We start from the raw sequence: 72089 nt of genomic DNA on the forward strand, positions 1-72089 counted from the left end.
TTCAGTGTGTTATTTGGTATCAGTGTGGTATTGGGGTCAGTGTGTTATTGGGGGTCAGTGTGATATTGGGGGTCAGTGTGTTATTTAGTATCAGTGTGGTATTGGGGTCAGTGTGTTATTGAGGTTCAGTGTGTTGTTTAGTATCAGTGTGGTATTGGGGGTCAGTGTGTTATTGAGGTTCAGTGTGTTATTTGGTATCAGTGTGGTATTGGGGTCAGTGTGTTATTGAGGTTCAGTGTGTTGTTTAGTATCAGTGTGGTATTGGGGGTCAGTGTGATATTGGGGGTCAGTGTGTTATTTAGTATCAGTGTGGTATTGGGGTCAGTGTGTTATTGAGGTTCAGTGTGTTGTTTAGTATCAGTGTGGTATTGGGGGTCAGTGTGGTATCGAGGGTCAGTGTGTTTTTTAGTATCAGTGTGGTATTGGGGTCAGTGTGTTATTGGGGGTCAGTGTGATATTTAGGATCATTGTGTTATTGGGGGGTCAGTGTGTTATTTGGGTCAGTGTGTTATTGTATAGTGTTTCATTTGATGCATGTGCAGTTTCCTTTCATTTCTTCTCTCTCTTTTTTACATTTTATCCCCCCTATTCATTTTGACATCTGCTTGACAGCTTGAGCCGAACTGCGTGGGAAAAGGTCCAATAAAACCACGGCTCCGTTAATCCTGCTTCAGAAACGGCCAGAATAAAAATCTACTTATGGATAATGACGCGGCATAATTAATCGCGCATGCGCAACATAACATACGCTTTCTTTTCTTATTGTTTTGAAGTTTCAGTTTCTGGCATACATCAAAAATGCGTATTGGTAGTTTAACCAGTGTGTGTGTGTGTGTGTGTGTGTGTGTGTGTGTGTGTGTGTGTGTGTGGTTGAGAGAAAGAGAGAAACTATAGCGCCCCAATATAACTCATTTGAATATTACCTATTTATTGTTAATATAATAATTGAATCTAAAAATATTTATAAATATATAATAGAAATACTTAAAAATATTTAAGTAATACGCACTATTACTACTTTTACAAAAAAAATAATAATAATAATAAATAAAATAATAAATTAAACACGTTTTATTTATTTATTATTATTTGCGTTCTGAGTAATATTATTGTTATTATTTATTTATTATATATTATTTATATTTTAAGTTTAATTAAAGCTCTCGGAATTCGGTTCTGACTCATGTTTTGCACTCGAGTCCTTTTACGTTTCCCTTTTTTTTTCCCCCATTTATTTTTTTCTTCGTTCACTCGTTGTCTCGGGTTTTTGTGTTGACGATCTGCAGCTCTCCTGCACATAAGGACTTCATCAATCATGCCAAATTACAGGCCAAGCCTCGCCATTAATGCACACGTCACCTCACATAAACAGCCTTTCCCCAATAAAGCTCTGATAAACACAGCAGAGACATCAGCTCCAACCTGGAGCAGCAGTGAAAATCAACTCCATCTCCTCCCTGACCTTCAGTCATTCACCTCAGTCCAGCATCTCCACAATCAAAAGAAAGTGCAGAATTTATTCATTTCAATATTTTAACAAAAAAACAAAAAAACAAAAAAAAACCCAACCTTAACAGCAATTAAAAAAATAATAATATGTATTTTTTTTACATTTTAATTGAGCAAATTAGAGATTATATATATATATATATATATATATATATATATATATATATATATATATATATATATATATATATATATATAAGAAAAACAGTTCAGTAATTTATTTCATTTTCTAAATAAAAATGGTCATGGCAAGAAAAAAACAAAAAACAAAAAAAGACCCTTTTTTAGACCAAATTCCCCGATTATTTCTCTTCATAATGACCATTTTGATCAGTTTGCGTTGTTTAGCCCGTATTTATTTATTCCCTCATTTTCGTGACACCACAAAGAATACTTCATAATACAAATAATTTCGGATAAGTTTAGAAATAAAATGTAAGTTGCATAAAAATGATCAATGAAAAATGCGTAAAAAAGTGGCGAAGAAAAAATCTTAAAACAATGTGCAATGATACGAATATAATTAATAATCAATCAATATATACATAAAAAAATAATTTACATTTCTTATGATAAAATAATGAATAATGATAGCGTTTATAACGTGCAAATAAAGAGATAAAGAAAGAACGGTTCATAGAGAAACCGGATATTACACCGACTTTTACATTTTTTATATTTTAACAGTTTTGCAGAAACATTCTCACGTCTTTTTTTCCAGCAGAGTGTGTGTGTGTGTGTATTTGTGTGTGTATTTGTGTGTGTTTGTGTGTGTGTGTGTGTGTGTGTGTGTGTGTGTGTATTTGTGTGTGTGTGTGTGTGTTTGTATTGAAAAGCCGCTCTTGGTTAAAAAAAAATTAATAAATAAATAAATAAATAAAAAATTGAAAATCTGAACAATGAACGTGCTTACTTTCTTACAAAGAGATTTGTACGGTTTATAAATATATATATATATATATATATATGCGTATTAAAATGAATGAAATAATAAATATAGGTAACATTTATTAAAATAAAATGTGACTAATTGAATAAAATCTCAGTAACGTCATTAGCGACTATTTTCTATTTACATTTGATGTATTTTATATGCTAATATTTGAGCATTTGAATGTATTAAACTTAAAACAACAATGCTCCAAACCCAATACTACAAATATATATTATAAATATGTACTTTTGAAGTCGCGATCAAAACGATGAGGCAAAAACCCCGCCCCTAACTCCGCCCTTTAATAATAACCTTAACCCTAATAAATATTTGCTTTTCCTACAAGTTTGACTTCGTGTATAGAACAATAAAACAGTCCTTATTTCAGTTTATTTCCTCTTCTTTACGTTGTAGTTTTATTCTAAATATTATTTTAGAAATCAGTAATTCTATTCTGAATTTTAGCTCTAATCACTGATCCTTATTAATACATAATTAACATTTTTTTTTAGATTCAAAGAAATTTTCCATAATTACACATCATTTAGCAGAAACATGGTACTTTCCTCAGTGAAGTGATTTGTGGACACCTGAGCAGAAGATCCAAATTCTCCAGTCCACATTTAGTTATAGTATCCTGCACTTTTCTGGGAAAATGTTCCACTCGATTTCAGGGTGTGTGTCATCAGTCAGCAGGATGTTAGTAAAGTCATGTATGGTTGTAGGTGAGGTGAGGAGGTCTGGTGTGCAGTCGACATTCACATGCACGTTCTCAGGAAGCTGATCCTCGCCACAGGCTCGCTCATTAGGGACAAACACAATTATAAAAGCTGCTTTGAGACAATGTGCATTGCTAAAAGTGATAAAGAAATAAAAAAAATCTTCCCACATCTTCCCACCTGTGTACAGTATATCTACATTAAGATGGCTTTGTGCACAGGAGCATTGTCCTGCTAAATCAAGTGAAACAGACTTTTTATACAACTGTGTAAAAAGCTCCAAACACAGGATTGTTTTTATGCTTTGCACCATTTTATTTAATTTTTGTATACAATCTAGAAGTATTTAGTCCAGTGTCATCATTCAGAAACCTCTTAAACAAAACAATTAGCATTTTTAATTCATTCATTTGCTAATATTATTAAATAAATCTGTTCAAACGGCGTCAGTTCATCGTTGGGGATTTTTCTGCTGTCAGCAGAACTTCATTTGTCATGATCTTTCATTGTTCTGTCCTGTAAGGCCTCTTGGAAAGATTTATAAAAACAAAAAAAAACAAACAAACAAAAGAATAAATAGGCATGTGCCGGTATCACGAGAAAAAAAAAAAAAAGGAAAATTAAAAAGTGTGAACGAACTCCATGGTGTCTTCACGGAGTCCGTTAGATCTTCATGTCTAGTGCATGTGACACGTATTTACTCTCGATGCTCAACCACGTTCAGCTCGAATGATCAAGGGACATGTGCTGAAAATATAGTGCGAGGGTTTACAGGCACAAGCCTCCTACAGGCATCTAATAATAATAATAATAATAATAATAATAAAGCCAAATCATGTGATCAAGTGGAATCGAATGGATTCCTCTAGAATTTCTTTCCAGAACAGTAAAATAATAAAAAAGAACTAATAATAAAAAAATAAAAAGTCACCAGATACAAACGGGACTTTTGTTCGCATCGTTAGTGTTCGTTTACTTCTTGATGAAGGACATCAGCGATGTGAGTGGTTTATGAGTGCGTGTGTCCGCGTGTACGAGACGGAGGAGGAGACGTGGCAAAAAATGTCCTAAGTGCAAAAAGGCAGAAGTCCCGCATTAATAAAAAGGGAACGTTTATTTAAAAACAAAAAAAAAAAGTAGCTAAAATATTGAAAAATAAAATTATATATATATTTCTATATAAACCTCTTAAATATGTACATGATGTGCAAATAAAATCGGGTCGTATTACACACACTACATACGAGAACGTGTAGGAGGTCGAGTCAGTGCGCACGCTTCCTTTACAGCATTACGATTGGCACTACTGTGGAGCTCTTTTGGATGTGCATAAACCCAGAAAGGAGAGAGAGAGAGAGAGAGAGAGAGAGAGAGAGAGAGAGAGAGAGAGAGAGAGAGAGAGAGAGAGAGAGAGAATATATACAATATGACAGATAAAAAGATTTCCTTGGGTTAAAGTGCTCTTCAGCGGCCGAACTGCAACACAGCAGAAGCAACGACGGAATATATAGGCAGCTTGAGGGTGTGTGTGTGTGTGTGAGGGGGAAGCTACACATACACACGGTGGTGTTAGACAGCGAACAAGGATGGAGGGATTGCAGAAAAATCGAGTCCGTTGGGCTAGACGTCTAGACGAGAAAAAATAAATAAATAAAAAAAAATAAAAAAGGTTCGACAGTGTTAGAATTCCACTTGTATTTAAGATAAAGGGATCATCACGGGTGTGGGGCGGAGCAACAGCCTGGACGATGAGACGCCCTGCACGTATTCACACCTTATTTACAAATACGCCGTGGGAGAAAACCAGAAAACACCCGATGAGCAACCCGAGGCCCTCTGGGGAACCAGGCTGAACATGAATCTTCATATCCATGTGGGGTTTCGCCCCTCGTTACGTGTGCTCCGTTATAATCTCACACGTGTGGTGATTATTAGGTTCGATTTCCTTCATCATTGCCATCAAAAAAATATATCAAAAGGCTCTTCGGTTCTATCCGGATCTTTTTTTTTTTTTTTTAATGGATATAAAAACGAAGAGGAAAGAGGCGGAGACGTGGAGCGGGAGAAAAAACAAAACAAACAAAAAACAAGAGAAATGGCTTCATTAACGGACCAGACGTCTGGAATATTTATAAGCGGGCAAACACGAGTTTCGCGTCGAGTAGCTACATGGCTCTGCGTGGTTTTTCAGCTGCGTTTGAGATGCTACCCTTTTCCGCCTCGGGTTGCTAAGGCAACCGGTGGTTTGCGCGTGTGTGATTGTGTGTGTTGCTGTCTGGCTTTCCCTATGCTATACTAAAGAACACCTCTAGAGGTCAGCGTCCATTTCGCATAAGCGTTTCAGTGGCGTAGCCGAGTGTTTTATTGGCCGGTGCCGGTGTTATGCGTTTGTGGTGTGTGTGCGCGAGTCATCTGCTAGGCGGCGACATGGCCGATCAGATAGATGTTGTCATACAGGTGGCCCACGAAGTCCTCGCTGATGTTTTGTGCGGCGCGGCGCGTGTTCCGGATGAACTCGCGTTTCGACATCTTGTTCTTCACGTGCGGGCTGCTCAGGTCGATGGAAAGCAGGATGAGCGAGTAGCACAGCACGTACACGGCATCTGCAACACAACGAAAACGTATTTTTCAATACTTAGACATAATAATTGATGCTGATAGATTTCTCTGGCCTAAGCCCCGCCCCCATGTCCTGAAGAAACCCAAAGAGAACGTCTTTATAAACACGTGAAAAAGGTTAGACAGCCGTCACTCTGCTAACACTATAATCCTGCAGACTTTACTGTGGCTTTAGAGAAGACAGCCACGGCTATAAAGCCAAGCCAAGCTTACTCAAATCCGATTGGTCAGAAACGTGCCGAATCATTTGCTTGTTGCTATAGGAACAGCGCATAAGGATTAGCAGGCTGGGCGATTTACGAAAACCACGTATAAACACTGCTCTTATTTAAGGAGATGTCCATGGAAGGAGTCTCCAGCGCTTTGGAAATTTGGACTGACGTGGCCCGGGTTACGCTTTAGGGATTCTCATGACAAGATGTGACTTAAAACGTGACTATATACACGAAGAAAAATGACCATTTATTTAAAAAATTAAATAAATAAAAATTGTTAAAGTCAATAACAAACAAACAATTTAAAAAACACTATGTGAAGTTTTAGAAGAATAAATAAAGTCCAATTCAACATGGAATCAGAATCTCTGCTTCATCACATGTCTCTGTCCCGGATCGGTTTCCTGAAAGAGAGAGTCTGGGAGTCTTTTTAAAAAAAAAAAAAAAAAAAAAAAAAAAAAAAAAAAAAGGTTTTGTGAAGCATTCTTTTTTCTCCCCCCCCCAATAACTTACAAGTACATTAATTTTTTTCTAATTCTTAGTAAAAAAAAAAAAAAAAAGTAAAATAAAAAAACAATTTTATAAATTAAAACATTGTTGATAAAGCACTATATTATATAATTTTTTTTTTTTTTTTTACAAGGAGAATATATTTTAGCTATTTAAAAAAAATAAAAAATAAAAATATATATATATATATATATATATATATATATATAAAAATAGTGCTTTATCAACAATGTTTTAGCTTTTTTTTCTATTTTGTACAATACAAGAATCAAAATGATTTAGTATTAAACTTGGGGGGAAAAAAAATTTGGATTATACTTTTATTTTGTGCATCTAGAACAAGAAAACCTATAAATTATCAAAATTTAATAATTTTCTTTTAAGACGCAAAATAAACATCCAATCAAAAGGCTTCATCAAATAATTAAAAAAAATTGTTTAATAGAATTTTCTCTTCATCAAAAAAAAAAATCAATAAAAATGACGAGATGATCAATTCAAGCGTACTGTGACATCATTTATCACAATATTGACATTACAAGCAGCATTATTTTCATTTATAATTTTGTATTTTATTATTTTTTATTTATAAACTTAATGAGCCACAAGAATTAATTTAAGGATCTTCACCATGTAAAGACAAAAAATTAAAAATAAATGTATTCTTACATAAAATGCGGCATAAAACGAATAATCTTACAGAACTGTGGCTGGGCAACAGGGTGATATAATAGAGTTGTGATCAATCTGATAATAGTGCATTTGTTGTGATATAATAAGCATGTTATTTTTTGTAAAAAGAAAATTGTAATTTTTTTTAAATAGGAATGTCATGAAATTTTTTTTTAATTATTAAAATGTATATAAAAAATTTTTTTTGCCATCAGATTTGTACAGATCGCACAAAGAATATTGTTGTGATGGTCTTCGAGAGTATAATTATCGTGATCTTTTTGTTGCGACTCACCGGGCGTGAGGCCGACGTCCCGGACCAGCGCGGGGTTACAGGCACAGAAACGGTGTGAGAACTTGGTGATGAGCGTCTCCAGGTACTCGCCGCGCTCCTCGGGCGCGTGGATGTGTCTGAAGAAGTCCCTCAGCGCGTTGGGGAGGAACTGGTTACTGAAGTTGTGTAGCGTGACCAGCTCATCCAGCACGTCTCGGCTACAGGGGGGTTCAAACAGAAGGGGGTGGGGGGAATTCAATAATACTGCTTTTATAATGGCGGCTAAATAACTAGATTTCAGATTTTATGATTACATTCACCAGTCAGTAGATAAAAATGGTAATAAGAAGGTCATCGGTATTTGTTGCATCTTTAAAGAAAGGGGTGGGAAAGAGGAAAAAAAAAAAATAAATAAATAAATAAGTAAAATTTGCAATTTCACGGTATGCAGTGACCATTAAAGTAAAAATAAAATAAATAAATTAAATATCTTAAAAAAAAATTTATTTTAAGAAATTTTACAAATTTATATTTTTTCTACTCATAAAAGGCCATAAAGCCCCCTGTATGCTACAGCTTGTGACCTGGAAAAATATATTTTTCTTCTTTTAATATTTTAAATGAATATTTAAGGCCATACATATTTATTTATTTATAAATTTTTTTAATATAAAATGAATATATTGGATGGGGGGGGGATTGGGGTAATAGGAATACTTAAGTGTTCTAGTCCTTACAAAAAACAAAACAAAACAAAAAATAAAATAAATAAATAAATAAATAAAAATACACAAAAAACCCTAAAAGAGAAACAGAAAGATTGAGTAACAAACCGTTCGTCGAGATAAATACGCAGCATCTTCCAGTTCAGCGTTCTGGTGTAAAATATAAACTTGGCGATTTCCTTCGGATGGTCCAGGAGAATGCTTTTGGACATGAGGTAAGCGATACCCTACACACAGAAAGAAAAAGAGAGAGAGAGAGAGAGAAAGAGAGAGATAATCAGGTCGAAAACATGCAGTAGAACCCGAAAAGCAGTGTGACTTTAGCTAATGACATTCACAAAGCTATAAAACATGAACGGCTTGCAGGCTCTCACGTCGTTAACCAGAACGCTGGAGCGACCCGACGCCGGCCTCTGATCTTAGCGGTGAAAAGAAGCAGGCGTGTTATCGTGAGAACGTGGCGTGCCGGTTCTGCTCACCTCCTCAGGGTTAGCGTTGAACGTCAAGCTTCCTTCATCAAGCTGCATGTAGAGTTTTCTGTAGGAGAAGCCGGGGGGAAGAAGACGGTTGTAGATGGAACAGTGACCCCAAGTGGACTTGCACAAGCTGAAAGAGAAAAGGGGAGGGGAGGGTGTGAGAGAGAGAGAGAGAGAAAAAAACACAATAAAAAAATTTTCAGGATCAAGCATAAAAAATAAATAAATAATAAAAATTAAAAATAAAAAAACCCAAGATGTATATTTAAAAAAAAAAAAAAAAAAAAAACCTGAATTAAATAAAATACATTTTTTTTTAATTTATTAAATAAATCACTCTGCATCGTTCAGTCCCTTTCACTACACATGGAGCATTGTGTTTCCCCACGGACCTTTATTACTGACGCACCACTTGTTAAACTCTGGAGCGCTCTGGGCGAGTAAACAAACACTGCATAATGAAAAATGGAGAGATGGAAAAAGAAAAAAAAAACAGCAAAGGGCGAAGAAAAGATTCATATAGGATCCAGTTTCCTCCACAAAAAAAATTAAATGAAAAATGTGCCTAATTCCGACTTTATTTCTGGCAATACGGAGTTTATTTTCCGCATTTTTTAAAGTTAATCAGGCAGAGTCACCCCCTCTGTAGTGCCAGCTTTTACACTGTACAGTGCATTTACTTTTTTAGAAAAAAACTGAAATGTATTTGTATACACAGTATTTTTATTTATATATTTGCATTTTGATGTATTATAGCAAACAATGCACTAAAAGGGTTTAGTTTTCACAAATGTGACCTTTTCTATAAAGGAAACAACTTACTTTTAATTTACTTTGCACTAGTAAATAAATAAATAAATAAATAAAATGAAATTAAAACGATGCTCATTCAGAGTGAGTTTTTCCCCGTAATGCTGAAGTATCAGAAGAGAAAAGTGTTTGTACATTTATTCTATAGCGATAATATAATTTATTACAAAATATTCAGATAAAGAAACTTTCGCATGGTTTCACGTTAGTTTTTCCACTTTAGCGGTTCTGCGCCGGCTGCTTGTGTGAATACACTGATTAATAGTTGAAAATGGAAGTTACATTAAAATGAATCAACACGATAAAAAGGTCACGATATGAGTATTTAAGGCACGTGTCCTTATTCAGAATTGCCTCTCATTCCTACACCGGAGCAGCGAAGAGGTTTAGGGGCCTTGCACAGGGGCCCAGGAGTGATGGCTTAGTAAGGATTTAAACATGAACCTCTGTTTAAAAGTGTAATATCTTAATGACGACCACTTCTGATTGAGACGGAGGGATAAATGATGGCACAAGAGGTCAATCATGATGGACGGAAGGAGGGATTAATTGGTGGAAAAACGATTGAATGAATAGATGAATGAACATAAGTGGACAGATTGGTGGTTCAGTGGAAGACTGGGTATGTGGACAGACGGATGGGTGCGCAGATGAATAGATGGATGGGATTTAGGTTTGTAAACAGGCCGCCGATACACTTCTGTTTAGATGTTAACTGCATTTCATTGGCTTTGTATAATGACAAAGTTGAATCTAATCTGCTAGATTTGAATTTGAATGATGGGACAGATGGATCTGTGGACAAAAAGATGGATAGATGGGTATGTGGAAATATGGATGCATGTATGGGTATGTAGGTGATTGGATAGTTTAAACTTTTCTGTTCTTTAATGGGGTGATCCGTTTAATTTTCTCGCGACGGACATGTATGTGGACGGATGGAAAAATGGACAGACAGACGGGTAGACAGACGGGCAGACGGATAGGCAGACACAGCTGTAGATTTACACACACTCACCCCTGCCACAGGTACTCGTCGTTGCCCAGGTCTTGCCACACGCAGGAGGCCAGGCACAGGTCGGTGGCATTCAGGTAGGACAGGATGGTGATGCTGAGCTCAGGGGGCAGCATGTCCAGGTCTATGAAGCCCTGCTCCTCTTTGGCCTTGCGCGTTCGCAGCAGGTGCCCGATGTCGGCGTGACACTGTGGCACACGGCGCGAGTGCGGCGGCGTCTCGTTCAGCAGCTCGGTCATCCTGCGCCGACGCTCGCTGCGCTGGAGGAAACACTGCTCGCTGTATTCCTGCTGCAGCTGCTGGTTCCTCGCCACCCTCCACAGGCCCTGACCCATCTGCAGACCTGAACCAGCACACACACACACTTATTTCCCATATTCGGACCAGGCAAATGTCCCCACAACATTAGAAATTCCCATCCTCATGGGGACATTTTATCTACAAGGATGCACTTCAGATCTGTTGGTCCAAATTCAGGAGTAAAAAAAAATAAAATAAAAAAAAATTAAAAATGGAAAAATTTAATTAGTTGACATTTGTTAGACCCCATTTGGGGTAATACAGAGGTGTATAAAGTGTGTGTTTTTTACATTTAATTACATTTATTAATTTTTTTAAGTTTGTATTTGAGAAACGCACAATGAGCGAATTCCTTTATTCACGCCGACATGCAGAATTGTCAAGAAATCTTGCCTTCAAGAGAGCTACTTGAAGCTGTACATAAAACGCAACAGAATATACTTTTAATACTATCAAGTCATTGCTGTAGAAACCATGACGCAGTAGTAAACGCAAAACCCTGATCGCGACTGCGAAAACAGGAAATGAGTCAAAACCTTTTGACCAATCAGAATCCGTGGTTCAACTAAGTGGCATCGTATAGATCAAAGGCTATATTCGTGCATGGAGTATAAAAAGAACAAGAAAAAATAATACATAAACAAAGGTTCCTTATTTTGTGTGTGTGTGTGTGTGTGTGTGTGTGTGTGTGTGTGTGATGACTCAGAGAGAAGCTATTGGACCTGCTCAGTAACATTTCCATCATTCAATGTTCATTTCATCATTTTCAGTAAACGTTTATAAAAAAAAACAAAAAACAAAAAAAAAAAAAAAAAAGACAAGAAAGTAAGAAAATAAGTGGACAGATATTTTACACTTACAGATAAACTGATAGACAGAGACACAAGCCAGACAGGTAAGATAGATAGAATCTGTAGATAAAAAGACAGAGAGATGGATAAACAGATGTGATGTGATCAGCAGTAGGAAAGTGGTAGCTCAGGAGGTTAAGAGTGAAACTTCTCTAAAGGTTGAGAGCTCATTACTGTCTAAATAACTGGTAACAAAAGTGAGTACACCCTCAGGTGAGAACGGCTGTACGTGGTGTAACTGGGGAAAGTCACGTGTCCTATTCATCATGTTCATGTTTTTGTCTGCTTGACAGAACCAGACAAATGTGTGTATCGTGTATTAGAGCAGTTCAAATTCTGTGCGAGTCCAAATTTTCTCTGGATGTTCTCCATGGAACCTCATGGTAAAGAGTCTCTGAAGATTTGAGAATTTGAATTGTTGCTCTCCACAAAGATGCTGAGGCTGTAAGAAGATCAAAAACACCCTGAAACTGAGTTACAGTACAGTGGTCAGGGTCATACAGATGTTTTCCAACACGGGTTCCACTCAGAACACCTCTCAAGGGTCCTTCAGAGAAGTTGAGTCCTCGTGCTGTGCGTCAGGTGCAAAAGCTGCTTCATAAAACACTTCATGAGTGCTTTAGAGGTTGCAGAAGGTCCACTTTCCAGTGCTCAGACCATACTCCACACACTGAAACAACAAGGAGGAAGCCTCTTCTGAAGCTCCTCACAAGAACCACAAACCGTTTACTGTCCAAGAGTATGAATTACTGGGACCATGTCCTGTGGTCTGATGAGTCCAACATAAACTTCTCTGGCTCAGATGGTGTCTGTGAGGAAGAGTAACAAGACTATTTGTGTCTTGTCTACAGTCAAGCATGGTGGTGGCACAAACATGGATTCCAACATGTACTGTGAGATTCTGAAGCAGAACATGATGCCCTCACTTCAGAGACTGGGACGAACTGCAGTTTTCCAACATAATAACGACCCTAAACAAGATGACGAGTGCCTTGCTGAGAAAGCTGAAGGTGATGGAGTGGAAAAGTTTGTCTCTGATGTCATTATGGAGGCGTGGATGAGGATTACAGCAACTACCTGTGCAGCTCTGGTGAATTCCAGGCCCAGGAGGATGAAAACAGTGCAACATAACAAAACATAGCACAGTTCCGACACGTTCACTGAGGGTGTACTCACTTTTGTTGCCAGTTATTTTGACAGTAATGTCTGCATGTTGTTATTTTTAGAGGACAGTAAATCTGTACTTTATACAAACTGCACAATGAGACTCTAAAATATGTTTCATTTCTATAGTATTCTCCCTGGAGAAGAGATTTTGTGAAATACTGTAAATTAAAGTCTGCCAAATACCATGGATATGAGTGCGAATGCAAACGTAGATCTTCATGTAGACAGAACAGGACAATAATTCACATCAGACACAACACAATTATATCAATTAAAAATGGATCATATGATCAGATTCTGCCTCGAGATTCCAAACTTATGATTGTGAGAGACAAGGAATTGAGAGGTGAATGTTGTGCATCTCAACGTGTTCTCTCACACACACACACTCACTCACTCACACACTCACTCACTCACACACTCTCACACACACACTCACTCAATCACTCTCACACACACACTCACACACTCACACACTCACACTCACACACTCACACACTCACACACTCACACTCACACACTCACACTCACACACTCACACTCACACACTCACACACTCACACACTCACACACTCACACTCACACTCACACACTCACACTCACACACTCACACACTCACACACAGACTGTAGTCCTGTTCTGAGATTTCTGGTAATTTTAGTCAACACATGTGTTTAGAGTAAATACTGAATCAGCATTATGTATGTGCACAATCATTCAGGCAAATTCAGGCACACACACACACACACAGACACACACAGACACAGACACACACACACTCTTCAGGTCACTCAGGACACCTGCTATAGCAGATCGTTTGTTTACATTTGCATTCTGACTGCTGGCCTCAAACTCAGGTCTAAAGTCATGTTTTAATACCAAATAAAAACCAATAAAAATCCTAACGAAGCGGTAAAAAGATGAAAAACACAAATCCGAACTGTTTTGCTTTGATTTCGCTCCAAAACAGCAACAACAAAGTCGCCATTCCATGCCAAGTTAGATTGACGTACACCCATAAGCCCCGCCCTCTGAGTACGCGATTGGCTCACAGACAAGTCCATCAAGCCAACTAGCTATTTGATTGGCTCCTCCAAACGCCACTTCACCACGTATTGTTAGGGGGCGGCACCGCCCACCACCTTACCTGTGTGTTGTTGGGGCTTTAATTCTACCGCCGCCGCGACGAAAGAAAAGCGCCGGTCTGTGCGTTCACGGAGCGAAAATGTCCTTCAGGCTCCGCACTCAAGCGAGGGGCGCATTTCCAGCACAGTCGCCCGGCGTCCAAACTCCACGAACTCCCGCTGCTCCCTGAGCGACTTCGCACTCTGACGCTCGAATCAGCTTTAATCCGCTCGGCCACGCCCCCTCTTCCGCTTAGCCACGCCCACTTGTCATTATACGAACAGCATTTATTATCAAAGGAAAATGCAATTAAAATCATTTCGTTTGTAAATAAACACTTTTCTAATGGGGGAAATATCGAAAATAGGGGCTTGTTCATTTTTTTTTTGCATTAAAAAAAAAAAAAATTCCAACTTGGCATGCTCTGTTGTCAATTTTGACGTTCGTTGTTTTAGTTGGAAGTGACGTCATTCCCTTTATCTAAAGAATGACATCCGCACTTTCGATTGAGTGTAGTCTTTCAGGATGAGTAAGAAAAAATTAAACATTTACAATTAATAAAAAAATAATGCAAGTTGTAAATATGTATTTATGATCATTTATATTGATTTATATTATATTTTATTACCTGGTATATTTCAGGAAGCTAAATTTGATCAATTGGTTAAGATGTAATACGTTATTACAGTTAAAAGCGCAGGAAAGTTTAAGTGAAATGATATTTAAATTACATTTTTGTAGGTATAAAAGACCCACAGACAGACAGACAAGTGAAATAGATTAACACAGATAGACAGATAAAGTAGATAGTTATATAAATAGATTGACAGACAGACAGACAGACAGACAGACAGACAGACCTATAAACAGACAGGTGAATTAGATATTTAGACAGACAAATGAAATGGATAAACACACCGACAGACAGATAGACAGAAAGACAGACAGACAGATGAATTAGATATTTAGACAGACAGACAGACAGACAGACAGACAGACAGACAGGTGAAATGGATGGACCCATGGACAGACAGACAGACAGATGAATTAGATATACAGACAGATAGGTGAAATTGACAGACAGACAAACAGCCAGACAGCCAGACATATGAATTAGATATACAGACAGACAGGTGACATTGACAAACAGACAGACAGACAGACAGACAGATAAAATGGATAGACCCACCGACAGACAGACAGAGAGAAATATGAATTAGATATTTAGACAGATGGACAGAAAGATGAAATGGATGGACCCACAGACAGACAGACAGACAGACAGACAGACAGACAGACAGACAGATGAAATAGATAGACAGACAGAAATACGAACAAAATTAATAGACAGAAAGACAGTTTTTGTTTTTATTCAATGAAAGTATTTTTTTGCGAATGTGTCAATGTGAATCTGCACCTAGCGTTAAAAACGGATCACTGCATAGAAACCGGACAAAGCGGTCTGAACTAAAATGTCTTCCGGTTCTCTCTCCTAGTGCACTATGTAGGGTGTATAATGCATTAATTTGGTACACTAGGTAGTGCACTTATGTAGGGTGTACTGAGCGAATTGGAATGTAACTATAATCTGTTCTTACTCGTAGGTCGGAGTAAAGTGAGTGAGTATTGGAGGAAACTGAACCTGAATAATAATAATTATATTTTGAATTGTTATCAGTTCGTGGAGGAAATAAAGCGCGCTGTTTGTATTTATGAAGTTTATTTAACAGCCTTCCGGCAAACAGACGAGTGTGTTTGACTCCGGAAGTGTAGTTTGAGTGAAGAAGAAGAAGAAGAAGAAGATGGCTACAGGTGATGTGAAAGGAACTCTGAGGAAACTGCAAGCATCACTCCGATCTATAAAATACCCCAGAGATGTGGATTATCAAGGGTAGGATAAACCTTTACCTTTTAGATAAAGAGTAGACTTTAATAAGGAAATCACAGCTTTGTGATTGATGTTTCACTGCTTTATTTATAATGGGGTGTAGTAAAGGTGCAACAGGAAAAGTGCGAGTTAATGAGTCGAGTAGGAAGATGAGTCGGCTCTTTGAGGCGATTGTTTGAGTCGGCTCTTCGATGCCGCTTTTTGATTCTGTTCTTTTGAATCGGTTTTTTAAGTCGGGTTTTTTAAATCGGATCTTTGAATCGTATATTTGTATCGGCTCTTTGAAACTGCTCTTTGAGATGTAATATAGACAGACAGATGGACAGACTGATAAAAAAAAAAAAAGACAGACTCACGCATTCACTAACTGAATCACTCACAGACTCACTGAATCACTTACTTACAGACTCACTGAATCACCCACTTATAGAATCACTGAATCACTCACTTACAGACTCACTGAATCACCCACTTATAGACTCACTGAATAACCCACTTATAGACTCACTGAATCACTTACTTACAGACTCACTGAATCACTTACTTACAGACTCACTGAATCACTCACTTACAGACTCACTGAATCACTCACTTAAACGAGAGACATGTAACCTTTAACATGCTCTAGTAGATGTTTGTTCCACCAGATTCCGCACACTTGCATGAACCTGATACATTTACATTTCTAGCATTTGGGACATGCCTTTGTACCGAGTATACCGAGTGGCAGCTTGATGGTGCTGAGAAGTCTAACGGTTTAACCACTGAGCAACCGCCTCCTGATAGAGACCCTGATTCATTTTTTTCCATCCATGGCAGGTTATCTAAAGGAGATCCATCATGCTGTCTGCCCATCATGAGCTACACCTTCACCTCCTTCTCCACTGCTGTAGCTGAACATCTGGTGGAGCTCGGCATCGAGCTCACAGGGAAAAACGACCTTAGCTTCATGGAGTCTGTTTACAAGGTCAGTCAAAAGTTTTTACACCCTCACTTATGAAGATACTACAGACTTTCACAAACCACGGTATCTGGTGTGTAGAGTGGATTGTAATAATCTTTATGCACAATGAAATACTGACTATGAGAATCTCTTACATTGTTGGTTGACTTTATTAGACTTGTAGCAACGGCAGTGTGTGTGTGTGTGTGTGTGTGTGTGCCTGTGTGTGTTTGTGATTTAGGTCCTGCGAGATCTCTTCAGTTATAAACCCCTGCTGACCAAGCAGCAGTTCCTGCAGTTGGGTTTTGCCGAGAGGAAGATCTCACTTATCTGCGACATCATCGGCTTCGTTTCGGACAAACACAAACAGCTCACAAAAGGCACCAAGGTGTGACTCGTGTTTCCCGCTTCTCTCGCTTCTGATGTACAAACTCATCCTGACAAAATTTACCAGTTTATGACCATGCCCATCACAATTCACGTTTGACTTCACCCCAAAACACTTGATTATTACCAGAGCTTTGGTGTTAACGTTCACTCTTCTGGGAAGATCTTCCACTAGATTCTGGAGTGTGCTTGTGGAGATTCCTGCTCTTTTTAAGGGTTTTAGTGAAATCAGGCAGGTGAGAAGGTGTGGCGTGCAGTCAGCGTTCCAATTTATCATGTTCAATAGGTTCGAGGTCAGAACTCTAGGAAGCCATTCAAGATCTTCCAAAGCATCAACCCATGTACACCAGATCTTCATGGAGCTGGCTTTGTGCACAGGGGCGTTGTCATGCTCGAACAGGCCAGGTCACATTACACAGAGTGGTTTACTCCTTAATTAGCTTGTGTTTATTAAATAAAAACAGTAAGCGTAACACAACCGACTCTTTGAACGTGATTGAAAAAGACGTTAATAATGTATTTTAATTTTCCAGCCTGTTGGTCAGATGAGGAGGAGGCAGCTGTCTCGTTCTGACTCGAAATCTGTGGAAAGTTCACCACCCAAAGAGACCCAGAGGACACCAGGCCCGAAAGTAAGCAGATTATTCATGTTCTTTAATTAAGTATCGCATCATTTTAATCCATTCTCTACAGTGTACTAATTTATTGATTCCAAATATTGATATATTTATAGTAGATACTGAATAATGTGTTTGAAAAAAAATTTATCATAAAGCACAGAGTGTGCAGGGTCTGTGTTCCGATAATTATTGAGATTTCTCTGCTTTTTTTAAATATTTTTTCTTAAAAAAATATTTATTAGTTTTTTAATGACACATGAAATACATTCTGTTTACAGTGATGCTGAAATAATAACAAAACTACTCATTATATTGGTTTATATAATCATTATAATAAATAATTTATAGTTTTTATTAATTTGTACAATTACTAGTATTTAAATTTTTTTTATAATCATTACAATTGAAAAACCTTTTTTTCTTTTTTTTTTTATAAAAATATCAAAAATACAATATGTTGATGATAATTACAGTTTAGTTACGGTAATTGTTATAATTATTAAACTGTAATTAAAAAATATAATTAAATAATAACAATAACAAGAGGAAGAATCTATATTGAGATTCTATATAATGAAAATATTTTATTTTACCCAAAAAAATAACAAAAGTAAATAAACCATTTCACGCTTGTTTATTTACTTTTCGTTATTTTTTTTTTGTTAAAATCATATATTTTTATTCAGTTTTCATTAAGACCAGCATTTCATCTTAATGTTTAAAACATCTAATCTCATTTACGCTCTAAATGACTTTCATTGAATTTAATAAGTAAATAAATAAATATTTGTCAGTTAATAAACTTGCATACATCTACACATACATCCATATAGTCATTCATAGATCCCTAAAGACCGTTGTTTTCATCTATACACACATTTAAAAAGTTATTGATGTTGTTTAGATTCTGACCCCATGTCCTATAGACCTGCTGCAAGCAGGGACCTTCATGTCCCCAATAATCCTGTCAGCTTGGATTGTTAAATTCAGTCTATCACTCACTACTCATTAGAAATTCTCACGAGGTTCCATGTGATTTGTTGCTGCAGCTAGTTAAAAGCAGGTCGCTGGTGGAAAGGCACTCGGGTCACCAAACCCCAGCTCACGTCAGCTTCTCCTCCGATGATCAGCTCGAGGATCGGGACGAGGACGAAAGGCGGAGACCTCAGGATCGAGATGTTCCTCGACCTGTTGCTCAGACGGTAAGAAAAACCGCGTTCAAACATCCGTGTCTCATGCAGATAGATACACACGGATTGAGTGAAATGTTCAATTAGCAAAATAAAGACTCTACAGTATAAGTAAAGGCACACACACTTTCACACAATTTCCCCCCTGTAGGAGTGTGTGTTGGAGAGCAGGTTGAGAACAGTGGAAGCAGGTCTGCAGGAGTGTGTGAGCAGACTGGAGCAGCAGCTGAGCATGCTGGACGTGAGAGTGCAGGCGCTGGAGAAGAACACCGCTGGAAAGATCTGTGTAGAGCGCAGTGTGTGGGAGGAGCTGGAGAACCGGGTCCTTCTGCTGGAGACGGGACTGACGTTAACACGTGCACAGGTACAGAGACGTCACCTGAATCCACCGAGTCAGTGACTTACAGCTGCCTCGACACACAGTCCGTACTCATTCTGTGTTTATTACCGTGGCAGAAGTTACAAGGTGATGAAGATTCACGAGAAGATCTAATCTAATGAGCTTTAACCTCTTTAGCTGTTAATAAGAAGTGTGTAAAAACGTCTTTATCTCCATCAGGATCCGATGAGAACGAGTGTGGAGATGAGACAGCATCCTGATGAGACCGGTGAGGAAGAGATGCCCATGTAGCCTGAGAGATGCTCACATCCACAGCTTTGATTTAGATTGGACGCAAATGATGGATTAGAATCAGGAGTATTCCCACCACCTGGCAGAATAGAGATTATTGACCAGAGTAAACAGAACACTTACTGATGATGAATTCATAAAAAAAATAAAAATGATATAGTAATATTAGGGCTTTCAATCGGTTAAAATATTGTTAATGTTAACTTGTGATTAATCGCATTTTAATCACACATTTATATCTGTTCTAAATGTACCTTCAATTAATACTTTTCAAGTTTTTAATACTTTAATTAACATGCGCACAGACAAATATTTGTGCTACTTTATGCAATATTTATTATTAGTGAAACCAAACTCAACATGACGACAAAATGTTCTTGTAAATATTCTAAAGCAAATATGGTGTTTTAAATGACGCAAATCATCAAGTGTTCCCTGGTGGTCTAGTGGTTAGGATGCGGCGCTCTCACCGCTGCGGCCCGGGTTCGATCCCCGGTCCGGGAACCGACCCCAGCAATTAGGGTTACACAAGCCTTAGCGCCGGTCCCAAGCCCGGATAAATGGGGAGGGTTGCGTTAGGAAGGGCATCCAGCGTAAAAACATGTGCCAAATCACACATGTGGATGGTCCGCTGTGGCGACCCCTAATAGAAGCCGAAAGAAAGTTTTAATTGACGCAAATCATCAGGACACCAAAAATAACTTCTGCAGTGTTTCCACACGGACGGTTTTAATTGACGGACGAGTGCATCATGGCGGATTTTGGTGCTGATTTGAGACTTGCACCAATAAAACAACCAGTAAAACTAATGTTTAGTGATTAAAAAAGTTTTTTCAGTGGAAGTAAAGAAAGGACATTGTGAATAAATGTGTTGCAGTAAATGTTTTTGATTTGCCTCTTTTATATTTCTTTATCTTTTTAATAAAAACGGTAACAGAAATGCGTGCTGCAAAACTAAAACAAAACTGGTGCCGTTACAACTAATTTGCATTAATATTGATAGCCCTAATATATCATATATATATATATATATATATATATATATATATATATAACACACACAGATGTGAGCAAAATTGTTGGTACCCTTGGGGTGTGTGTGTATAATATAATTCAATAAACATACATATGACGCAGCTACCGATGCGATACGATTTACGCCTGTTCTGATGCAGTGCGATCCGGATTCCATTCAACGCAATATGATGCAGTGAAAAAAATTTATAAAAAAAAAAAATATATATATATATATATATATATATATATATATATATATATATATATATTGAATATTTTTCTATTCTTGTTCTTTCATGTTAGTTAAGGAGCCAGTCAGTTGTCCCAGTATGACACACCAAACCTCCCCAGCCCACCAGTTATCATCATCCTCAGAGGTATTAATAATCTGTTCATCTTTCTGTCTCTCTCTCTATCCATTTATTCTTTATCCGTCCCATCCATTCATTCATCCATACATACATACATCAAACTGTTTATCTAATCTGTCTATTCATTAATCAGTACATCCATCCATCCATCCATCCATCCATCCATCCATCCATCCATCCATCCATCAGTCTGTTTATCCCTTAATCCAGACAATCATCAATCTGTCCATCCTTCCATTTGTCTGTTTGTTAATCTTTATATCTATTAATTCACCCACTCATCTATTAATCTGTTTAGTCGTTAATCCAACCCCCTGTTAACCAGTCTATTAGTCTTATCATTTATTCTGTACTATTTTTTGTTTTCAGGAGAATATTAAAGAGCGATTGGAGCGAATAGCCAGTATGTAAGTATTATATTTCTTCAATCCAAATACAATAGAAAAATCAGTGGACTGCAGTACGATACAGCAGTCTGTCAGTAAACTGATCTCATGTGCAAAGCTGACAACTTATTTAAACCTGAATATTTATTCTTCATTGTATGATTTAATAATATGTTCATTGCGAATCGCTCCTGGCTGGAAGATAAACCTCTGCAACTGTTCCAGCAACTAGTTCTCTGTCACCAACCCACTGCTGCTCCCCAGCCTGCTTTCTACTGGCTTCCTGAAGCTCCTGCACCAGATTTAGAACACTGATGTTGGCCTACAAAGTCAAAATTAGAGTTAAACACTCAACACTATCCTCCATCACTGCTTTACTGATCTCTGCATCTGCTCCACTGATCTCTCCATCCTCCACCACTGTTCCACTGATCTCTGCATCTCAACCACTGCTCCACTGATCTCTGCATCTCAACCACTGCTCCACTGATCTCTCCATCCTCCACCACTGCTCCACTGATCTCTCCATCCTCCACCACTGCTCTACTGATCTCTGCATCTCAACCACTGCTCCACTGATCTCTCCATCCTCCACCACTGCTCCACTGATCTCTTCATCCTCCACCACTGCTCTACTGATCTCTGCATCTCAACCACTGCTTCTCCGATCTCTCCATCTCCACTGATCTCTCCATCCTCTACCACTGCTCCACTGATCTCTTCCTGCTCCACTGATCTCTTCCTTCTCCACCACTGCTCCACTGATCTATCCATCTCCACTGATCTCTCCATCTTCCACCACTGCTTCACTGATCTCTGACTCCACCACTGCTTCACGGATCTCTCCATTCTCTATCACTGCTTCTCTGATCTTTCCATATCCACCACCGCTTCTCCGATCTCTCCATCCTCTATTACTGCTCTACTTATCTCTCCATCTCCACCACTGCTTCACTGATCTCTCCATCTCCACTGATCTCTCCATCCTCTACCACTGCTCCACTGATCTCTTCATTCTCCACCACTTCTCCACTGATCTCTCCATCCTCTACCACTGCTCCACTGATCTCTTCATTCTCCACCACTTCTCCACTGATCTCTCTATCCTCTACCACTGACATCTCTATCTTCTGCCATCGATCCACTGATCTCACTATTTTCTACCATTGTTCTGCTGGTCCTTCTATCCTTTAAACCATGTAAATGTACATTCCCATTGTTAAAAGAATCTTAGCCTGTTTACTGCTAGTCGTTTTTGATCCAGCTGCAAAACACATGAGGAAAGTAAATAGTTTCCAGATGTACATTTTTATGATGAACCCATGAGTGTATCGTTTTACACTTTTTACCCATTAACTGAAAGCACTTTGTAAACAGTGGTTAGTGCAGGTAAAAGACAGGAAACAGAAAAAAAAGAAAACAGGAAACGTTTCAACAGCGTGTGCCTCTTAAATATGTTGCAATTCTTATTCACCCTTTCACCTTTCTACGTTTTATTACGCAACAACCTGCAGAATAAATGGACAAAGAAGTTGACTGTCATTAGTCTATGCAGTAAGATCCTGCACTACTGAAATGGAGGGAAGAAATGGCATTATGGTGTTCAGTCCTTTAATCATGAAAGCCCTAAATTAGTTCTTCTGCACCTGATCACCATTAGATATCATGTAATTAATTGTTTTAAGTCACTGTGTATCTCTTCTGAAGAGTCCCGTGAGCCCAGTGTGGTCATAATCGTTCTTGTTGAAGAATCACAGCATCAGACCAAGGTCAAGTTAACAGTTTTAAAATATCACACACATTTAATCTTCATTGAAATGACATAAAATCTTGATAAAGCAGAAAGGATGTGACACAAGTGCAAGAAGCTGTCCATCAAAATTATTCTGTGGTGTGTGTAGTATATACAGTGAGGAAAATAAGTATTTGAACACCCTGCTATTTTGCAAGTTCTCCCACTTAGAAATCATGGAGGGGTCTGAAATTGTCATCGTAGATGCATGTCCACTGTGAGAGACATAATCTAAAAAAAAAAATACAGAAATCACAATATATGATTTTTTAACTATTTATTTGTGTGATACAGCTGCAAATAAGTATTTGAACACCTGAGAAAGTCAATGTTAATATTTGGTACAGGAGCCTTTGTTTGCAATTACAGAGGATCAAACGTTTCCTGTAGTTTTTCACCAGGTTTGCACACACTGCAGGAGGGATTTTGGCCCACTCCTCCACACAGATCTTCTCTAGATCAGTCAGGTTTCTGGCCTGTCGCTGAGAAACACAGAGTTTGAGCTCCCTCCAAAGATTCTCTATTGGGTTTAGGTCTGGAGACTGGCTAGGCCACGCCAGAACCTTGAGATGCTTCTTACAGAGCCACTCCTTGGTTATCCTGGCTGTGTGCTTCGGGTCATTGTCATGTTGGAAGACCCAGCCTTGACCCATCTTCAATGCTCTAACTGAGGGAAGGAGGTTGTTCCCCAAAATCTCGCAATACATGGACCCGCTCATCCTCTCCTTAATACAGTGCAGTCGCCCTGTCCCATGTGCAGAAAAACACCCCCAAAGCATGATGCTACCACCCCCATGCTTCACAGTAGGGATGGTGTTCTTGGGATGGTACTCATCATTCTTCTTCCTCCAAACACGTTTAGTGGAATTATGACCCAAAAGTTCTATTTTGGTCGCATCTGACCACATGACTTTCTCCCATGACTCCTCTGGATCATCCAAATGGTCATTGGCAAACTTAAGACGTGCCTGGACATGTGCTGGTTTAAGCAGGGGAACCTTCCGTGCCATGCATGATTTCAAACCATGACGTCTTAGTGTATTACCAACAGTAACCTTGGAAACGGTGGTCCCAGCTCTTTTCAGGTCATTGACCAGCTCCTCCCATGTAGTTCTGGGCTGATTTCTCACCTTCCTTAGGATCATTGAGACCCCACGAGGTGAGTTCTTGCATGGAGCCCCAGTCCGAGGGAGATGGACAGTCATGTTTAGCTTCTTCCATTTTCTAATGATTGCTCCAACAGTGGACCTTTTTTTCACCAAGTTGCTTGGCAATTTCCCCGTAGCCCTTTCCAGCCTTGTGGAGGTGTACAATTTTGTCTCTAGTGTCTTTGGACAGCTCTTTGGTCTTGGCCATGTTAGTAGTTGGATTCTTACTGATTGTATGGGGTGGACAGGTGTCTTTATGCAGCTAACGACCTCAAACAGGTGCATCTAATTTAGGATAATGTAGTGGAGGTGGACATTTTAGAGGCAGACTAACAGGTCTTTGAGGGTCAGAATTCTAGCTGATAGACAGGTGTTCAAATACTTATTTGCAGCTGTATCATACAAATAAATAGTTTAAAAATCATATATTGTGATTTCTGGATTTTTTTTTTTTATTATGTCTCTCACAGTGGACATGCACCTACGATGACAATTTCAGACCCCTCCATGATTTCTAAGTGGGAGAACTTGCAAAATAGCAGGGTGTTCAAATACTTATTTTCCTCACTGTATATATATATATATATTACACACTATATTGCCAAAAGTATTGGGTCACCTGTCCTTTTCCTGCTATATGTGGTTCTTTTCCAAACTGTTACCACAAAAATGGAGACACTCAATTGTACAGGACGTCTTTTAGATGCACTTTAATACTTTTATTCATTCACTTGGAAACCCAAACCTGTTCCAGCATAGTGATGCCCCTGTGCACAAAGTGAGCTCCTTGAAGATCTGGTTTACATGTTTTGGAAAGGAAGATCTTGCTGCTATGGAACTCTAATCTCATCCCTACTGAACACCTTTGGGATGAATGTGAACACTGACTGCACCCCAGGCCTCCTCACCTACATCAGTACCTGCCTTTACTAACACCCTTGTGGCTGAAGAACATAAATATACATAAGCACATGCCAATATCTAGTGGAACATCTTCTAGGAAGTGGAACATCATCTTTATTTAGATAAAAAATAAATAAACTCCACCAAAAAATAATTTTTAATCACTAAACATTTGTTTTACCCATGCGCTACGTCTGAAAGCAGCACCAAAATCCACCATGACGTGCACATCCGGCAATTAAAACCGTCCGTGTGGAAACAGCGCAAAAGTTCTGTTTGGTGTCCTAATGATTAACGTCATTTAAAACACCTTAATTACTTTTAAAATATTTACAAGAATATTAGTAGTACCATATTTTTCGGACTATGAGCCGCTACTTTTTTCCCACGTTTTGAACCCCGCGGTTTAAACAACAACGCGGCTAATTTATGGATTTTTCCTGGGTTTTCCTCGATGCCAAAAGATAAACTCCTGACAGAAATAGTTGTGAAAGGAAGGAGGAAGACAGTAAACAATGACTTTCTTGGTCGGCTACTGTTTAGATACAAGCCGTTGTAACGCGTTGAGTCTGGGTGAAGGGAGAGCTCACTTCTGGCATGCTATTCCCAAAATACCGCTATGCTCCTAAAGGAAGCGCAACATATTTCACCTGTTACACCGTGTGTAACGTGTCTTTCGTTGAAGCCTGTGTAAAGTTCATTAGTTTCAGTGTAGACATTTATGGCGGCTTATTTATGTTAAAAATAAAAATATTTGTAAAATTCAGTGGGTGCGGCTTATATATGGGTGCGCTTTATAGTTCGTAATTATTTTCCTATAATATATTATATAAAATAAATAAATACTATAGTTTTATCAAATAAATATTAAATAAAAATATATAAATATATAAATGTTAATTAATAGTAAAATGTGAAAGAATTATTGATTTCTCATATAATTATGAAAGTAACTTTTCTCTACGGAAGTCCTCAGAGGCCATACATTATAATGCTTGGCCTCTTAGGACTTTCGTAGAGAAAAGTTACTTTCATAATTATATGAGAAATCAATAAATGTTATGAATATTATACTATTTGTTTGATTTAAATTTATATATATATATATATATAAAAATTTAAGTCAAACAAATAGTATAATATTCATAAAAATTTTAATTAATATTTAAAAACAACCTTTTATGAAGGTGTGATACTACCACCATCATGCTTCACTGCAGAAAAAGGAGGATCACTGGGCACCTAAAAAAAAAAAAAAAAAAAAACGTTCCAATGTCTCGCATTTATCTACATATGTTTTTGCTTTACAGGATGAAGGACACGTCCAGCCTTTTGAAGAACATCGAGCCAACAATATGAGTTAATCCTCAGTCATGAATGCAGAGGTTTGAAGAAATTGAAAAATCCTCAGATATGAACTTCCTCATCGCTGTATTTATTTAAAGTGTTATTTTTTTTTGGACAAGATGTAATGAAGCTGCTTCGTAGTGACGTGTCATTATGACCTCTATTTTTTTAAGCTCAGGTGTGTGTGTGTGTGTGTGTGTGTGTGTGTGTGTGTGTGTGTGTGTGTGTGTGTGTGTGTGTGTGTGTGTGTGTGTGTGTGTGTGTGTGTGTGTTTTAACACAGTGTGAATTCATGCTGGAACTGCATTTCTCCTTTTCGTGCCTTTCGACTAGAATGTTATCGAAGTACCTTGTCCAGTAGATGTCCCTGTAACACTGTACCTCAGATTCCCGCCTCTCTGCTGCCCTCTATGGTCGTGACGTGCTGTAACACCATGTTTTCAGCAACGAGGCGAATCTACTTTGTATTCTGTTTGTATTTTTCTATCAGCCCTGGCTTAGAGATGAAGTAAAAAACTCATGTTCATGTGCGTTTTCACACAAGGCAAATAAATGACATCAAAAGTCCCTCACGGCGTTTTTTTTAATTTATTTATTATGTCTTTATAATGAACACAATTACAGCAAAGACGTCGCTTTAGATTCATGTGCAGTGGTTTATGATCTCCATAGTCTTATTAAAGCAAATAGCCCACATGGGACAAGTCTACACGGTTTACTGTAGAAAATAAATGTCCCAACACAAAATGCCTTTTCAGTTAAATAAACACTTGTAGCTCTAGTTAAAAAAAATTTAATACTTCCTGAAGAAAAAATTTAATTCAGAAGGTGGATTTAAAAAAAAAAAAAAAATATATATATATATATATATATTTATATAAACTAATGAAAAAAAATCTATTGAAATAATGGGTTAAAAATATTACCCTATAATTGATTTACCTTTAACTGAGATTTAATATTCAACATTTGTATTTGTCACAAACATACAGTAGTTATATACACAATACAACTTTGATTTAAATGTGAACCTGATCAACTGTTTGGAAAATTGTGCATTAAATAAAAGGAACTCATCTTCTTCTTTCAGCTTCTCCCATTAGGGGGTCCCTCCTCTGCACATGTCCAAACCATCTCAATCTCGCCTCCCTCACCCAAAACGTCCTACATGCCCTGTCCCTGTAATAAACTCATTTCTAATCCTGTCCATCGTCGTCACTCCCAACGAAAACCTCAACATCTTCAGCTCTGCTACCTCCAGCTCCACCTCCTGTCTTTTACTCAATGCCACTGTCTCTAAACCATACAACATCTCAGGTCTCACCACAGTCCTATAAACTTTCCCTTTCACTCTCACAGATACTCTTCTATCACAATTAAATAAAAGGAACTATAAATATAAAATAGGGCAAAAATATATTTTAAATATATTCTAATATGAAGGATGTGAAAATATTACTTAATTATAGATCATTTTATTTTTAACCTGAAAATTCACAATACATGAAATGAAAGGTGATTGGTGAAGGATGTCGGTGCAACAATCAGTGAATAGTGATGAATATAACACCAGAGAAACCACTCTGTGAGGAACAACACCTATCCTATAGACATTATTGGGTTTTAGGACACAAATGTATTAAACGTCTTCAGATGATGGAGCATGAAATTTTCCTTTTCATTGAACTAGAAGACATGAACCTGCTCCAGCATGACAAGACACCTGTGATTGGAGTGGAAGATCTTCTGCTATAGAACTCGTCCCTATTGAGCACCTTCGGGGTGAACGTGAAGGCTGACTGCACCTCAGGCCTCCTCACCTTCTCACCTTCATCAGTACCTGACTTCACTAACTGGCTGAATGACCACAAATCTCTACAAGCACACGCCAAAATCTAGTGAAACATCTCCCAGAGGTTTTTATGACAGCAGTGTGGAATTAGATGTTCATTAAGCACACCAATTTTATGTTCTGTCCACAAACTTTTATCTATATAGTGTATATTCTATTTAATCCTGTTAAATAACTTCGATGCTAGTGTGCTAGTCAGCTACTATGCTAGCTGTGCGCTCACGTTATCTGAAGTAAAATACAGTGCAGGTAAACAGTAAAAACAGATGTCATTAAATGTCAGTAAAACCAAAATCGATATTCCAGAAAATTCACAAATTTATGGTACAATATATTAATGTGGGAACAAGTTCACTGTTAGCATCCATCACGTTTTAGATGAAAAAGTTAACTAACCCTAACTTGCATCTTTTGTTGTTGTTGTGAAGATACAATATATACGTTAAAATCGTGTCCAGGTTAAATCACACACTGTTTTAAGTTTCTGCTGGGAAATCAGTCAGTATGTAGACACACAGGAAAACATAAGGTAATCTCATAGTAGCTTCATTTCTAATCTCTTAAAATGTTCTCTGCTAATATCTCTCATGATACAAACTAAGTATTATTAACTACCTAAAAAGGCTTAGCTAACACCAGATTCATTCCCAATCACTCAAATCATAATTAGCATCAAGTCAAGAAGCTTTTATTGTCTTTTCACCCATATATATATAGCTGACGCAGTACACAGTGGAATTAAACAACATTATCTGAGGAACCCTGGTGCTACATTTACAATAGATACGAGATGGTATCAAATGTGCAATCATAATCCTGACAAGGCAAACTAATGCTAATATCTGCCACAGTATTTGGTCTTATGCTGACTTATATACACTGACTGATACAAGGTGGTATAGAAAAGTTTTGAGACTAGTTTTGCCAACAGGTGGCAGCACAAGGCTGCACACACAGTCACAGGGAGCACCGACCTTCAGAAAAGTCAGTGTGCCAAAAGACAGGTCTGTTTGCGACTGGTGCTGTTTTGACTACATGCGTTACCACGTCTGCTTTTCTGACCCCTTGCGCACCGTCACAGAGTTCTCATCGCACCTCCAGTTTATCACTAGAAAAAAAAACGACACAGTCTCACGTCTCACCCTACTTGCCTCCTCTGGACTTCGTCCTCCTCCCCCTAGATAAAGATCCAGATCAAAGATTGACCCAACTGTGAAGATCCGATGCGAATCGCAGAAGTTTGCTTGACAAGCTTCGGAAAGAAGACTTTCAGGACACGTTCCAGATGTGGCAGGAACGCTGGGGGCTCTGTATTGCTGTGCAAAGGGGACTATTTTGAAGGCGATAGTGTGCAAACATACATAAATAAAGTACTTGTTTCTAGTCTTGAAACGTTTGCTTCCACCTCATATCTTCTCAGAAGAGTGGAGGTTCTTATTTCTTCAACATGACCAGTATTGATAAAAATATGTTGCATTTACACGTCTGCAATGGGTTAAGCAACATGTCCTGACTTGAACCTGACTTGAGGGGAAAAAAACATTAAAGAAATGACTGAGGAACTGAAAGGTTTGTTAAGTAATCAGGAGGAATCGCCATCGTGTGGCTTATCGTCCAGTCGAGATTTAATCAGCTGATGTAACAGGTTTCAGTTTGCGTAAGGAATGGCGTAAGAAACAAACCAGTTGGTCCAGGATGAAAAACACACACACACACACACACACACACACACACTAGTCTTTGTTTTCCCTCAGGCATTGTGTTATGTCTTTTTGATGTGGTTGCTCTGCTGGTGTACAGAGTGACAGACTGAGATTTAAGGCATCAGAAGTTATGAAAAGTACAAAAATCATCAATTAATAAATAACCTGTGGTGTACACGTTATTTACTTTTCTTCTAGATTTATTAAATGAAATATTCTAGGAATAGCATACCTGGTGCTGATCAGTCACAGGGTTGTGCGATGAAGCAGAGACACTGCTATAGAATTTAATAAAATATCATTATTTTCCGTTCAATTAATGTATTCTGTGTTTTATTGCTCTTACATTAAAAATAAATAAATAAATAAATAAATAAATAAATAAATAAATAAATATTGAACTATGTCCTACTTTATATCTATTTATGGCTAGTTTGATTATTTTGGAGGGTCTGTTCGTATTCTCGCTAACAATTACTGTTATGGCATTTGGTAGACGACTTTATCCAAAGCGATTTGAGGGTTAAAGCCTTGCTCAAAAGCCCAGCTTTGGTGGTGCTGGGATTTGAACTCGTGACCTTCCGATTCAGTCTTCTGAGCTTCCACCTCCCCGTTATGTTAGACCAGCGCATCCCACGCCAGCCTACCTTTCTATTTCTCATATAGTTAAGGAGATGAAAAAAAAAGCAGGGTTTTTGATGTTCCTGAGAAACCAGAAAGTGTGAAATCCAGATAAATTTTAGTTAGTGTCTAAAGTTATTGTCTAAAAAACGCTTCACGTATCTGTTTTAATTTTCAATCATTTTCCAAAAATTGCTCATTCAAACTAAAAATGCCTGAAAAACGCTTACGTCCCTGTACTGTACATGACCAGAAGACACTTTGATTGTTTATTTACTTTCCGGCTCTTTGAAATGTCACGTTTTTAACCTTTGGAGAGCGTTTTCAAAAAGCCACATTGATTGAAAATGTCATCTCAGTGTGGATGGATGGAGAAACAGAGAGAAAAATATGCGTTTTCAAACCAAAAACTCATTTGTGTGGACACGGCCCTGAAGACACTAAAAAGCTTGGTTACCGCTGTCCAGTGTGAGCTTGCGAAGGTCAATCAACAGACTAAGAAGACTGAGAAGCAAGATGTTATTAGTGCAATGGGACCATTATGACACTTTAGTGTTTGTAATTAAGCACATTACAGCAGTACAACCTTCTAATCTGTGTTTGTGTTGCATACTGAAATAAACAAAGTTCCAGTCGTGCATGGTTTGATGGGTTCATTTAAATGTCTTTTCTTCCTTTCTGCTTACAACAATGGAACCGCTAATTGGAACACACTCTTTTCACTTCTTCCCAAACTTTGTTTCCATGCCTTGCTTGCACATTTCTCTCTGCTAGAGCCCCCCGGAGTTAGATAGCTAGAACAACATGCCTTCTTGAGCAATAATCACAGCGGATAAAGCAGTTTTATGTGCATTTGCACCAACAATGTTCCAAATAATACTATGCATCAAACCCATCATGGATCCAAAACACAACCATCAAATAAACTACATAATACAAAACCAAAAAAAAAAAAACATCTGGGGTTTATTATTTTCTTTGACATCGGAAACATCACATTACATGGACTGTTCTTATAAACCCCACATCTGGGACAGTGGCAGTGTTTAAGTCTAGGTTGAAAATATAGGTAAAGGAACATATCAAGTGCCTCCTCTGCGTTTTAAAATACCCAATAGAGTATAGTTTCCTTACTGCTTCGATTAAACATTAATTGACACTTCATCATGGACATGTATTAAGCCAGGGGGTGTGTCCAATCTTTTCCATAAAGGGCCGGTGTGGGTGCAGATTTTCATTCCAACCAATCAAGGGCCACACCTGATAGTCATTTAGAATTTGGTAAAGACATTTGGAAAAAGAAAATCCTATCCTGAAGAGTTAAATCAGGTGAAGCCACAATGCCTTTCTTTACTTTGTCTTCTAAAGGAGCATGTCTGGAGGGATCACGTATCTCTGGCGCTCATCCAAGTGCCCTGCTGCCACAAAATTAAGTCGAGAAAACAACTTTTGAGATCACAAAACACAAGCTCGATTCTAAAGTTCGGACTGAAAATGAGTCCAGCGGTGCTAAAAAATGTAGTACAGTAATGAAGTTAAATACTTTTAAACTACTGGGAAAAGAATAGGAAAACACTAAATTAAGTATTCCTATTCGAAATCCAATATAAACCCTGCTAATGCTAATTTACTTCAAATGAGCTGAGAATGTTTTTTTTCCCTCTTTTTATTTCTGATCCACATAAACATTCGTAAAACGATACCTCATAACATTTTAAAGCCGCGATGTACATGACCACAGAAAGATATAGCTTTTATTTAGTTTTATTTGGAATCAATAAAATAAAAAAATAAGTGCAGAAAGGACACACTGCAGACAGGTTTTGCAGCTCACATGTCGGAAATTCAAATGAAATTGGCCGAATTGCCTGTGCGAGCGTGCTCTCTGTATAGAGCGCAACATTGATGCACTAAAATACTTATAATGCGTCCTAAATCTAGCGTTATTTATTTTATTGGTTGCTGCTTTTGGAGAGAAAATGTGAATAAAATTTGAAGGGAGAATAACATTTGGAGAGAGAATGAGAAAATAACATTTAGAGAGAGAGAGAGAGAGAGAGAGAGAGAGAGAGAGAGAGAGAGAGAGAGAGAGAGAGAGAGAGAGAGAGAGAGAGAGAGAGAGAGAATGAGAAAATAACATTTAGAGAGAGAGAGAGAGAGAGAGAGAGAGAATGAGAAAATAACATTTAGAGAGAGAGAGAGAGAGAGAGAGAGAGAGAGAGAGAGAGAGAGAGAGAATAAGAAAAAATAACATTTAATGAGAGAGAGAGAGAGAGAGAGAGAGAGAGAGAGAGAGAGAGAGAGAGAGAGAGAGAGAGAATGAGAAAATAACATAGAGAGAGAGAGAGAGAGAGAGAGAGAGAGAGAGAGAGAGAGAGAATGAGAAAATAACATTTAGAGAGAGAGAGAGAGAGAGAGAGAGAGAGAGAGAGAGAGAGAGAGAGAGAATGAGAAAATAACATTTAGAGAGAGAGAGAGAGAGAGAGAGAGAATGAGAAAATAACATTTAGAGAGAGAGAGAGAGAGAGAGAGAGAGAGAGAGAGAGAGAGAGAGAGAGAATAAGAAAAAATAACATTTAATGAGAGAGAGAGAGAGAGAGAGAGAGAGAGAGAGAGAGAGAATGAGAAAATAACATTTATAGAGAGAGAGAGAGAGAGAGAGAGAGAGAGAGAGAGAGAGAGAGAATGAGAAAATAACATTTAGAGAGAGAGAGAGAGAGAGAGAGAGAGAGAGAGAGAGAGAGAGAGAGAGAGAGAGAGAGAGAGAGAGAATAACATTTGGAGAGAGAGAAAATGAGAGAATAACAGTTGGAGAGAGAGAATTAGAGAATAACATTTGGAAAGAGAGAATAAGAGAGTAACATTTGGAGAGAGAGAGAGTGAGATAATAACATTTGGAGAGAGAGAATGAGAGAATGAGATTTGGAAAAAGAGAGTGAGAGAATAGGATTTGGAGAGAGAGAGAATGAGAGAATGAGATTTGGAGAGGGAGAGTGAGAGAATGGGATTTGAGAGAGAGAGAGAGAGAGAGAGAGAGAGAGAGAGAGAGAGAGAGAGAGAGAGAGAGAGAGAATGAGAATGAGAGAATGAGATTTGGAGAGAGATAGAATGAGATTTGGAGAGAGAGAGTGAGAGAATGGGATTTGGAGAGAGAGAGTGAGAGAATGGGATTTGGAGAAAGATAGAATGAGATTTGGGGAGAGAGAGTGAGAGAATGGGATTTGGAGAGAGATAGAATGAGATTTAGGGAGAGAGTGAGAGAATGGGATTTGGAGAGAGATAGAATGAGATTTGGAGAGAGAGAGTGAGAGAATGAGATTTGGGGAGAGAGAGTGAGAGAATGGGATTTGGAGAGAGATAGAATGAGATTTGGAGAGAGAGAGTGAGAGAATGAGATTTGGGGAGAGAGAGTGAGAGAATGAGATTTGGGGAGAGAGAGTGAGAGAATAGGATTTGGGAACTGTTTTGTTAGTGAGCTTTTAAACAGCTGTAGTTCAGGCTGCAGGTAGACTCGTGTACAGAAACCTGGTAACCAGTGCACTGATTGGGTCTTGTGTTGTTTAATGTGTGTTTAATTGATTTTCTGTATCATGTCTTATTAAGTAAGATTTAGATTTTATGACATAAATGGAGAAAAAAAGAAAATCGGCCATCGGCTGCTCTGATTTCTAAATATCCGCATCGGCCAGATAAAAACCCAAATTTGTCGACCTCTAGAATAAACCTTTACAGAGTCTTCCAGATGTTGTTAAATATTTAAATCCCTTCTGCTAAGATGCTCCTCTGTCGCTCTCGGATTATGGAGAGTGAAACTTAAATCTGTCATGGGGGGATTTGGATTTATTTATGCATGTTAAAAGAGCCTCTTTCATTTTACATTTTAATTTACATTATTATAATGAGCTGTATATTAACTTATTCAAGAAAAACGAAGATTTGACTGTGAGATTAGTAGTCGAATCAGACGCTTTGAGAAGGCTATAAAGATTCAAAGGTGGTTACACATGGCAGAATACTACAGAAGATACTGTTCTAGATTCATCAACAGAGCGATAAAAAATTCTAGAAACATCTTCTTCATAGTTCGATAGGAGGAGTCTGATTCGAATACAATATTTCAGACTCCAACTATAGCGATGTGTGCTGGACAAAATTCAATATTACTCCAGAAGAATTGAAACACTGCTATGCTCCGTGGTGGCTCAACAGTTATGTCTTTAAGTTACAGATCAGCATGGGTTCAAGCCCCAGCACTGCCAACCTGCCATTGTTGGGCCCTTGAGCAAGACCCTTAACTCTTTCTGCTCAGGAGGCACTTCATCTTGGCTGACCCTGTGTTCTGAATGCAACTTTCTGAGATATGCAAAGAAAAGCATTTCACACTTTAGTATGTGGTTTTTTGAACATTGTATTCCATATTTAGTTCCCATTTGTTGTTATAATAACTTCCATTCTTCTGGGAAGATGTTCCACCAAATACAAGTGACTGTGTTTTTCCTTATTTTAATAATAATTTGGTATTAAAATCAGATTTTAATATGGAGTTTCTGAGGTTCATACCGATTTAGCTCATGTAGCTTTACATTCATTTACCAGACTAGCAGAATAATTTGGTTTCTTGAATCTGCTTTGAGCTCAGAATTCTTTAGAATAGACCTCGCCATGCTAGCCTTGGCCTGTCTCGCTTTGCAGATCGCCATAAAATCCATTGCGCACTTCATTTTCTTCCTGCGGTTTGGTTTATTAGTCTCTCTTTCCTCCACAAGTTCCTTGTTAACTTGAGTGATGAGCTCAATTAGCCCAGAGTGAGCCAGTAACGGCTGACAGCGACCAATCAAGACGGAAAACGCTTCAGTGGTGTCCACGAAGTTCGGCTAATTATGGCTGAGAACGAAACTAATGCAGACTGGGGTCTGGCAAAGCTACACAAACAGACGCGTACAGACGCTAAGAGGTCTGGATGGAATGCTGTGGAATGCTCTTTTCCAGTCTTGTAAAGCAGGACGTGACTCCCCCCTTTTCTGAACATTAAATAGAAGTTTTTCTAACAGGGGCAACCATCTACAACACACTTCCCCCTCCTCCCCCCATGGTACCCGTTATGAATAGAGGTACAGATTAGCGTAACTCTGAAGACCACCAGAGCCACGTGCTCCACGGCTAATCAAGAGCAGCTAATGACACGTCCGGCTCAGTAACGCCATGGCTTTTCACTTTGGCTTTTGCTTTTTGAACGCATGCTTATGATCCTGATTGCGATTGCAGTCATTAGGACTGGCCTCATGAGCGCCTTAATATCCGTTTCTCCCACCTGAGGCAGTGTTTTTGTGATCAGGGTCATTATTTCACACACAGAACTCTCAGTGAAGCACTGATTGGAGTTTCATCTGATTTAACTCTCCAGGATTATTTTTAGGTAAAATCCTAAATGAAGTGGAGCAGCAAAGCTTTTTTTTTTTTTGTGTGGAAAAAAACAGCTCTTTTGTGGAAATCATGTCCTGGACCAAGCTATTAAGTGTCAAGTACTGTTTAGTTCACATTCTGAGGAAAATAAACTATTGGAAAATGCAAAAGGAGCACTTGATATGTCTCACCCTGACATCCTGAATCGCAGGAACTTACATCAACATATCAAATAACACTGTTCATGTATAAGTACTGTAAATTTAATCCTGGAATATTCTGGAAGAGGGCGAAGTCCGCAGGAGCCAAATCTGGTAAGGAAAGAGGGATCACATGGATTGTTCTCACCAACGTAATACACAAGTTGGCGAACGGTTTCATCAATTTTAGGGGTTGAGCTCTTTAAAGGTCTTTCTGATCTCTTGCCGTCCTCCAGTGATATTCTTCCGACGACCAACTGCAGCGTCGCCGTATGTCAAACTTACCTCGTGTCAAACGTCTCTGTTGCAGATTTGCCCAGTTTTATGCAAAATCTTTGCTCTTTGTTCTAACCTGCTGTTTATGATGAAATCGCAGACGTGGTTAGAATAGAACCAGTTACACCATTTTTGTAATACCACCTCGTAAGTTCTGTCCACAAGTGATTCCACATCAATGAATAAATGAATGAATGAGTGAATAAATTGCGACACTGCAGACTGATTGTTTGCCTCGTAATTGTTCCACCCTTAGTTCGTGCAAATCCTGATGGGGCATTGGTAAAAAGGTGGATAATACATAAAAAAAAAACAAATGTAGAAATGTCTAAAGCCAAAGTGGCTCAGTTCATCAACCTCAGCTAAATTCAGTGCAAAATCCGAGTATCCCAGTTCACCGAAACATTACAACTCCAAATGGTTACCGTCCATGATGCTGCTTCTAGAACATGCTCTTAATCCGAATACACAGAAAAATTTAATACTGATCATGAGGAAACAATGTTATGTCAAGATTACGAGAAAATTAAGTCGTAATAATGAAAAATCAAGACAGAAAAAAATATAATATTTTTCTATATATTTTCTATTTATTTTTTTATTATATTGATCATAAATGAGAGAAACCATGGCAACTTATTTTAGTGTAATGTTCGCAACGTTTATTTTCAGCCTACGGCCCTCAATCAAATTCTATTTATTTTGCCCTTCATAGGAACATATTTTGGGAATCTCATGTCTAAATGAAACTTTGTGAGGGAAAATAGACAGTATAAACCCACAAGGACATTTTTTACAAACTATACAGCAGCTAAAAACGTGAGTCCAGGCTTTGATATAGAATTTAAAAAAAACAAAAATGACTTCCTGTCTACAGCCACAGAAATGCTGCTTGTAAAACAGTTGTTTTCAGGTGAGCAAATTGTGGCCAGATATAAAAAAAACCCACAGAAAATGGATAAGGTTCTCAAGTATGTAAACAGGCGAAATTAAGATAGATCTGTGTCAAAAATATCGGAATTGTGCAAAGCCCGAGGAACTGTAAAGGCAGCGTGATGCCGACGCACTCTTATATAACACACAGAACACAGCGGAAGCTTTCCACGGCTCGTGTGTTTTCACTAAAAGCAGGACATTGTGTTAGCTTTTCCCTCCTGAGATCATAATGAATATATGAACTTCACATTTCCGTGCCAATCTCTACTCTCGCCTGTGTTCCCTTTCAACGTCCTTAGTGTGTCCCAAGGATGTAGACAATGTACACAATCTTGGGTCATGCAAAGTTTTCTGGGAACTCGTTATACAGCTGTGGACAGTCATGTGCTGTTACTTTTGGCTCAAGTGGGACAAATTTTTGAACAGCGTTGCACTTTGTGAAGCACATAGTGCTGTTGCGTTTCAACGAACATCTGCTTACTACATATACTGTGAAGGAACGTCATTTTGCAGACCTAATGATATTATCTATTCTGTCATGTATATGTATATCTATTTCAAATGTCACCGTAATGTCTTTGTATGAATAACAGTGATGAACAGTAATAAAGTAAATGTAATTCATTACTGTTCTTAAGTGGTTTTTAACTTTTCTGTACTTTACTGAAGTATTTTTATTTGGCAATTTTTATTTTTATTTAATGTAATTTCACTACATTTTAAAGTCAAATGTTTGACTTTTTACTCACATTTTGTGAAATCACTCGTCCCTTTTTATTAACGAGGATAAAAATGTAACTGGTCAAACACGCAGGAAATTTATCAATCAGGGTGGAACTGATCAAGGAGATTTAGAGAGGAATAAATAATGGAAGAAACTCCAGACTCGAACTCAACCCACAACACCTGTGAACTTGTGTGCAATTTTTTTGATGTAGGTTTTGGGTTTATGATCATTGTAATAAAAATCAATAAGTGTTTGAGTCATTAATATTATTCTATTAATCGATTAGTTTGCTGAGAGTCACACAGTTTTGATGAGTTGATTAAGCAAAAGGATAAAAGGACCATTATATATTATATATAAGGAAAAATAAGGAAAAATTCCACTCAGTATAATAAAAATGTCATTTTTTTTGACAGTTATCAGGTTCTAGATATGCTGCATGATGCTGCAAAAAAATTTTCTTGTGCAGTTTGCACTTGATGTCTTTATGAAAAGTTGATGTCAATGGTTGTGTAAATTTTTAACCAACGAGTATCAGTCGAGCTGCCCAAAGCTTCCAAAGACACTAAAATGCTAAACACTAGAAAACCTCTGTCACTAAAATTGGTTTTAGTCATAATCTCATTCTTTCTGGGTGGTAAATGATCGATTTCAGGCCACATGTGCCTTTAATTGCAGGATAAATGTATAATATAGAAGATACAAAAGCGAGCAAAATGACTTTTTTTTGTTTTGTTTCTGTCCTAAAAGTAAAAAATAGCAAACTTGCTATGCTGAATCATGTTAGATACACTATATAGACAAATGTTGTATAGACCATAAGAGTCATATATACTTTTAAACATCCCATTCCACATTTAGTCCCCATTTCTCCATAAAATAATATTCACTCTTCTGGGAAGATGTTCCACTAGATTTTGGAGTGAGCTTGTGGAAAGTTATGAGATTTATGCAGGAGGCCCCGGGGTGCAGTCAGCATTCACATTCAATATCAGGAGATCTTCCACTCCAACCCATGTAAAGCATATCTTCATGGAGCTGGATTTGTACACAGGGGCATTGTCATGCTTTAACAGGTTTGGATCTCCTAGTTGAAGTGAAGGAAAAATTTAATTTGACTGCAACCACAAACGTGCAGCTTTTTATACATTTGTGTGCCTCCAAACTTTGTGGTAACAGTTTAAGTAAGAACAATGCATAGCTGAAAAATTGTCAGGTGTCCCAATACTTTAATAGTGTGGGTGGAACGTTTTATGAAATCATAGCTAATTATAGCTAGATGGGTGACCTGTGCAAGATATAATTCTAGGATAATGACGTTGTGATAGGAGTTACTTGAAAAGAGTTGCAGGATTACCTGAAAACAGCAAAAATAACAGTTAAACAGAGACAAATAAGTGCTGAACTGCAGTCATCTCCATTGCGAAATTTCGAATTAGTCCGGTTGTGTTTGAAAAAAAAAATGGTTGCACATTAGACACCAACAGTAAAGCATGGTGGTGGAAGCTCTGTGATATTCAGCTTAGATTTTTTTATTTTAATTAATAAAATACTGGGGAATTAAATGCCATTAAAGGTCACATGACAAGAAATCATGTATAAGAAACATTAAACATTTCTATAGGAATTCAATCGTAAACATCCGGAATGTCTTAAGAAGACATGGCATAGCAATAATTTGGTGGTCCATCAGGTGGACCCACGTAACCACTTAACTAAAAACGATTTGTCAAGAACAATGAATTGATCCACAATAGTGGAAAAAGCTTTTTACTGTAGACATCTAGAAGCAGTTCTACTTACTGTAGACATCTAGAAGCAGTTCTACTTACTGTAGAAGTCTAGAAGCAGTTCTACTTACTGTAGAAGTCTAGAAGCAGTTCTACTTACTGTAGATGTCTAGAAGCAGTTCTACTTACTGTAGAAGTCTAGAAGCAGTTCTACTTACTGTAGAAGTCTAGAAGCAGTTCTACTTACTGTAGATGTCTAGAAGCAGTTCTACTTACTGTAGAAGTCTAGAAGCAGTTCTACTTACTGTAGATGTCTAGAAGCAGTTCTACTTAGTGTAGACATCTAGAAGCCGTTCTACTTACTGTGGATGTCTAGAAGCAGTATCACTTACTGCAGATGTCTAGAAGCAGTTCTACTTAATGTAGACATCTAGAAGCAGTTCTACTTACTGTAGATGTCTGGAAGCACTTCTACTTACTATAGATGTCTAGAAGCAGTTCTACTTACTGTGGAAGTCTAGAAGCAGTTCTACTTACTGTGGAAGTCTAGAAGCAGTTCTACTTACTGTAGACATCTAGAAGCAGTTCTACTTACTGTAGGCGTCTAGAAGCAGTTCTACTTACTGTAGATGTCTGGAAGCACTTCTACTTACTATAGAAGTCTAGAAGCAGTTCTACTTACTGTAGACATCTAGAAGCAGTTCTACTTGCTGCGGATGTCTAGAAGCAGTTCTACTCACTGCAGATGTCTAGAAGCAGTTCTACTTACTGTAGGCGTCTAGAAGCAGTTCTACTTAATGTAGACGTCTAGAAGCAGTTCTACTTACTGTAGACGTCTAGAAGCTGTACTTTCACAACAGTCCTAATGTTGGTCATTTGTGGTGCATTAATATTTTTGCACCTATCAATTTTAATATTTAATATTTAGACAGTTTTTTTTTTGCTGTGTGTGGTTCACATGGGTTGGAGTGGAAGATCCTGATTGGCCTGTTAGAGCTCTGACCTCAACCCTATTAGTATGAATTGGAACGCAGACTGCACCCCGAGGCCTCCTCACCCTACATGAGAGCACACATCACATCACCAAACCACACCACACAACACCACAACCATAATATTAGTTAAGATCTCAGAGCATGAGTGATTCATGGAGTCATGTGACCTTTGTCAATATGTCCCTGGTACTCAAAGCACTTTATCCCTGCCCTGGATACTTCTGCTGTAGTCAGTCATTATCTTATGATAACGATACATCCAACCCCGGTCAGACTGATGACTCTACGTGTACGTTATGTGAATTACTGAGTGACTAATAATCTCCTCCCTATCAAACTTACCCTGATAAGAACACAATGTTTCCCTTGTTAGGAATTGCAACTGATTCGTCATTATGTTGTTGTTACATTTATGGCATTTATGGCAGACGCCCTTATTCAGACTGAATTACAGCTTAGCAGTTGAGGGTTAAGGGCCTTGCTCAAGGGCCCAGCAGTAGCAGCTTAGTGGTATTGGGATTGGTGGTACTGGGTTCTCTTTCTGATCCAAAGCCTGAACCCCTGAGCTCCCGCTGGCTTTTGACCAGTGCTCGAATTAAATTAAGTCTTATGGGGGGTCCCCAGTTGTTATGTAATTCATATATTTTTACTAAAATAATCTTGGGGCCCCCCCATAACACAATTTTTTTTACTTCTCATGGTCCCCCATGACAAGTAAATAACCCCCTAATGCCTTATGGGGAGTCCCGGATTTGAGCACTGCTTGTGATCATCTATTATAATGAATTGCATCTATTAATCCATTTTTATCTTGGACCCAGTTTTCTGTTTATTCCATTAATAGATAATTGTTTGTTCAGTTGAAGCCCAAAGCTGAGCAGTTGAGGTTTCTCTCAGTGCTGATATTTAATGCGATGCCATTGCTGGTGTGTTGTGACTTTTACTGAGTGAATCCTCGATCGTTCAGATCGCAGATAAGTTGAGATCCTAATCTTTCGGCACAGGCGCAAGACAGCCGGCAGCACAACCTACACATTCTTATCATGTGTTCTCACTTGTCCACACCCTCTTCAGCCTCGGGGATCAAACGAGTGTGAAAGCTTTCTCTTTGGACATCATGCACGTGTTTGCATTCTGTACATGAAGGTACACACATGTAAAAGTGCTTGTGTGAAAAGCTTTCACACCCAGCGTGTCACGCGAACCCTCTCATTACACGCTTTCGCACTGTGACGTGAGCAAATTCCACAGCCGTGTCTTTATGTAATCATGTATCGCATTGTCTAAACCTGTAACGCAAACTGCTTTCCACATGCTTCCTTTCTTCTGCCAGTTTCCTGTTTATAACTGGGGTAAACTGGGAAGGCACATCACATGACCCATTATTGGGCTCAAGCTTTTTAATGATGAGTGAAAAACTGTTGAAAAAAAACATTTTGTTCACGTATCAACACCTTGGAAATTGGTTTTTGACAAAGAAATGAGAGGAACTTTTGTATGATTCTTTTCTCCTTTGGAGATCACATAAACTCCCTTTTAACATCTTTTAAAGCCCAATTTCCCTATGCTAGTTATGTTAACTCTGCTAAATCTGCTGACTTTTCGCATAGTAGGTGGAAAGTCTTAACTTGGAATTATGTCATTTCTTTTGCCCTGTATTTGTTCAAGATACAAAAGTGGAGGGAAAAAAAAATGATGGAAGCCCTCCATGTTTGTCCTTTGGTAGCAACAAACTAGCAAGCTAACTGTGATGAGTCATATATATTACATTATATATATATATATATATATATATATATATATATATATATATATATATATATATATATATATATATATATATATAAAAAAACAAAAAACAAAGCTGACTTTTCCAGCCATGTTCCTCAAACTGTAACCACAAACATAGAGGCACACAGATGCTGTAGAAGTATATTTTTCATTTATTCGAACTAGGAGACACAACCCTATTCCATCATGACCATGCCCTTGTGGACAAAACCAGCTCCATGAAGATATACTTTACATGGGGATGTTGGAGTTGAAGATCTCCTGTTATACAGCTTTGATCACAGCACTAGTGTATCGAACACCTTTGGGATGAATGTGAACACTGGCTGCACTCAAAGCCTCCTCACATCATCTCACCTACATCAGTAACTAACTTTAGGGATGAATCTATATCTCCAAATCTCCATAAACACACTCCAAAGTCTAGTGGAACATCTTCCCAGAAGAGTGGAGGTCATTATAAGGATAAATGGGGACTATTTGTGGAATGGGATGATCAAAAATTATATATATATATATCTCCTATGGTCTATAATACTTTTGTCTATTTAGTGTATCTAACATGATTCAGCAGTTTTTTTTTCCCTTTCTGAGAAAAGTTGTTTTGCTAGCTTTTCTAACTTTTATTTTCGATGTTTATTCCGCATTTAAAGGCACATGTGGCCTGAAATTGATCATTTACCACCCAGGAAGAATGTTTACGAGTAAAACCGGCTGTTCCGCCTGAGCTCGGTCAGTCACTCGGCATGTTTACAGCCATCAACTTGCAGCTCCGGGACATAAAGCAGAATAAAAAGGTGTTTAAGTGCACTGAATCGTGTGCATGTGTGTGTTTAGGTGGCTGAACACATAAACACAGGAGTAGGGGAATATTTTATAGAGACGGTGTGTGTGTGTGTGTGTGTGTGTGTGTGTGTGAGAGAGAGTGTGTGTTCTGACATCATTTATGAATGTTAGCCCTGATATACACTCCATGTCTCTAAATCCATGCCAGATTTTCCTATCGTTTTTTTATCAGAGTGAAAGAAGTAATAAAAACAAAGACGAATTTTATTCCTCGATCACAATAAACACTGTGACGCATACTTTTACGCCTCGCTGTCACATTTGAAGTCTTTAAATATTTCCTGAAAAGCCAGTACTTAATGATTGTACCAGATTCTGGAAAAGGAAGAAAAAAATCCAGGCAATAACGTTATTGCATCATAAAATATACCAGCCAATCAGGTTTCGATATGCAAATAGGAATGACGCAGCAACAATATACTAGAGGAAGGTGACTTTTTCATATTGATAGATCTGAACTTCAGGGACTTTTTCAAGGATTGTAACAACTTCTGGAACATACTTGTTAATATGCTGTCAAATTCTGATTGGTTAAGGGATGATGACTCAAGTCAAAATTACAAGAATAAAGTGGAAACATTTTAAGAACAAAGTTGTAGCAATACAAGTTCAAAGTGCAGAATTGCGCTTTTTGCGTAAAAATGGATGTGAAGGATTTAGTTAAATCTCACTTTAGGTTCGGATTTAGCAATAAAGGAATTTTTTGTCTTTTGGTGCATCCATGTGGAGTTATAATTAGTAAACGAACACTGCAGCGGTTCTGTAGAAAAGTTAATCGATTGAGAAGAAAAAAAATCAAACCTACATTGAGGAAATGACCTCTTTTGTGCAGTCTGAAATGTGACTCGAAGGATATCAATGGTTACATCTGCATGCTATCCTAACAGGAGATGTTGATACTCAAGAGACTACGAGGATGATGATCAACCCTGAGGGAGTTGGACACCGATGTGCTCGACATCTCCGATGTTGCCAGCTGGGGTCCGGGGCTGAAACATTACGACTTTATTCTTTTAAGTTTCACTTTATTCTCAAAATATTATTCTCAAAATATTACAACTTTATTCTCGTAAGTTTGACTTTGTTCTCAAAATATTACGACTTTATTCTTGTAAGTTTTACTTTATTTTTTAAATATTATGACTTTATTCTCCTAAATTTTACTTTGTTCTCAAAATATTACAGCTTTATTCTCGTAAGTTTTACTTTATTCTCAAAATATTAGAACTTTATTCTCGTAAATTTGACTTTATTCTCACAATATTACGACTTTATTCTTGTAAGTTTTACTTTATTTTTTAAATATTATGACTTTATTCTCCTAAATTTTGACTTTGTTCTCAAAATATTACAACTTTATTCTCGTAAGTTTGACTTTATTCTCACAATATTACGACTTTATTCTCGTAAATTTGACTTTATTCTCAAAATATTATTCTCAAAATATTACAACTTTATTCTCGGAAATTTGACTTTATTCTCACAATATTACGACTTTATACTCGTAAATTTGACTTTATTCTCACAATATTACGACTTTATTCTCGTAAATTTGACTTTATTCTCAAAATATTATTCTCAAAATATTACGACTTTATTCTCGTAAATTTGACTTTATTCTCAAAATATTATTCTCACAATATTACGACTTTATTCTTGTAAGTTTTACTTAATTTTTTTTAATATTATGACTTTATTCTCCTAAATTTTACTTTGTTCTCAAAATATTACAACTTTATTCTCGTAAGTTTTACTTTATTCTCACAATATTACGACTTTATTCTCGTAAATTTGACTTTATTCTCAAAATATTATTCTCAAAATATTACGACTTTATTCTCGTAAATTTGACTTTATTCTCAAAATACTGACTTTATTCTCATATTGCTACGACTTTAATCTCCTAACCTTGATATTTTTTTTACGTGGCACTAAAACGCCATCATAAGTTTGATATGTCACTCTAATATTATTTTTTTTTAGGGGTTCAAACAATTGTGGAGGAGCCTGTATTACTATAGTGATAGTAAAATATCTGAAATATTTGTATGAGTTTCAGAAAGGTTTAAAATGATTTGCTATCTTGTTTATTTTTGCTTTATTAACAAAATAAAATTGTGTCATTTCCAAGACTTTTTCATTCCACTGGAGAAAGATTATAATTTTATCTAAAATAATTCACTATGCAATTTTTCACCAATGATGGAACTCTACTGAATTCATGTTCGATGCTGAGGATGAGTCTTTTGAGTCTGGTTTCTCTCAAGGTTTCTTCTACCATCTCAGCGAGTTTCTTTCTTGCCGCAGTCAGCACTGGATCGCTCATTAGAGATAAAATTAATCATAAGGAACAAACTTATAGTACATTTATACAACTTTATGACCACGTTAACTCTGTACAGCTGCTTTGAGACAATGTGCGTTGTTAAAAGTGCTCTAATGGAACCAAATTAAAACATAAACAGTGAACTTGGTTGTATATTTATTATTAATTTTTATTTAGTTCGTGTATTTATTTCTTTATTTTCCAATTTTATTTTAAAACTCCATATAGGAGGCATATTTTCTAGCACACTTTACACTCTAAATAGGAACATCACGATTTGATAAAATCATATAATAAAGAAGGATTTCCACTGTCGATTATAGCAGGAATAAAAGTAAATAATAAATATAATAAAAGCAATTACAGATTTTTTTTTTTTTTTAAGATTCATAATAAACTTGGCTTCAATCGTGCTCAATACACAACAATCACACAACAGTGAAGAAAAAAAAACTGATCTATACTACATGGACAAAAATGTTGGGACACCTGACTTTCCTAGCCATATGTGGTTTTTCTCCAAAATGGTACCACAAACTTGGAGGCACACGATTGTAGATTGTAAGTCTTTGGATGCTGTAGCATTGAATTGTCTCTTCACTTGAGCTAGGAGACCAAAACCTGTTCCAGCATGAAGATGCCCCTGCACAAATCCAGCTCCATGAAGATCTGCTTAACATGGGTTGGAGTGGAAGATCTCCTTCAATAGAGCTCCGCCATCAAGCTTATTGAGCTTTTGGAATGAACTGGAACTGCACCTCAGGCTTCCCCATTTGAAATCTCCACAGGCGCCCTCCAAAATCTAGAGTGGAAGTGGAATGGAGACTAAATATGGAATAGGATGTTCAAAAAGCACATAATTTTACAGTCAGGTGTTCCTAAACCTTTGTCCATATAGTGTATTTAGCTGTAAATCACAAATAACACAACAAACGTTGTTCTGCTTCACTTTGTGTAAATACACCGCAATTTCACAAACCGTAAGCAGTGGGTTTCTTTCGACCGTGTAAAATATTCCACCTGATGTGTCTTAACTCATTCTTTGTGTTTGCAACAGCCAACGTCTCAGGAATCCCGGGCACATCTGTGCTGATCTCGGATTGTTCTGGAGACCAGTCTGGACAAGCTGCTGAATGAGAGCCCTGAGCCGGGAGAGCAGCTGATTAAGTGCTGGTTCAGGCTGACAGAGGCTCGTACACGTGGAAGTGAATCCCTTTAGAGCAGGTGATCTTCATCACGGCTCCATTGAGGCTCTCGTCTGTTATAAGGCGCATCATTCCCTCTGCGATCAGAGATGGCCTAGAACACACACACACACACACACACACACACACACACACACACACACACACACACACACACACAGGATAAGTTCATTACAGTGATCATCAAATTACAGTACGTTTATGGCATTTGTCAGACCTCTTTATCCAGAGCGACTTATTTAATACAGTCAAGCAGCTGAGGATCAAGAGCCTTGACCAAGGGTCTTGCAGCTTGGCAGTGTTGGGATTTGAACTCGTGACCTTTAAATCAGATTTCCAACTTCTTAAGCACTGAGCTTCCACTTCCATATGGACGTGTATGCGGTATTGGAGAATATAAAATTTCGAATGTTTAATTTGGGATGTTTCTCCATCACGGAATCACATGTAAACAATAAAACCCATGAATGTGCCAACAAAGAGGAAATAATTTGTAATAAATTATATATATATATATATATATATATATATATATATATATATATATATATATATATATATATATATATATATAAACGTAAAATATTTTAACCATGAACTTGCATTAAAATGTCAATAAAAAAAGAGAGACAAAAAAATTCTTCCTGAGATGATTTGAGAAATTGGACAAATAAAAACGTGCATTATGCCAAAGGAATATAACAATTAATCAATCAACCAATCAATCAATAAAAAAAAACCCAACCAAATAAATGAATAAATAAATGGAACTCCCACATTCATGAAAAAAAAAAAATTTTTTTAAATGTTTTAAATGAATAAATTTGGTTAAAAGAAATGCACAATATGTAATCATTACAAATAAATAAATAAATAAATAAATAAAGAAAGAAAGAAAGAAAGAAAGAAAGAAAGAAAGAAAGAAAGAAAGAAAGAAAGAAAGAAAGAAAGAAAGAAAAAAAAGACTTTCAGTTATACAGGACTTCTACTAGCCCTCCATCTGTTCCACAAGACCTGCTGTTTTAGAGATGCTCGGACCAATCAGAAATGGTCTTTTAGACACCAGTTAGTCACTCAGGACTTGTCCATTGTTCCTGTTGCCAACACATTAACTTCAACTACTGACTTAAAAAAAAAATCCCAGGAATATCACACTTTTCTATAGATCTACTTGACCTCATGTCAAAGTGAAATCTGTACATATTATAAATTTGCTGGTGAGCCTCGATAAAAGAGAATGAGTCTGTAATTTAACGGTTTTAGGACCCAGCCTTGAGGAACTCCTTTATAATCACAAGCTCAAAGAAATCACTTCAGACCAGAGTGATCCAAAACCAGATCCGATCACCAGGCTGCCATCTGACCAACATTATTAGTCATCAGTCTATAGAACAGGTTTCTGCCCTGTAGGTCACTTCATCCCCACTTGAGGCACTCTCTACCCTATTTGAATGAAATACTTGTACTTATATTCCGGGTTAATAATTTTCCTTCACGCTCTTGTTCCGTGTTTTGCTGTTTCTTGTACAGCACGTAGGCAGTCGAACGGCACTTTAGCACAAGCAGCTGAAAATTGTTTTCTTAAAAGTGTTTCTTAAGGACATTAAACCCTGAAAGATTTGCAGTGAGATCTCGCTGATGATGGATAAACATTACAATGAGCGCACAATTAAGAAGGCGTTTAGTTTCCTGGCGAGTGACTGCTTTATTATCGCCGTATCCCAATGAGTCACTAAGCATTGTTAAAAACAAGTTCCTTTGACAGAAACAAGAGCAGTCGCATTAAGATAATGGCAAATGTTCTGCTCGAGCGTGAACATGACGTACTGCTGGAGGAATGCATGTACCATACTTTGTGTATAAAAGACAGCAGAACTACTGAACTGTACATCCCAGGTAATTGATTTCCACTTCAAGATCTTGTGATCTTTATAGACATCTCTGTAAGTTTAACTTCGGACACTGCAGGCAACCTTCAACATTTCTTCACACAATCTGGCAATATGACATGGTCATGCCCATTTTTTTCCATTACAATTCTAGTCAAATTCGTAAATTTTTAGCTACACTGGGTTCTCAGGTCCTTCTTCAGTTCTTCGTCATCCCAAGATTGGTCTTCTGCAACTCACTCCTGGAAGTTCTACCTATGATGATGAGATGTTTGACCTCTCAAATTGATCGGGAATGAAGCACGTCTATAAAACCAAACCTTTCAGCACTTTTCTCACTATGCTCCACTGATCCTTCCATCCTCTACCACTGCTCCTCTGTTCCTTTCTTCCTTTACCACTGCTCCACTGATCCTTTCATCCCCTACTACTGCTCCACTGTTCCTTCCATCCACTACCAGTGCTCCACTGATCCTTCCTTCCTTTACCACTGCTGCACTGATCCTTCCATTCTCTACCACTGCTCCACTGATCCTTCCATTCTCTACCACTGCTCCACTGATCCTTCCATCCTCTACCACTGCTCCACTGATCCTTCCATCCTCTACCACTGCTCCACTAATCCCTCCATCCTCCACTGATCTCTCCATTTTCCACCACTGCATTACTCATTCCTCCATCTCCACCACTCTTCCACTAATCCCTCTTTCTTCTAGCACTGATCCTCCCATTTTCCACCACTGCTCCACTAATCCCTCCAATTTCCACCACTGCTCCACTGATCCCTCCATCTTCTACCAATCCTCCACTGGTCCCTTCATCCTCTAGCACCACCCTACTGATCCCTCCAACCCCTATCACACCTCCACTGATCCCTCCTTCCTCCACCACTGTTTCAATGATCCCTTCATTCTCCACCAGTGCATCACTTATCCCTCCATCTCCACCACTCTTCCACTGATCTCTCTAGTAATTTATAAATTGAAATGTGGACAGTTTTGCATCATTAAATGAAACACATTCTGCAAAATATTCAAATACTCACTTTAAAACCCCGAACTTGTCCATCTTCTGCTTTAAATCGTCTTTGTATTTAATGAATTTGCCCATGGTTTCTTCACGCTCAACGCTAAGGAGGAGCTGCGTGTCCACGAAGGCTGGACACAGGACATTAATCCTCACTCCGTAGTTGCAATGCTCCGACGCATCCTGCCCACAACGACAAAAAAGTTCAGTCTGAGTGCACACACAGCACAAACAGTGAGTCAACATTCTGGATCTGTGATCGGTGTGTGTGTGTGTGTGTGTGTGTGTGTGTGTGTGTGTGTGTGTGTAATAAATCACAGTGGCTTGGAACATTTCCCAACTTGAAGGACTCATTTTTCAACTTGGTGACTTGTCCAACATTTCTCACTAGCCTTCAACATATTACTCTTATCATGCAATTTGTTGGCCAATAGTTACAGATATGGTGGAGAGTTACAGATATGGTGGAGAGTTACAGATGTGGTGAAAAGTTACAGATATGGTGGAGAGTTACAGATATGATGGAGAGTTAAAGATATTGTGGAGAGTTACAGATGTGGTCGAGAGTTACAGATATGGTGGGGAGTTACAGATATGATGGAGAGTTAAAGATATTGTGGAGAGTTACAGATGTGGTCGAGAGTTACAGATATGGTGGGGAGTTACAGATATGGTGGGGAGTTACAGATATGGTGGAGAGTTAAAGATATGGTGGGGAGTTACAGATATGGTGGAGAGTTACAGATATGGTGGGGAGTTACAGATATGGTGGGGAGTTACAGATATGGTGGAGAGTTAAAGATATGGTGGGGAGTTACAGATATAGTGGAGAGTTTCAGATATTGTGGAGAGTTTTAGATATGGTGGAGAGTTTCAGATATGGTGGGGAGTTACAGATATGGTGAAAAGTTATAGATATGGTGGAAAGTTACAGATATGGTGGAGAGTTACAGATATGGTGAAAAGTTACAGATATGGTGAAAAGTTATAGATATGGTGGAGAGTTACAGATATGGTGAAAAGTTATAGATATGGTGGAGAGTTACAGATATTGTGGAGAGTTTCAGATATTGTGGAGAGTTTCAGATATGGTGGGGAGGTATAGATATGGTGGGGAGGTACAGATGTGGTGGAGAGTTACAGATATGGTGGGGAGTTACAGATGTGGTAAAAAGATATAGATATGGTGGAGAGTTACAGATATTGTGGAGAGTTTCAGATATGGTGTCAAGTTACAGATATGGTGGGAAGTCATAGATATAGTGGAGAGTTACAGATATGGTAAAAAGTTACAGATATGGTAAAAAGTTACAGATATGGTGAAAAGTTACAGATATGGTGGAGAGTTTGAGATAATGTAATGATATCCAGATTAGTGTCAAGTTACAGATATAGTGGAGAGTTACAGATATGGTGGGAAGTCATAGATATGGTGGGGAGTTACAGATAATGTAATGATATCCAGATATGGTGTCAAGTTACAGATAAAATGGAAAGTTACATATATGGTGGAGAGTAAAGTAACAGTAATGCATAAAAAACAATTGCATAAAGACATAAAAAACACAGCACTTGGTTAGCAACATCCTGGTGAGTGATTACATTTGGTGGCTGGGAAAACGATTGTGAACAGCAGCATACACCTACGTCTTGGCCAGTGGACTTCTCTTCAGGCCCGGCTCAGAAAATGAGGAACGGCTGCATCAAACAAGTGGCCACTTGCAGGACTAGAGCGGGGGAGGGGGACACGAAAAGTGGAATTTCTACGACTCGGCCTAATGAATCAAGTAAACAATGAACGTGGGAGTGAACTGTATCAAATCTGGTGGTGTCTGGGCTTTTAAACAACATAAAATAATGAAAAATTGCAATGCAACACTATATAATATTTTAATTAGCCAGCAAAGTAGCAATAATAAAGCTAGCAATCATAAAACTAGCAATCAGAAATACTTTGCTATATATTTTAGGCTTGAAATTATTGCACCAAATAAGCTGTGTCTTATTTGGCATCAGATCGCTATCATTTCTGCATTTTCTCCTGAAGTCCACATCATTCCTTACTCCCCCAAGGACCTAATTTAGCACGTTTGCCCAAATATGGTAACGGAGCGAACCCTAAAATGGTTCCCTCAGACGAACCCTGGATTCCCTCAGTAAGGAAATAGCTCAAATCAACAAGGGCGTGATAAAAGATTTCGCTGAAATACGACCCTATAGTTCATCATCTAGCTGATTTATGTTAATATTTGGTGTGTAGATTCTATTCCAGGCTCTGTATGAGGGTCAGGATGCTGAGCAAGCGAAAGTTCTAGATTCACTCACCGCCAGCGCTCTGGAGAAGCCGATCACGCCGTGTTTGGTGGCCGTGTAGACCGGCTGATAAGGGGAATGAAGGAATGCTGTAGGAAACAAACAACACTTGGTCAAAACATGGTCATTTAATCCTTCCAGCCTTAAACACGGGTAAACAATTTACACACAACACAGAAAAAAAACACAGCAGGAGAAGATTCTGTGACATGTGACGGTTGTTCTGATGTCGAAAAAGTATCCATTATATTAGAAGTAATGTGATGGAGTGGAGTAAAAAATTGTTGGCAAACGATTTTTCCTCGAATAAGAATTTAAAAAGAAAATATAAACCCTGCCCCTTATCTGAATCCGTACTCACTGACACTGGAGACTCCTTCCGTAAACTCTACACACGTTAGCATGTTAAGATTATGTAAAGACTAGCAATAATTTCCTGTGTAAGTCGTTACTATAGAAACTAAAGGTCGACTGATAAGGAATACTTAGATTGGATCATATTTGCTGATAACCGATTATACATAACACTCGATGTGAAATAGTGCTGAACTTTATAAAAAAAACAACAACAACCACAAAAAACAGTACCGAATCATGAAAATGTGCTAAAGGTAATAAATATGAAAATATTTATTAATAAATAGAATGATATAATGAATAAATTATAAATAACATATAATATAGCGCTCTCTGTGCAGCGCACAGTCTTACGTGTAAAAACAAACAAACAAATTTGCCTCTAGGGTCCGCTATTGTAATGACAGCGGACCGAAAGACGGAAAAACTATTGGTACGGATTTTTGCCGATAGCTGATAGTTCCAGCAATTAACGTCCGGTGCCGATTAATATCCAAAACCGATGAATCGGTTGACCTCAAATAGAATCGACGACACCTATTGAACCAATTTGTCGCATCGCATCGCTTCCTACGCATCGATCGATATATTGAATGTTCTTGCAGTAATTCAGTCTTTCAGGATCAATGCAAAAGCACCACCGACAGCATCACTGTGTCACCATTCCCAAAGTCGTCATGGAAAAAGAAAAAAAAAATGGAGCAGATTTTTTCTTTTTATCCGTCAGTTTTAAAGCAGCGCATTAAAAATTCCCTCCAGCAGCCGAGCGCTCAAACAAAAAGCTGTGCTCCAGGACCAAAAATTGGCCAAGGATCATTTCCTGCACTAAATAAATCTTCAGGCTCAGCACCACTTTTTCTTTATAGACAAACACGAAACCTCTTCATGCTCTTTTTCTTTCTACGCACTAATACATTTCAGATGTTTGTCGGCTCTGTTTAGTTTTTTGACTCTGCTATCACGCCGCATTTGTGTTCTTAATCTGTCGCCTCGAACCTCGAGGCTCTGACATGATAAACAACTTTACGACCGGCACCAAGCCTTCAATTACCGAGACGAGGACATGCAAAGGCAGCGTTTACAATTAAAGAGCTTCCTGTGGGTTCTAGATGAGTGAATGCAAACACGCTGTTGACAAGACTAATCCGTGCCGGGACAATGGGAGCCTCTGTTTTCATGTGTTTTCCCCGCGAAAGGTCATATGACTACAAACTCTGCATCAGGATGTGATAAAGAGGTAAGTATGGAATGAGGTAATGCTACAGAGACGTGTTGCAGAGATGACAGCTGTTGCTGTAAGTGCAGAAATATCACACCGGAAAGGATATATGTGCTTCCAAAGTAAATACTGCAGCTTCCAGCTGATCAGAATCAAATTTTTTAGACAGACCATGGTGTGTGTATAAATACATACATATACAGTCTCAAAAAGCACTTTAAAACTGTCAGAAGTACAAAAACACCTAATCTTGCAGACGCATGAAGAACTGGACAGTGGATGACTTCGAGAAAGTTCTGTGAAGGCCATTTTTGGCTCTAACAGAGGAGAGAGAAGATATGATCAGACTCCCTCACCCCCACAGTCAAACATGGAGGTGGAAGCGAAATGGTTCGGGGTTGTTTTGGACCAGGGAAGTTTAAAGACTTATTTCGGAAAGTAAAAAGAACCATTCCAAACTTTAACACAATGAGATTCCGTCTGGACTGCGGCTCATTGGAACCGCCTTCACCGTACAAGACGATGAGCCGAAGTGTACGTCCGAGTTATTTAAGCGTTATTTAGAGAGTCGTCTGGAGTGATATCTATATTAAAATGACCTCCCAGTCACTGCACCTAAATCCTATTGAACTTCTCTTTACTTATTTATTTTATTTATTTAATTATTTAATAGCGGTGGTGCTCATTGACCAACGGTACAATACTGTAAATAAGCTAGTGTTAGCATCAATGGCTAATTTTTATCTGTTTAGCCATGCCAGAGTTTGAAAAGGCAAAAACACTGTAAGTTATCACACATAAACATACAATAACATTACAAATGACAAATGACTTTTAACCCTTTCGTTAATGTATTGGATAAACTGGATCACAAAGTCAGAAAGAAAACTCCAACTATTGAGGAACCCCTTTGTCAAGTTTTACAAGAGGCATGGCAAAGTATTTCAGCTGAATGTTTGGAGAAATGATCTGTCCACCTCCGGAGCAAGGCCCTTAACCCCTCCACTGTAAATGTATTGCTATTATTGGACAGTGGAAGGGTTTAGGAACAGCATGGACTCAGCCATGTGGAAGACCGAGGGGAACACCACGTACAGTCACAGTACAGAGATAACCGAATGCTGAGGTGCTGGAATGAAAAGTCGCCTACATTCTGCTAATTTTATAGCTGAAGAGTTCCAAAGATCCTCTGGCAATTAATAATTCATATCAGCACAAGAACTGTGTTGCAGAAAAACTGTATGCAGGAGGCGGAAGGACAGCAGGTATTATATATATATATATATACACAGGTAGTTCATATTTTATGATGGTTCAACTTCAGATTTTTTTATCTTAAAATACTGATAGTGATACAGCAAATGTAGAAGCATTCATGTGGTACGAAACATTGGGATGCCGCCAGAATGTACGCATCTCCCACCTTTACCCTCATCAGTGGTTGAGCATACTTTCTAGCTAATCAGAATATCCCATATGTATACATATATGTGTATACATATTGGATATTCTGATTAGCTAGAAAGTATGCATTTGAACACACACACACACACACACACACACACACACACACACACACACACACACACACACACACACACACACACACACACACACACACAAACCCTAATCAGTACTTTTGGCCCGGACTTGTTCTTCTATCTGCTCGATCTTCATGTACTTGTTTGTTTAGGTTTTCCAGGAAGTCTTATTCATCCTAGAACAGTATTCAGTAGACCAGGTGACGCTTTAATTGCACGCAATTATTGTGACATTTATTGGGCGGATACTTGTACAACTGCAACTTTCACATGTTTTGGTTTGTAAACGATCTACCCATTTTCCCACTTTATCTAAGATTATAATATGCGATTATGGCAATACAAAATGTGGGGAGGTTCAAGAATGTTAAATACTTTATTTTTCAGTATATCAGAATAAAGCCGTTACAAAAATATATATATATGTACAAAGCAAATTTGAAGGACCGTCCGAATCACTAACAACTACAACTCCGCCCTCAAACGTTAAGCCACGCCTCCTTCATTAAACTGATGGTAAAGACGTGTTTCGGCTTCGAGATTGAGCCAATTCAAAGAACTGAGACGATTTAATGTGTGTGATGATCTTGGGATAAGATTTGTGATAATTAACTGTCTTTAAGCAAACCTTTTGGTTAAATAAATGACTCTTCAGCAGGAATGTAAGTCAGGAATGTGGTGGATCCTGAAGAACATGCTAAGAAAAATATGCTACTTTTCAAACATGTAATTTCCAAAATAGCGTTTTTTGATGTTTTGTTATAAGTTTAAAAGTTATTGCAGTCCATCAATCGAAAAAAAAAAAAAAAAAGACTGCAATGAATATCAATGGATTTGAGGCTGTTTATAAGGAAATGGTTCCAGTCATAAAATAATAAAATAAATAGATTAAAAAAAACACAAACACAAACAACCAACCAAAGAAATAAATATCTAGGGGCAATCTATCGACCTGCATGTGTTTAAGAGTTGGATGGAAACTGGAACAGATGTTGCTGTTTCTAAATTATATCATTTTATATAATGTATATATATATATATATAAATAGGGGTTTAATGGTACATGCATTCATCCTGAATTTTTTCAGTACAGGGCTTTCTGTTTTGTGCTTTTATATGTGTACAAAATGCAACCTTTTTACGGTTGCAATAAAGTTATAGTACAATCTGGGTTCCTTCAGGAACATAAAAAGTGGCGGACCACAAGTTATTCTCCGCCTCGCACTTTGAATGCATTGTCACTGTTTTTTTATATATATATATATATTTTTTAATTATTATTAAACTTGAAAACATACACAAAACTGCCAGTGGTATAACAAAAGAAAGTAGAGTTAGCGCAATGTCACTGTGGCTACTCACTCCGTCCCGGAAACACGATTTGTAGCGCGTTTTTCACGTGCACAAAACCGTGACCCCTTCCTGGTCATCGCTAATGCTAGCGATATAAATTCTCTCGCATTTTATATCCAGCTTCAAGAATTTATTATCAAAGGAGAAAATCCTGACAATTCCACATATTGAGGGAGTGAATGAATGAAGGATGGAAGGAATGAAGACATTTGTTAAAGTACGCGGAAGTAAGTAACAGTTATGTGGATCATAACTTTAGAAAAGTCAATATTAAATGTAGAACACACACACACACACACACACACACACACACACACACACACACACACACACACACACACACACACACACTTACTGTATATACACATCTGTATTACCAAAAAGGTGTCGAACCTTAAGGGGGACGTGATTAAGTACAAATACTTTGTTATTGTAGTTAAATTGATTTTTCTGGTATCAGTATTTTACTTCACTATTTATTTTTCGGACTTTTTACTCTCACTCATTACATTTTTACACAAATATCTATACTTTCTACTTCTTACATTTTCAAACCAGACTCGTTACTTTAGTTTTAATCTATTTAGTGGCGATCAATATTTCAGCCCATCAACATATTTCTTGTTATGGCGTGGCTTTTTCAATCCACTGGTGCATCATTTCCTGTCTCTCTCACACCACAGACGTAGACGAGTTTATGAAGCTCACAATGAGCAGGACAGAAGGCAGTAAGAAGTCTGGGGTTAACATGAATAAGACAGAGGGAGTCAGTGATGAGAACACGACTGAGAACAGAGACGTTTCTGATCATCATCTTTTCTCTGCATGTGTTCTATATGGTGGTTGTTCAGCCTGAATACATTCATTGGGTCACAAAATTCTTTTGTATGAATTTATTAATATGACTTGAGGTCCTGTTACCAGCGTGACACTGAAACAGTAGTAGTAGTAATGAGTACTTTTATTTAATCAGTTTAATTTGTGCCATTTTAATTGATTTTTATTTTATTATTATTGTTATATTTGGAATTTTTTATCAAAAAATTTTTTTTTTTATTATTTAACAAAACAAATTTTATTAAACATTGTTTTAAAAATGTAAACTGTTAATGTTCACAAATGTTAATATTAATAAACTCTTTAATTAAAAATCTATGTACCGAACTGTGAATTTTGTGTAGGTTACACCTCTAAAATATACAGAGTAATATATATATATCATCCATCTCCATACACTCCTGTCCTCTACAACAACTACCTGCATGTATTCCCTCACCACATCCATAAACCTCCTCCTTGTCCTTCCTCATTTCCTCCTTTCCTTTATCACAAATCACTTCTGCCACTTTTCTCCACTCTTCTCACATTATTTTAGACTTCTTCTTCTTCTTTAGAAATATTGCTAAGCTAAGAAACATGTTGTCTATATCTGATGCTTGTCCACACGTTCATGACCTCCTAATGCATTACTAGGTGGATGTCCTGCATCATTAATAAACAAGCTACAGTTTGTCCAGAATGCAGCAGCCAGAGTTCTCACAAGGTCTAGAAAATATGACCATATAACCCCAATCTTCTCATCCCTACACTGGCTACCTGTTAAGTTTCGAATCTAAATGGTTTGGCTCCCATGTATCTATTCAGCCTTTTAATACGCTACAATCCGTCACACTCCCTGAGATCTCAAAACTCTGGACTTCTAGTAGTTTCTAGAATAGCAAAGTCCACTAAAGTTCGTAGAACATTCTCACATTTAGCTTCTAAACTCTGGAACAGTCTTCCTGACAGTGTTCGGGGCTCAGACACACTCACCCAGTTTAAGTGCAGATTAAAGACGTATCTTTTTAGCAAAGTCTACACATAACATACGTCTCACATCATAACCTTGTGCTCCAGAACATCTGATCACATGCACATCATCAACTTGTGCTGTTAATATCATGAACAGCAGCTACGCTAATTCCTCTCCACTGCTTCTCTTTCCCTCCCCATCCCGAGGCATCCTGAGGGTGCTCCAGCCCCAGTCACGTCCCTCCTCATGAAGATTATGGACCTTTAAAGAAGTAGATGCCGAACTCGCGAACATCCAGAACCATCTAGAAACGTACCAGTGCCAATTAGACCCAACATCATGTGGAGTTCGGACACTGGACCTCTTTGAGTGTTTAAAGTTTCTGGCATGGAGAAGCTAGTGTTGGATCTATGATGATCTCAGATGTTGATCTATTTTATGAGCTGCTCAGTAGCTCCTGGTTCCACAACGTCAACTGACTGTATAAGACTATAAAAAGAACATTACTTATAATCACACACTCCAGTGCTCATGTTAGTTCTCACTCTCCAGTGTTCTGTATTGTTTAAAGACTATAATCAAACTCTTGATGTCACCCAAATGAGGATGAAGTTCCATTTTTGAGTCTGGTTCCTCTCAAGGTTTTTTCCTCATAACAGCTAGGGGAGTTTTTCTTTGCCACAATTGACCCCAGGCTGCTCATCAGGGATAAATACACACCATTCACCTTAACTCTTAAATTCTTTAAAGCTGCTTTGAGACAATGTCCATTGTGAACTGACTTTCTCATACAAAACTGCTCTCTTCACCCTGATGTACGCTTTCTCTAAATCCACAAACACACAATGCAACTCCTTCTGACCTTCCAAACTTCTCCATCAACATCCTCAAAGCAAATAATACGTCTGTGGTGCTCTTCCTCGGCATGAAACCATACTGTTGCTCACAGATGGTCACCTCTTCTCTCAGCTTGGCTTCCACTACTCTTCCCCATAACTTCATGGTGTGACTGTTCAACTTAATTCCCCTGTAGTTACTGCAGGTCTGCACATCTCCCTTATGCTTAAAGATCGGTACCAGCACACTCCTTCTCCATTCCTCAGGCATCCTCTCACCTTCCAAAATCCTGTTCAACAATCTGGTTAAAAACTCCACTGCCATCTCTCCTAAACATCTCCACGCTTCCACTGCTATGTCATCTGGTCCTACCGACTTTCCACTCTTCATCCTCTTAATCGCTGCTCTCACTTCCTCCTTACTAATCCTATCCACTTCCCGCTTCACCATCTCCACACCATCCAACCTTCTCTCTCTCTCATTTTCCTCGTTCATCAGCTGCTCAAAATCCTCCCTCCACCTTCTCAACACACTCTCCTCACTAGTCAACACATTTTTATCTCCATCCTTTACTGCTCTAACTTGCAGCACATCCTTCCCAGCTTGGTTCCTCTGCCTGGCCAATCGCTACAAATCCTTCTCGCCTTCCTTAGTGTCCAACCTCTCCTACAGCTCCTCATATGCCTTTTCCTTGGCTTTCGCCACATCCCTCTTCAACCTGCTGCTGCATCTCCTTTAACTACTGCCTACTTTTTTTTTTTTTCTGCTGATCCCAATTTATATTATTTAACCTGTAGCTCAGTGGTTAATTCATTGGACTCTGGATTGGAAGGTCAAATCCCAGCACCACCAAGCTGCTGCTGTTGGGCCCTGGAGCAAGGCCTTTAACTGCTCAGATGTAAATTGCTTTGGATACGGGTGTCTGCCAAAAGCAGTAAACATAATGTTCTATTTTTATATCTGTAACATATTTCTCAATGCTAAATGCAAGACAGTAAATCAGATTTATTCAATGATTTTGAACTGTACAGTAGTCTGACCTGAATAAATTCCTCATTAGACAAGTAGTCATAACATAACCTTGGTGCATGGAGCAGTGTGTGTGTGTGTGTGTGTGTGTGTGTGTGTGTGTGTGTGTGTGTGTGTGTGTGGGTGGGTGTGCGCATGTGGAGTGTTTGTAAAAACTGAAACGGATCCAGGTACTTTGCCTATCACCGACTCTCATCACGGGACGCTCTTTAGCCCATGAGCAGTATTGCTCTCAGCCATCTGAAGACCATACGCTCGTGTTTGAACGTGCCTCAAGCGTGTTTAGAGGGAATGTCATGTTTTGTTTAACCGAGTCTAGTTCCTCTGCTCGAGCAAAAAAAAAAAAAAAGAACAGGCTAATGTTAACACTGACAGAATGCATGGTTTGGATGCTTAGCTACAGTATTCCCAGCAGTAAAGTATTCCCAGCACTTTTCTCATTCCAAAATGGATAAAAATTATTATTTTCCCCCAAATTCTACAAACAAAACCCATAATGACAATGTGAAAGAAGTTTGTTTAAAATCTTTGAAAATTATATATAAAAAAAAAAAAACAACAACAACAACAACAAAAAATCACGTACATAAATATTCACAGCTTTTGTTCAATACTTTGTTAAAATTCCTTTGGCACCATTTACAGCCTCAAGTCTTTTTGAGTTTGATGCTACAAGTTTGACATCTATTTTTGCCAGTTTGTCCCATTCTTCTTTGCAGAACCTCTCAAGCTCCTCCATCAGGTTGGATGGGGAGTGTCAGTGCACAGCCATTTTTAGATTTCTCCAAGATGTTCAATCAGGTTCAAGTCTGGGCTCTGGCTGGGCCTCTCAAAGACATTGAAAAACTCATTAAAAAACCTAATCTGGATCCAAACACGCTATCGAATTACAGACCAATTTCAAATCTCCCATTTATGTCTAAGATTTTAGAAAAGATTGTCGCTGCCCAGTTATGTAACCACTTGCAGGAGAACAATATCTTTGAAGAGTTTCAGTCAGGTTTTAGGCCCCATCATAGCACAGAAACTGCTCTAGTTAAAATCACTAACGACCTGTTTTTAGCTTCAGACCAAGGCTACATCTCCCTATTAGTTTTACTAGATCTTAGTGCTGCGTTCGACACTATAGATCATGATCTTCTCCTCGATCGCTTACAGAATTACATCGGTATTCAGGGACAGGCATTAAGCTGGTTTAAATCCTACCTGTCCAATCGTTACCATTTCGTAGATTTAAATGGAGAGCTATCCAGGATAATGCTAGTAAATTATGGCGTGCCACAAGGGTCAGTTCTGGGACCCCTGCTTTTTACAATATACATGCTTCCATTAGGAAATATTATTAGAAGGCATGGAATTAGCTTCCATTGTTATGCTGATGATACCCAGCTATATATTTCATCCAAACCAGGCGATACAGCTCAATTAGCTCGCATAACTGAGTGTGTTGAAGAAATAAGAGATTGGATGACCCATAACTTTCTGCTATTAAATCCTGATAAAACGGAGATTTTGCTCATCGGCCCAAAAAATAGTACACAGAAGCTCCAGCATCTCAGCCTGCATTTAGACGGTTGTTCTGTAACTACTAGTTCAACGGTAAAAGACCTGGGAGTTATTTTAGACAGCAACTTATCTTTTAAAAATCACATCAATCAAGTTACAAAAACAGCCTTCTTTCACCTTAGAAATATTTCTAAGCTAAGAAATATGTTATCTATATCTGATGCAGAGAAGCTCGTCCATGCGTTTATGACCTCTAGAATAGACTACTGTAATGCATTACTAGGTGGATGTCCTGCATCATTAATAAACAAGCTTCAGTTAGTTCAGAATGCCGCAGCAAGAGTTCTTACTAGGTCAAGAAAATACGATCATATAACCCCAATCTTATCGTCCCTACATTGGCTTCCTATTAAGTTTCGAATAGACTACAAACTACTGCTACTCACTTATAAAGCACTAAATGGTTTGGCTCCCATGTATCTATCCAGTCTCTTAACACGCTACAATCCGTCACGCTCCCTGAGATCTCAAAACTCTGGGCTTCTAGTAGTTCCTAGAATAGCAAAGTCCACTAAAGGCGGTAGAGCATTTTCACATTTAGCTCCTAAACTCTGGAATAGTCTTCCTGACAGTGTTCGGGGTTCAGATACACTCTCCCAGTTTAAGTGCAGATTAAAAACATATCTTTTTAGCAAAGCCTACACATAACACACATCACACACATCACATCACAACCTTGTGCTCCAGAACATCTGATCACATGCACATTATCAACTTGTGCTGTTAATATCATGAACAGCAGCTACGCTAATTCCTCTCCACTGCTTCTCTTTCTCTCCCCATCCCGAGGCTTCCTGAGGTTTGGCCAGCTCCAGTCACGTCCCACCTCGTGAAGATTATGGACCTATGGATGATCATGGAGAAGTAGATGCCGAGTGTTTAAAGGCCCTGGCATGGAGAAGCTGATGCTGGATCTATGATGATCACAAATTGTTCTGTATTGTTGAAAGATTTATGACCAAACTTTTGATGTCACCCATATGAGGATGGGTTCCCCTTTGAGTCTGGTTCCTCTCAAGGTTTCTTCCTCATATCATCTAAGGGAGTTTTTCCTTGCCACTGTCGCCACGGCTGCTCATCAGGGACAAACGCACACCATTCACCTTCACTGTTGTTTTCTGTAAAGCTGCTTTGAGACAATGTCTGTTGTGAAAAGCGCTATACAAATAAACTTGACTTGACTTGACTTGACATTCACAGAGTCTTCCTTTCTTTGTCTTTGTCCCACCGGCCCAGTCTGAGGTCCAGAACCCTCTAGAGCCGGTTTTCATCAAGGTCTATGTATAGTGCTACATTTATCTTTCCCTCGATCCTGACCAGTCTTCCAGTTTCTGTCACTGAAAAACATCCCCACACCATGATCATGCCACCACCATGCTTCACTGTGGAGATGGTATTGGCTTGGTTTCCTCCAGACATGGCTCTTGGCATTCAGGCCAAAGAGTTAAATCTTTATTTCTCATGGTCTGAGTGTTCAGGTGCCTTTTACTGAGTCCAGAGGGGATGTCAAGTGCCTTTTACAGAGAAGTGGCTCCCGTCTGGGCCCTCTACCATACAGGCCTAATTGGTGGAGTGCTGCAGAGATGATTGTTCTTCTGGTCCTGGTGGTTCCAAACTTCTTCCATTTACGGATGATGGAGGCCACTGTGCTCATTGGGACCTTCAATGCAGCACACATTTTTCTGTCACCTTCCCCAGATCTGTGCCTCGATACAATCCTGTCTCGGAGGTCAACAGACAATTCCTTGGACTTCAGGGCTTGGTTTGTGCTCTGACATACACTGTTAACTGTGGGAACTCATATAGATCAGGTGTGTGTCTTTTCAAATCATGTTCAATCAACTGAATTTACCACAGGTGGACTCCAATCAAGTTGTAGAAACATCTCAAGGAAGATCAGTGGAAACAGGATGCACCTGAGCTCAATGTTGAGTGTCATGGCAACGGCTGTGAATATTTATGTACATGTGATAGTTTTGTTTTTTTCTATTTCATACATTTGCAAATATTTCAAACAAACTTCTTTCACGTTGTCATTATGGGTTATTGTTTGTAGAATTTAGAGGAAAATAAAAAATTTTATCCAGTTTGGAATAAAACTGTAACATAACAAAATGTGGAAAAAGTGAAGCTGTGAAAACTCCAGATGCACTGTATGTTAATGATCTATATCCATATACTCTATAGACAAAAGTATTAAGAAACCTGACGAATGTAAATCTTTCACAAACTGTTACCACAAACTTAAAGGCACAAAAATGTTAAGGATGTTTTTGATACCATTAAGTTGTCTCTTCTCTTGAACTAGGAGACCTAAACCTGCTCCATGAAGATCTGTTTTACATGGTTCTGCAAGAGTGCTCCAACTCTCTTGAACACCTTTGGGATGAATATCGACACTGACCGCACCCCAGGCCTCCTCACCTCACCTACATCAATTCCAGACTTTACTAACACACTTGAGCACAAATCTCGACACAATCTATTGGAACATCTTTCCGGAAAAGTCGAGGTTATTATAGGAGCAAATGGGGACTAAAGGTGGAATGGGATGTGTTTATATGAGCGTCTGAATCAAACACATCACAAACAGAAACACATCCCAAAGTGTCCCTCGATCGCAAACTTTTGCTATTGTTGAAAAGCATGACACACATTTCAAGTCACGCTGCCTCATTTTGTTCGTCACATTTCGTTTTCTTGACTCGGTTAAAGAGGAGTACTCCTTTCAGAAAACCCACTTATGCAATCTGTTTGATTTGCTTTCATTCCTCTTCATGCTGTGACGATTGTGACGACTCTGTTTACATAGAAAAATCTGTTATTTGACCTTGGAACATTCAGCGTTGTGACAGAAAGCAGCTGTAAGGACTTATGTGGGCTGAAATGAAATAGAGAATCAGGTTTAAACTACTCCTGAAGTTCCTTAAAGGGGTTGATTTGATAAATGTTGAAATGTTCCATGGTCAGGTCACAAACCCTTTTACTGTGAATAAAACAGTTTATTAGGACCTCTGTAGAAAAGTGTTTAAAACTTAGGTAGTGATGTCACAACATTGAACCAATCAGACCCAGTATGCAAATCATCACAGCAACTCAATGTTATAACTGGTAGCTTTGAAGCCATTGACTAAATAGTGTAGTAAAAAATAAACTTTTTCCTTTTAAATGGTGAAAAAAGATGCATGGAAGTGTAGAAGGTTAGTTAGACTGTGACCTTCATGATCCTGAAACTCGTGGAAAGAAAAGTGCATAACGGTGGACTGAGACTGTCGAGGGCTTTAATTTGTAAGTTATGAAAATACCCATTTGCTCCAATTTTTTATTTAAGATTAATTCAGCCATGAGGGTGTTACTGATGTAGGTGAGGTGAGGAGGACGCAGTGCAGGTTCTGCGCTCTATAGCAGGAGATCTTCCACCTCAACACATGTAAAGTATATCTTCATGGAGCTATCTTAATGCACAGGGGCATTGTCATGCTGGAACAGGTTTTGTCTCCTTGTTCACAATAAGGGGAAGGTTGCCCAAATTTTGGGCGGGAAAAGTTGGGTGTCCCAATACCTTTGGCCACACACAGCGTGTAATCTCAGGGTAATCATGCTCCCATGAATAATGATTAGAGGAAAAGAAAAAGAAGACGAGTGAAATGAGGAGAATCAGCTTAATCAATGCTGCTGTTCATCTACAGTGTGAAAGGCCTGCAGCTGTTAGCACTTGGACAGATGAAAAACGCTGAGAAAACAGCCAGGGGCTACAACACACACACACACACACACACACACACACACACACACACACACACACACACACACACTCAAACACACACTGTAGTTCAGGCTTTGCCTGCATTCCAGGACCCTTGAACCTACATGGAGCTTCTCCAGCTAAAACTCAGCAAGCCAGAGGATTAGGAGCAGAACGCAAATTCATCACTCATCAGCTTTTAAAACTTCTACTCCTACTCTTACTACTACTATCAAACACACACACACACACACACACACACACACACACACACACACACACACACACACACACACACACACACACACGTATTATTGAGACATATTTGTCTATTACCCAGGAATGTTTAATATCCATCAACAGCACTGTTACAAACAACTGTCTCCTGTTTGCATTTTAATGAATCATTTTGTTCATTAATTCGTTTTTTTGCACCAAGAATAAAGGTGTAGAATGCAAAAGGGAAAACCTCTGCCCTTTAAATTCCACCCTTGAAGTTCTCGTGAACTGTGTAGCAATGTTTAGTCATTTTCACTTTGTTATTCTTGTGAGAAATTTGTTGCGTCATTGCTGGCAAAAAAAAAAGTACATACACCTACATTCATTGATTCTTAGCGCAGAAGAAAAATATATAATTTCACTGTTTGCTCGCACAATTTCTGCAGTGATGTTTGATACATTCATATGAAATTCAGCAGAAAAGCAACAGGAGATGTTGTGTGTCCCAAATTGACCTCAACAGTGACAGACAGTAAATTCGGTGTCATGCGGTGTCAACCTGATGAGGAAGGGATCCCTTTCGGGTCTGGTTACTTTCAAGGTTTCTTCCTCATACCATTGAAAGAGTTTTTCAATGCTACAGTTGCCACTGTCTCGCTCTTTGGACAAATATCCAGCTATAATGATTCATTTGATTAGCAAAAAGAGCTAAGTAGTGCTTAGCATCTATACTTTGTAGTTTGTAACATTAGCATGTTTGATTTAAACAGCTAGCATGGTTGTAGCCTATACTGTAACACATAATACAGGAGGTACGCCTGAAAGATTGTTAGCAAACATCCTGCTACTTATATGACAGATTAGCTTCTTTCTTTCCCAACAACAGAGTCGCACAGAGTTTAGGGTTTAAAGCTCTTTCACTTCAGAAGTTGTTTTTTGCTACTGGCTGAAGTTCTGCTGAAATAAAAAGCTGCTTGATTTTGATTATTTTCTCAACTGGAGGCCTAAAGGAGAAGGTTGGACTTGGCTGAGTCGGTGAGTCAGTATCTGAGATGAGAGGGGAAAAAAAGCTGGAAAGATGGAGAAAAGATCAGTGCTACAGTTCGAGAAAGTGTAAAAAAAAAAAAAAAACACTGTATAGAGTGAGAAGGAGTTCAGTGGAATGGAAACTGTTTTATATCTTCTCTTTCTCTGTGAAACAGTGCCTGCTAAAAATAGCACCACTTTTGGATGAGCTCTTCATCATTTCTCGAATCGGTCATGTGGTTGTTTCGGTTACGGTTTCAGGTCGAGGCAAAGTCAAGTGGCTTTTACAGTCGGTTTAACCACATACAGTACAGTACAGAGTGAAACGACACAACGCTCCTCCAGGTCCAAGGTGCTCCATGAAACAGCATAACACAAGATTAAGCAAAAACAAAACTAACTACGAGGCTACATATAGTGTACAAGCTGACAACACAACACAATGGGACAGTAAACACAGCGACAGTGCAGCATGCAGCAGTACAGAAAATGTGTATTAGTGCAAATAGATTGTCCCTATAATAATTAAATACTGTACATGTAAACATTGGTTGTTTAGCAGCAGTTTATATGTTCTTTTGAGAGTGTCTGTGTGTGTTAGTCCCTTTTTACTACTACCAAAACATTGATAGGATGTTATTTAGTGAGGACTCAAGACTAGGAGAAGCCATGGATCAGTAATGAATGAAGTACACAAACCTGGTAGTTGTTAAAGCATAAACACAATCAGTAAAAGTGTCTCTTTAAACTTCCACTTAAGTAAAAATACAAAAGTATTTGCCTTCAAATGCACTTAAGTGTCCAAAGTACTATGATTTATTATGGCTATAACAACAACAATGTTTTACAGTAATAAATAGATATTTGGTGCAACCCAGATGAGGATGGGTTTCCTTTTAAGTCTGGTTCCTCTTAAGGTTTCTCTTCTTATGCCATCTCAGGAAGTTTTTCCTTCACCACAGTCTCCACTGACTCACTCATTAGGTGACAAAATTACACTCATAAAGAACAATCTTACAGATTTTTTTATTAGCGCATTATCTGTGTAAAGCTGCTTTCAGACAATGTCCAATGTTAAAAGCGCTATAGAAATAAAAACATATTGAAATCATCATTTTTGTCACAAGACTTTTTGCCTAATTAACTTAATTTATGTGAAAAAAGACTCTAATGTGACTCTCAGCACACTGATCTATTACTAGAATTATATTAATGACCCAAAACCTTCTTTTCAACTAATTGAATACTTCAACACACAAATAAGGCTTCTTCATTATTTTAGTAATCGAGTATTTTACCGATTATTTCATCAATTAATCGGATAAAATGTACTTTTTTATTAAAGAGCAATACTGAATATATGACAGAAAATAAGACGGGTTTCTTAAAATGAACAAGTAATTTGTTTCCTTTTTATTGCTTAAATTGCGATCTGTGAAAACTAAACCCATTTAATTGCCAAATTACATAAAAGTGCATTAAAGCTAATCACAAAAAATAAAGTCGCAATTCCAAAATCTGGAATTGCAAGAAATAAAGTTGGAACTGCAGGAAATAAAGTCAGAATTCCAAGAAAATAGTCAGAAACAGGTTTCCATAGTGTTTATCTGTACATTGTGAGTTTAGCGGGTGGTGCGTCAGTAATAATAGTCCGTGGGAAAACACAGTGCTCTGTGTTTTGTGAAATTGACTAAACGAATAGATATTTTTGTATTTAAACTACTCGAGTTACTTGAGGAATCGTTTCAGCCCTATGTGTTATTCTCTAAATTCAATTTAATTCAATTCGAGTTTATATCTATAGCACTTTTCACAATCGACGTTGTTTCAAAACAGCTTTAAAGAATGTAAGAATTACAGAACAAAAAATGTAAATAAGTGAAATATATGGATTTATTCCTGATGATGAAGCCTGGGCTGAATGTGGGAAGAAAAAAACACCCTTAGATGGTTTGAAAAGGAAACCTTGAGAGAAACCCATCCTCCTCTGGGTGACACCAAGAGTGTGATTACAAATCATTAAAACATTAAGCTGGAGAGTAAGAAATATCTTCATCATTAGAGTGTGTGATTATGGTTAATGTTATACTGTATATACCGTAAGTTAAACCACATGCTAAAATTCTTCATGTTTCACTCTGTATGGAACTGGAACTGGATGTTACTATGGTTACAGGAGTCCAGAAGTAGGGCATTGTTTTTTTTCCTTCCAGCCAATCACAATCCAGCATTCACATTGACCAGATGTTGAAATGAAAATGATGTTAGTCAGACACAGTTTTTTTTTTTAATGCTAGGTATATATGTAGTTAAAATCAATTGCATGATTTCTGAGGTGGAACTAAATGACCTCTTGTGAGAGCACTTGTTTTTGCACCTTCAGCATTCAGGAAATCTTTTCAGATTATTTTGTTTGCTTTGACTTCACTATACACTAATGTTAATAATAGTAATAATAAAATTAGCATTTTCTCCAGGTCAGCTTTTGCACTCCATAACAAACACCCATGTCTGTCCTTAATAGGACCGAAAGCTGGGTTTTGTTTGTTTAGGCGTCACCGTGAAAAGCAAACACACATCCGATAGGCAGAAACAAAAGTGTAAAGTCAACACCTTTGTTTTCCTCCAGTGGGAAACATTTGCCCTGATCGCCTGTCGCTATGCTTTGAGCCGATGCCTGACGAGCCTAAGGGAAAATTTCTTGTATTCTTTTTAAAGTTTGGACAATAATTTTTTCACCAGTGAGTAAAGCTATGGGAGTAAAGTCTAGTAAAAAAAAGGGTTGTTCTAAAATAATAATAATTATTATTTATTAAAGAGCCTGTCAGCGCACTACAGCGTTCACAAACCCACTTACTTATTTACACATTCGAGTCATAAAAAGCATTTCACAGCATGTCGTTCTCTGCATGAATGTGTATGTGACTAATAAAATTGGATTTGATTTGATAATCAACAGCGGGAGGACGTTACCTGCCATGGACGAGACGTTGACGATGACCCCTCCTTCCTTGCCGTACTCCTTGCTCATGTGGTCCAGAGCTAAATATGTGCCTTTAATAACAGACGTCTGGAAAATAAAAATAAAAAGAATAAAATACACTTCTATTCAATGTCTATTCAATTAATTTTTATTTGTAAAACGCTTTCAACAATGGACATGGTCTTCAAGTTCAATTGATGGAAAAATATCATGCTCCTGCATCCAAAGACATGCAATACCATTGTTTACCACCAGGTTTGCAGTAACAATTTGGAGAAGAACCACAAGAAAAAGTCGCGTGTCCTGATGTGTACTTGTGCACTTTACATTCTTTTATAAACAATTACCACAAAGTTGGAACCACATGACTGTATATAATAACTTCCTGCACTATTCACCGAAAGTCCAAAAAAGTAGAAGAACTTGAGATCTGGGATGAACTAGAACTGGAGTGTCCTCGGCTAACAATCAGTGCCTGACCTCAGCAATGCTCTTGCATTTGAATAAACACAAATCCTAAAATCCACGCCCTGACATCCGATAGAAATTCATTCCAGAAGTCCAAAGTGGAACGTTTTTTTTTCAACAGGAAAGATGGGATGAATCTAAAACGGGCTGTTCAACAAGCACATGATGATCATAAAACTATAAAAAAATATTAAAAATGAATCAGCACCATGTGACCAATCAGAATTGAGTTCTTTTACTTAGTTGACTTGTTAGAGCTGTTTTGAACGGCTGCCTAAGACATCATCAGAAGACGTCTGTGCGAAAACAAGACTTGTGAGGACATGCCAGAAAAACGATATCAAGATTATGTAAGGATAAAAGCCTTGAGGGTGTACTGATGGAGAATACGTGATATACTCAAAGACATATGACCTACATCGTAGCTATTACCCGAGTGCTCCTTTTTAAAAAATAAACAATTATAACATTTCTGTTTATAGTAGTTTACGGATAAGCGGGAGGAAATGAATGAATGAAAAAAAAGATTTTGACACTGGAGACTCCTACAAGAAATAAATAAACATCTAGCTTCAGAAATTGTCTATAAAAGCATGATATTGTTGCCACAAAGACGACCACGTCTCATCCTGTCAGAGGTGATGTTCTACATAACTATTTAAGAGCGATGACACGAACACATGTAACCGATGTAATCTGAACGTAGCTACATGGGCGTGTTATGTTTGCTATGTGATTGTATCTCATCTCCTAGATAGCAGGTGCCAGTGTTTGTGCCCTAAAGCAGTGTCTGTGTGTGTGTGTGTGTGTGTGTGTGTGTGTGTGTGTGTGTGTGTGTGTGTGTGTGTGTGTGTGTGATCAGTCCAGCGCTGTGTAAACTATGGATCAGTCCATAGAGTGTGTCCTCACCAGGTTCACCTCGATGGTCTTCTCCCAGTTCTTCTCGTTGTTGATTCCGGCATTGTTGATGACGATGTCCAGCCTTCCAAAGCGCTCCACCGTGCCCCTGAACGCCTCTGAAGCAAAAAAATTATCAATTATTAGTAAGAAGAAGAAAGAAATGTGACGGAAAGCAATTATTATATCAGGAGTCATAGCACCATTGTGAGAATGTGAGATAAAGTTACTGGTTGCTTTCAGGAATTTAAAAACAATTTTATTATTTTATAGCAATGATATTTTTTATAAAACAATATTTTTTACAATAGGATGTGATATTTTATTGAATTTTTCTTGAAATAAAATGGAATTCAAAATTGATCAGGCATAAATTAAACTTAAATGGACAATAAAAAATTTTGTTAATGCTTAATAATAATAATAATAATAATAATAATAATGATAATAATAATAATAATAATGATGATGATAATAATAAATCCAACAAATCCATAGTACATTCTTTAAAGCCATGAAAGCTATTTTAAGATTTTAGTGTATATTTATATATATATATATATATATATATATATATATATATATATATATATATATATATATATATATATATATATATATATAGAAAGAGAGAGAGAGAGAGAGAGAGAGAGAGAGAGAGAGAGAGAGAGAGAG

At 38.0% G+C, this 72089-nt stretch overlaps 3 protein-coding genes and 1 long non-coding RNA gene across 8 annotated transcripts in view; 1 reads left to right on the top strand and 3 right to left on the bottom strand.

Moving 5' to 3' along the window:
• Window positions 1–3453: 3453 nt before the first annotated feature.
• fbxo8 (F-box protein 8) lies at window positions 3454–14165 on the bottom strand. 2 transcript variants are annotated; one of them, XM_083538829.1, is made up of 6 exons: window positions 13944–14165; window positions 10482–10821; window positions 8657–8783; window positions 8286–8404; window positions 7474–7670; window positions 3454–5765 (listed from the first exon to the last, which is right to left on the bottom strand). In XM_083538829.1, exons 2-6 carry the CDS (start codon window positions 10811–10813, stop codon window positions 5578–5580), a joined length of 963 nt encoding a protein of 320 aa, XP_083394955.1. In that variant the 5' UTR covers window positions 10814–10821; window positions 13944–14165; the 3' UTR covers window positions 3454–5577. The 2 variants fall into 2 exon arrangements, with proteins under 2 accessions (XP_083394955.1, XP_083394956.1); XM_083538830.1 differs by having other exon boundaries at window positions 4712–5765; window positions 10482–10813.
• Window positions 14166–15405: 1240 nt separating this feature from the next.
• Window positions 15406–27110, top strand: cep44 (centrosomal protein 44). 4 transcript variants are annotated; one of them, XM_083538803.1, is made up of 11 exons: window positions 15406–15540; window positions 15640–15812; window positions 16629–16776; window positions 16994–17140; window positions 17673–17771; window positions 18809–18961; window positions 19101–19313; window positions 19509–19557; window positions 20901–20974; window positions 21338–21375; window positions 26508–27110. In XM_083538803.1, the coding sequence occupies exons 2-11, from the start codon at window positions 15724–15726 to the stop codon at window positions 26554–26556; spliced, it is 1059 nt and encodes a 352-aa protein (XP_083394929.1). In that variant the 5' UTR covers window positions 15406–15540; window positions 15640–15723; the 3' UTR covers window positions 26557–27110. The 4 variants fall into 4 exon arrangements, with proteins under 4 accessions (XP_083394929.1, XP_083394930.1, XP_083394928.1 ...); XM_083538804.1 differs by having other exon boundaries at window positions 15492–15812; window positions 26508–26582; window positions 26827–27110; XM_083538802.1 differs by having other exon boundaries at window positions 15492–15812.
• Window positions 27111–46102: 18992 nt separating this feature from the next.
• hpgd (15-hydroxyprostaglandin dehydrogenase) overlaps window positions 46103–72089 on the bottom strand; it is a 31153-nt gene continuing 5166 nt past the window's right edge. Inside the window, exons 3-7 of the mRNA XM_083538864.1 lie at window positions 71427–71533; window positions 70040–70136; window positions 52395–52471; window positions 50089–50252; window positions 46103–47248 (exon numbers count right to left, since the gene is read on the bottom strand). Coding sequence (XP_083394990.1) covers window positions 47125–47248; window positions 50089–50252; window positions 52395–52471; window positions 70040–70136; window positions 71427–71533 — 569 coding nt within the window. The 3' untranslated portion in view covers window positions 46103–47124. The remainder of the gene's footprint in view (window positions 47249–50088; window positions 50253–52394; window positions 52472–70039; window positions 70137–71426; window positions 71534–72089) is intronic.
• On the bottom strand, window positions 48288–50082 carry LOC310724629. Its single transcript, XR_014533109.1, has 2 exons — window positions 48651–50082; window positions 48288–48613 (listed from the first exon to the last, which is right to left on the bottom strand). It is a non-coding gene; the product is annotated as an uncharacterized lncRNA (long non-coding RNA).

The sequence above is a fragment of the Silurus aristotelis genome (assembly GCF_946808225.1).
Source record: "Silurus aristotelis genome assembly, chromosome: 4".
Taxonomy (NCBI): domain Eukaryota; kingdom Metazoa; phylum Chordata; class Actinopteri; order Siluriformes; family Siluridae; genus Silurus; species Silurus aristotelis.

Excerpts from the sequence above, each read along its gene's own strand:
- fbxo8 (XM_083538829.1), bottom strand. The coding sequence starts at position 10,813 with ATGGGTCAGGGCCTGTGGAGGGTGGCGAGGAACCAGCAGCTGCAGCAG. Across the intron at positions 8,784-10,481 it reads GACGAGTACCTGTGGCAGGG|CTTGTGCAAGTCCACTTGGG; the intron begins GTGAGTGTGTGT and ends TTTCTCTTTCAG. Across the intron at positions 8,405-8,656 it reads TCAACGCTAACCCTGAGGAG|GGTATCGCTTACCTCATGTC; the intron begins GTGAGCAGAACC and ends TTCTGTGTGTAG.
- cep44 (XM_083538803.1), top strand. The coding sequence starts at position 15,724 with ATGGCTACAGGTGATGTGAAAGGAACTCTGAGGAAACTGCAAGCATCA. Across the intron at positions 18,962-19,100 it reads CTCGACCTGTTGCTCAGACG|GAGTGTGTGTTGGAGAGCAG; the intron begins GTAAGAAAAACC and ends TCCCCCCTGTAG. Across the intron at positions 20,975-21,337 it reads AGTTATCATCATCCTCAGAG|GAGAATATTAAAGAGCGATT; the intron begins GTATTAATAATC and ends TTTTGTTTTCAG.